This window comes from Xiphophorus maculatus, chromosome 11 (assembly GCF_002775205.1).
Source record: "Xiphophorus maculatus strain JP 163 A chromosome 11, X_maculatus-5.0-male, whole genome shotgun sequence".
In the NCBI taxonomy this organism is placed as follows: domain Eukaryota; kingdom Metazoa; phylum Chordata; class Actinopteri; order Cyprinodontiformes; family Poeciliidae; genus Xiphophorus; species Xiphophorus maculatus.
This window is the reverse complement of record NC_036453.1, coordinates 14684209-14755079: the sequence shown is the minus strand read 5'-3', so window position 1 is coordinate 14755079 and position 70871 is coordinate 14684209. Positions and strand designations below refer to the sequence as shown.

The 70871-nt window shown below is 42.7% G+C and overlaps 6 protein-coding genes, 1 long non-coding RNA gene and 1 pseudogene across 7 annotated transcripts; 1 reads left to right on the top strand and 7 right to left on the bottom strand.

Moving 5' to 3' along the window:
• Nucleotides 1-2937: 2937 nt before the first annotated feature.
• LOC111610096 lies at nt 2938-4775 on the bottom strand (annotated as a pseudogene).
• An 18193-nt stretch (nt 4776-22968) lies between these two features.
• On the bottom strand, nt 22969-44277 carry nup98 (nucleoporin 98). Its single transcript, XM_023342070.1, has 35 exons — nt 44117-44277; nt 42363-42472; nt 41847-41942; nt 41005-41190; nt 40800-40939; nt 40523-40630; nt 40027-40207; nt 39796-39947; nt 39585-39722; nt 38652-38787; nt 38489-38581; nt 38251-38382; nt 38043-38176; nt 37782-37969; nt 37581-37700; nt 35252-35438; nt 34781-34892; nt 34586-34699; nt 34358-34496; nt 32827-33004; nt 32589-32750; nt 30574-30789; nt 29510-29642; nt 29208-29443; nt 28946-29130; nt 28403-28668; nt 28071-28331; nt 27786-27943; nt 27574-27714; nt 27362-27504; nt 25195-25416; nt 24698-24939; nt 24475-24629; nt 23847-23964; nt 22969-23753 (listed from the first exon to the last, which is right to left on the bottom strand). The coding sequence occupies exons 2-35, from the start codon at nt 42439-42441 to the stop codon at nt 23554-23556; spliced, it is 5451 nt and encodes a 1816-aa protein (XP_023197838.1). The 5' UTR covers nt 42442-42472; nt 44117-44277; the 3' UTR covers nt 22969-23553.
• A 1573-nt stretch (nt 44278-45850) lies between these two features.
• LOC111609986 lies at nt 45851-47933 on the top strand. The gene is made up of 3 exons (XR_002753436.1): nt 45851-46017; nt 47365-47494; nt 47587-47933. It is a non-coding gene; the product is annotated as an uncharacterized LOC111609986 (long non-coding RNA).
• A 3874-nt stretch (nt 47934-51807) lies between these two features.
• On the bottom strand, nt 51808-52722 carry LOC102229052 (olfactory receptor 1M1-like). Its single transcript, XM_005817544.1, has one exon. It carries the CDS (start codon nt 52720-52722, stop codon nt 51808-51810), a length of 915 nt encoding a protein of 304 aa, XP_005817601.1.
• A 2251-nt stretch (nt 52723-54973) lies between these two features.
• On the bottom strand, nt 54974-59345 carry LOC111610095 (olfactory receptor 2L2-like). The gene is made up of 2 exons (XM_023342527.1): nt 59150-59345; nt 54974-55725 (listed from the first exon to the last, which is right to left on the bottom strand). The coding sequence occupies exons 1-2, from the start codon at nt 59343-59345 to the stop codon at nt 54974-54976; spliced, it is 948 nt and encodes a 315-aa protein (XP_023198295.1).
• Nucleotides 59346-61457: 2112 nt separating this feature from the next.
• LOC102225564 (olfactory receptor 7G1-like) lies at nt 61458-62408 on the bottom strand. Its single transcript, XM_023342526.1, has one exon. The coding sequence runs from the start codon at nt 62406-62408 to the stop codon at nt 61458-61460; it is 951 nt and encodes a 316-aa protein (XP_023198294.1).
• Nucleotides 62409-66123: 3715 nt separating this feature from the next.
• Nucleotides 66124-67074, bottom strand: LOC102225826 (olfactory receptor 4N2-like). The gene has a single exon (XM_023342830.1). It carries the CDS (start codon nt 67072-67074, stop codon nt 66124-66126), a length of 951 nt encoding a protein of 316 aa, XP_023198598.1.
• A 2249-nt stretch (nt 67075-69323) lies between these two features.
• Nucleotides 69324-70277, bottom strand: LOC111610144 (olfactory receptor 4N4-like). The gene has a single exon (XM_023342831.1). It carries the CDS (start codon nt 70275-70277, stop codon nt 69324-69326), a length of 954 nt encoding a protein of 317 aa, XP_023198599.1.
• Between the last annotated feature and the right edge of the window lie 594 nt (nt 70278-70871).

Here is a 70871-nt window from a genome sequence, read left to right as displayed (position 1 = left end):
GATACCGCCTCTATACTCAAACGACTTTCTTTGTTAGCTGGAGCTTTCCGGTCGTTTACGCAAATGGTTTCAGCTCGTTAAGGATTGGTGAATGATGTTGCTATGGGATTTTGTAATCAACCTGTTTCTATTGGCTGTTAGATGTGTCAATCACCCAAATCAACCAATGGGCTGCAGAAAATCTCCCTTGTATATTTGGTTTTCTGACTCGATGCTTCTATAACCAGAGCGCCCAGGACTGTGCTTTTTAGTACTAATTCACTATTATATTGTTTACAAAAAAAAAATCACTGTTATTAATTGCAAATAATATTTATAGCAAGATATAGGTTGGGGAAAAAATAAATGTAAAAAAAGAGAGAAATTTGTATAATTGGTGCCAAAATGTCTAAAAATGGCACATTTGGAATGTTTGCCTGGAATTTTATCAACCAATACCTTTCTAAAATGTCTATGGTTCAGGTTTTTGGAATGAAATTTGGTCCAGTAATTGGTCAGAACCTGCATTGTGAATTGCTAGAGGTTCTATGTTTCCACTGCATGCTTTTAAAGAAAATCCACATTACGTAATGTATTCTATTAGAATTTATTATTTTTATTTAGTATTTTTTCACTGTGTGCCATATGTATTTGTTCTTTCTCAGTAATACAAGTGTTGATTTTTAGACTTCTAGAGTATTCTCAGGAATATTACCGTTATCTTGATACCTGAACCAGTCAAATACACCTTGTAGTGTAGTGTAGTGTCCGGCTCCAGTCGGCCAGCTGCACGTCCAACAGCTGGCGGCAGAACCGCAAGCCGGAGGCCTGTGACAGCAGCAGGGCCAGGCGGTGGTCGCCTAAACACACACATCACCATGGTTACACACACTCATTTGCCAAACACTGTTTATAGCTCCAGTTTAAATTCACTATCAGGTTCTGCCGGTCTCCATCAGAACCCGAGGTTCTGTCCGCTCCTCTCACCTTCCCTCTGGGCGAGTTGGCACGCCTCGCTGACGCGGCGGCCCGTCAGGTAGCTGAACAGTTTAAATTATAGGTTTAAATGATTTTATCACCAGATTAAATGAGAAAATCTGATCCATGTGTGAGTGAGGAAGAGGAGGAATGTGGAGCGGCGCAGGCTGCTCTACCTGGGCCTGCACCAAGAACTACCTTGTTGCTGAAATGTGCCATAAAACAGGGTTTATACAGGAATCCTAGACTTGAATTTACTACTTATTTTTACTATAGCTACAATATTTTTACTCCATCCATCCATTTTCTTCCACTTTATCCAGGGTTGGGTCGTGGGGGTAGCAGTTTAAAAAGGGTGGCCCAGACTTCCCTCTCCCCAGCCACTTGTTCCAACTCCTCCAGGGGGGAAACCCAACTGTAACCCAGTGTTAAAAACAAAAGTAAATAATTAATAGATGTTGATTTAATGTCTTCTTCTACAAGATTAAAAAGTATAAATAGATTTCATGTCTTATTATACAGTAAGAGTTAAAAGTAATAAAGTTAAAAAAATAAGTTAATAAATATGTTCATAAATATAGATAAAAAGTTCTAAAAATCTTTAAAAACTTTGACATATGCTTTTAGTGATTGCTTTTAGTGACAGATTAAACAACCAATAGCTGGCACAGTGTGATTTCACATCAGCCAATAAGGTTGATTGTCCCGCCTCTTTAACTGATGTGCTGAGATTTTGCTCAGACTGCGTCAGACACGCTTGAGAACTCAGCGCTAACGGTTGTTTCCGCTAATAGCCTGGAGATCTTGTCAAATTTGACAGACTCTTGGAAATCGGTAAGAAAAAACAACGTTAAAATAGATTCGCAAAATATATCATTCAAAATAGTAAATCCGTTTTTATTAAATCTCAGAAAGCTTCCCTTGTGAGCGGCTGAAGCCCGGAAAAATCCCCTTGTAGCGTCGTGTAGCATCGGTGAGCCAACTGCCAAGCACGCGCTTGGCAGTTGGCTCAGTAAATTCGCTGAAAATTGGATAAAATACCGAGTAACTGATCAAATGTAATAAAAATAAAATTGTATTGTAAGATTTTTTATTATTATTATTGTGTATGTTGTATTTTATCTATGTAGTTGCACTTATTTTTCTATTAGCACATGTTCTAATATTTCAACGGTGCTAATTCATGGTTCATGGTGCTGTAATGTGCTTTTCTGTTAGCATTGCTTGGGAACTTTCTGTTCTGAGTAGGTCAGAGCTAATGTGAGCTTCTAATCCACATTCTGATGTTAAATATAGTGTTATAGATGTACTTCATTGGCCCATATATATATATATATATGTGTGTGTGTGTGTATATATATATATATCTGTGTGTGTGTGTGTGTTACCACATATAAGCTAATTTCTTTAGTTTTACTGATGTTTTGGTAATATTGAACTCTAATAACTTGAATATTGTTGTACAACATGGAAAAAACTTGAGAAATGATGAAATATCTCTTTGAATTGTAGCTTAAGCTTTATTGATATTAGCATCCTGTATTTTAAGATGCTTTACTTTGGCCTTGTTCCAGGTCAAGATCATCCTCTCCAGAACTTGGATGGCGAGCCCCAGCCCAGAGGACCGAGTGAACTGGTAGATGGTGACCCGACTGGTCACTAGCCGTGAGACATTGAATGAACATTTGACAGACACATTGAAAAGACCAAACAAGCATTGAAAGAACATTTGACAGACACATAGAAAAGAATGGGTTATTTTTTTTTATTTTATTTTTACATGTTGGTGGGATTGAGGAGGTCTTTGACGTATTCTGCACATCGGCCCACAACGTCCCAAGTTGAGGTCAGCAGCACACCATCCCCACTATAAACAGTGATGGTGCTGTACTGCTTGCCCCTCCTTAGATGCCGGATGGTGCACCAGAATCGCCTCGAAGCTGTGCGGAAGTCTTTCTCCATGGCCTCTCCAAAGTCCTCTCACACCCAGGTTTTTGCCTCAGTAACCACCTGAGCCGCATGCCACTTCACCCACTGGTACCCATCAGCTGCTTCCGGAGTCCCACAGGCCACAAAGGCTTGATAGGACTTCTTCTTCAGCCTGACAGCATCCCTCACCGAAGGTGTCCACCAATGGGTTAGAGGGTTGCCACCGCGACAGGCACTGACAACCTTGTGGCCATAGCTCCGATAAGCCGCCTTGACAATGGAGGCATGGAACATGGCCCACTCAGACTCAATGTTCCCCATCTCCCCCGGAACTTGTTCAAAGTTCTGCCGGAGATGGGAGTTAAAGCTCCGTCTCACAGGGGATTCTGCCAGACATTCCCAGCAGACCCTCACAACACGTTTGGGCCTGCCAGGTCTGACCGGCTTCCTCCCCCACCACCGGAGCCGACTTATCACCAGGTAGTGGTCAGTGGACAGCTCTGCACCTCTCTTCACCCGAGTGTCCAAGACATACGGCCGCAGGTCCAATGAAACGACAACAAAGTCGATCATCAAACTGGGGCCTAGGGCGTCCTGGTGCCAAGTGCACATATGGACACCCTTAAGCCTGAACATGGTGTTTGTTATGGACAATCCGTGACGAGCACAGAAGTCCAACAACAGAACACCACTCGAGTTCAGATCGGGAGGCGGGGGTGAGCGTTCCTCTCAACCACGCCCCTCCAGGTCTCACTGTCATTGCCCACGTGAGCGTTGAAGTCCCCCAGCAGAACCAGAGAGTCCCCAGGAGGGCCACTCCATCAGTTGAAACACCTTTCCAAAACCAGTCGCTCTCATCATCCTGAGGGAATTGAGAGACAACTATGTCCGACTTCTTCCCAGGAAAGTAATAGTCCAATTATCTTCTCCATACCCGCTCACTCTCCGGAAGGTTGAAAGCCTCGTGAAAAGCTCCTCTCTTTGTGCTGTGGTATCAGCCGCCACTTTCTTCTCGTCTGGCTCAGGAAGGTGTTTCTGAGCTCCCTCAGCTGCAGGTCAGTGGGTAAATTAGTCCAGAAGTTGTAGGGGGCGTCAAACCGTTGCTGCAGCAGCTTCGAGCACCTTTCAAAGATCAAGTCAATGATGAAAAACTTGATCGCTACAGAAACACCTATGATGAAGCCCAGCAGCTGGTATGGAAACACGCATGAGAAGATAAAAACCAGCCAAAGTCCCACGTAGCTCTTTACAGTGAGCTCTGGCCGGACCCACATGCACAGATTTTTTATCTTCTCAAGGATGTCGCCCATGTTTCCAAAAAGCTTCTGAGTTTTCTGAGCAGAATCGAAAGCCAAGTGGAACATCTGTAAGATATTTGGGTTGCCTTTTAGATGTTCCCCTGGCTCACACACGTCGGGTATGATGCTCCTCGGGATCCTCCAGCCTTTGGAAGTTAGATAATTTATGGAAAGGTGGAGAATCACGAGGAGCAGGATGGAGGGAATGGTCCAGCTATACCACACTGTGCACATGTAGACACAGAAAAAACAGAAAGTCATGTGCACAGAGCGCCAGCTGGATAAAGTAAGACAAGTTTCTAAAAAAGTGTGCCACAGGTCTGAAGTCTCGTTCAAGGCGTCTCATGTTCTTTGTGATCTTTATGGGGCTTAGTGGGTCCTCCCTCTCCACAATCGCCTTTGGGTGGAAATGGAGTTTTTCCTTAAAAGCTCTAAGGCGATCGCGGATCTTCATTTTTTCTGCTGTTGCTCCTGGTCCCTATGAAAAGTGTGTGGGCTCAATGTTGAAACACCTTTCCAAAACCAATTGCTGCCGTCGTCCTGACAGACCTGGGACACACTTTGGTCCGCTATCTTCTCCTTAGCCGACATCGCCACTTTTGCAAGGTCCCAATGAAACGAGAGCGTTGAGGGAAAAAGCGCCTCTCTCTGGCACAGAGAAAAGCATTAGAAATGCTCCTTCGGGCCGAGCTCCATCGTAGCAATCCATCTGCTCCACCAGGTGTTTCTGAGCTCCCTCAGCTGCAGGTCGGTGGGTAAATTAGCCCAGAAGTTGTAGGGGGTGTTAAACCGCTGCCGCAGCTTCGGGAACCTTTCAAAGATCAAGTCAATGATGAAAAACTTGATCCCTACAGAAACACCTATGATAAAGCCCAGCAGCTGGTATGGCAACACACATGAGAAGATCAAAACCAGCCAAAGTCCCACGTAGATCTTTACAGTGAGCTCTGGCCGGACCCAAATGCACAGATTTTTTATCTTCTCAAGGATGTCGGCCATGTTTCCAAAAAGCTTCTGAGTTTTCTGAGCAGAATCGAAAGCCAAGTGGAACATCTGTAAGACACTTGTGCCTTTTAGATGTTCTCCTGGCTCACACGTCGGGTATCTCTGGTCCAGAAATGTGAGCAGTGGGTCCAGGCAGAGGTTGAAAAGCAGAGGGGACATTGGGTCTCCCTGTTTCACTCCGACCTTTAGTGTAATTGACCGAGTACGCCCCCTGTGGGTGAGTACCCTGGAGCTGGCGTGCTTGTATGAGTTGCTGATCAGGTCGCAGATGCCAGCGTCAACCTTCCTCAGCTCCAGCACCTCACGAATGTGCTGGTGTGAGACTGAGTCAAACGCGCGCGCCAGATTAATAAACACCACAGCGAGGGTCTCCTTGTGGCGAACCGCCCTCCGCACCACACCGTCAAGTAGCATCAGGTTACTACAGCCCTCGCCCCTAGTAAAGCCCTTCTGTGACGAGTGGGCAGGGCAGGCTTCGCTCAGTCTGTCACAGAGAATTTTAGACAGGAGCCTCAGGATGGTGGAGCTAAGAGAGATGGGCCTCCAGTTTTCTACTCTACTCAGCTCCACCAGATCCGAGCTCTTAGGGACCAGAGTTGTACGGCTCCTCTTGAGGAGACACCTGGGTTGCCTTTTAGATGTTCCCCTGGCTCACACGTCGGGTATGATGCTCCTCGGGATCCTCCAGCCTTTGGAAGTTAGATAATTTATGGAAAGTTGGAGAATCAAGAGGAGCAGGATGGAGGAAATGGTCCAGCTATACCACACTGTGCACATGTAGACACAGAAAAAACAGAAAGTCATGTGCACAGAGCGCCAGCTGGATAAAGCAGACAGGTTTTTTAAAAAGTGTGCCACAGGTCTGAAGTCTCGTTCAAGGCGTCTCATGTTTTTTGTCATCTTCATGGGGCTTAGTGGGTCCTCCTTCTCCACAATCGCCTTCTGGTGGAAACTGAGTTTTTCCCTAAAAATTCTAAAGCGATTGTTAATCCTCATTTCGGCTGCTGTTGATCCTGGTCTCTATGAAAACTGTGTGGGCTTAAGTGTTGCTTATGCTCAGGGTGCTTGGTCTCTACATGGCGAAGCAGTTTGAAGCTTCATTGCCTCATTAACGAGCTGGTCACCACATTATGCAGAGCGGGCTTGGAATGTGGGAATAACCTACCAGGGTAAATCTATTTTCCTGTCTCTTCTCTGGGTCTTTTCCACTTCGCTAAGAAACTTTCCAAAGACATCTGATCTGTTTCTTACTCATTTTGCTGCTTGTGGGCTCAATGTTGGCGCGCAAGACGTAACCGAGAGAATCCGGTTAAATGATTTTCAAAACAATAGATCCTCCAGACTCAAGTAATACATAAAACGGAAATATTTAATTATTTCTTGCCCGGGGGTTGGGCATCACTGTATTAAAGGATCTCTATTCACCTTTCACGCTGGGGAATAGAGATTGGCAGTATTAAGAGGAAATGTTGGGTTAAAGTCCCAGAGGAAATAAAAATTAAAAAATATATAAAATAAATAAATAAAAGAGGGGTGGGGTAGAGTCCCTCCCAGATGTTTGGGTTCGAGTCCCAAGCTGGGTTAAGAGAAAAAAAAGGAACCACAGGTTTCTAGGTTAGAGTCCTAGTGAAAGTCCTTATTGGTAAATAAGGCAAGTATTTTCTTGAGTTTTGGTTTTCTAAATTGAGGGAACTAAACCCTTAGAGAATCCTAAAGACCTTTATCGGAAATAAAGGCCCCTCTTAGAGCAGTAAGAGGCAGAGCGACCACAAAGCTGATTTGTTGGATTCTGCAAAGACGTTTGCAGTCTAAAGAGGATAAGCCACCCAATTCAAGAAGAATGGGTCTACGTGGTTCCAGAACGCAATCTCCTCCTCCGGGTGAAATGTTTGACTGTATGATAATTAAATATGGAGAAAAAAAGTGTGTATGCTGTGGATGAATCGGTAAAAAGTGGTATTTTCCCTATGGGTGGTTCATTGAAACTGACTGTTTTGAAAGGAGTACAAAGAGAAATTGAACATAAAGAAAGTACATTAAGAGAAAAAAACAGATGGAGACTAAGAGTTGTTGATCTTGAGAAAACATAAAGAATGTCTGGAATGCTGGATGAAAGAAAATGATCGTAGGGAAAGACAGAAAAATGCTAAACAAATGATACGATGCAAGGATGATTCTGGGAAAATAGCGGGGCGACATGACAATGCTTCTGTTTCTACGATAAAATCTGAAAATGTTTTAGCTTCTGTGACTGCATCTTGTTGACATGTTTAGCAAGTGGGTGGAAGCTTTACCATCAAAGCATGTGGACAGTCACACCGTAACTAAAGCTCTGCTGACTGAAATGATTCCACGATGGGGTATTCCTGACAGGATTAGCAGTGACAATGGCACACCCTTTGTTAATGCTGCATTATCTGAAGTGGGAACGTTTTAGCTAGCTAAATGCTGTGAGGAAACAGGTCTGTCATGGGTTAAAGCCCTACCAATCGTTTTGACTTATATGAGGATGCGAAGAAGAGCCAGGATTAACCTCAGTCCATTTGAAATCCTGTTTGGCCAACCTCCTAACTTGGGTTTACGGCCTCAGAGAAAGGTCCTTCCTTCCTTCCATGATGATGCAAAGTTGTCTTACTGTCAAAACCTGTTGAATGCGATTTCTCAAGTTTTTCAGACAGTGAAAGACGCATTGCCATGTCCTGCCGAGACTCCACTACATGCCATCAAGCCCGGTGATTGGGTCGTGGTGAAAGACTTTCGGAGGACGCATTGGAACTCCAAACGCTGGTAGGGACTGTTTCAAGTGCTGCTCGACACACTTACGACTGTTAAGGTTACAGAGCGGGCAACGTGGATTCACGCCAGCCAGTGTAAACGGGTACCGGAGCCTCCAGAGGACACTCATCCTGACGGGGAGGAATTCGTCCAGCAGTCGACAGAACAACAGACCAAGGAGAACGATACGCAACTTTCTGAATGAGGATAAATGACCTTACTGCTGCTGGTGTTAAGTGCTAGTAACCTCTGACACCCATCATTCGGGAAAAGAAAAGAGACGACACAAAGGAATACAGAAGGGACAAACACATCAACGAACATTGGTTGTTTTGTACATCAAAAGGCTCCCCAACCAAAGAACTATTGCTGGTCCACTGGCGAGTGGTCGAAGTGGGGATTGAAGATTAAAATAAATATTAAAAGAGTTCCTGAGAGAAAGAAAGTTAAAGGGAGTTCATCATGACGGCGATCACACATTCATCTTGTTCCAATTGCAATTATTTGTGTTGGCTATTTTTAATTTTTTGTTGTTTGTTTGTATCACTCAGGTGGTGGGGTTTATTTCCCTCTGATAAGGTGGAAAATTTTCCTCTACATGAATTGCGAGATATTAAATGGCTGTCTACCGTTGATTTGCAACTTAAACATTCCACTCCTTACGCCTTGAATTTGTGGTACCACTATGCTAAGTATATTGCAGCACACTGGTTTCTATATTGAACAGGTCAAATTGCTATGTTTGCTCACACATGCCTTTAGCTGCCCACTCCCCATTGGTGATTCCACAGCCTTATCCAAACATCTCTGACTTGTTTCCAGACATTTTGAATTCTCCTCCACTTCCAGCTCTTAATGGTTCCACAGGCTTCACAAAGCTCTCTGAGGAGCATTCTTTGAGGAACCTTTCATTGGCCCTGTTCACATTCCACCTGAAGTAGGATTTGACTGTTTTTTGAATTCCAAAGTTGAACTGATAGGTCACACTCCTACATTTACGGACAATATACCCCATTCATATTGCAAATCTGTACTTGTTCCTTGCGCTCCGTATGCTAACAATGCTTCTCTTAATTACTCTCGAGCTCCTCCAGGAACTATCTGTTCCCCTTATTACCAGGTGCCAGATGCCCTTGGCACTTTGCCCCGAATTGATATGTTCTGGCGCTGTGGATATTCCCTATACCTGGCTCTCCCAGCATATTGGGCTGGTAGGTGTGCCCCAGTTATAGCAAAGCATTCTTATGTTGTTGGCAGTATAGAAATTCATGAGCAACACCGACAGGTCCGCAGATCACCCATAGACACGCATGACCCGATTTGGGGTTCAAATGTCCCAGAGGATGGCAAGTTGTGGACTCGGGGTCAGAGGCTGTTCTATCCTTCCTTCCTTAGGTATTGGTAAAGTTATGCTTCGTGTGGAGACTTTGAGTTACAGGTTTGAGTCATTTGTTAATGATGGTTGGTCTTGGAGCGGCTAAAGTCGAATTAACTGCGTTAAGCCTAATGGCTCTTCAAAATAGAATGGTTCTAGATCAACTAACAGCTTCTACAGGGGGGTTGTGTGATGGTGGGTGCTTCTTCTTGTACTTTTATTCCAGCTGATGATGAAGATGGTGGTGCTGTTGCTCATGCACTGTCTAACCTGACAGCTCTAAAGAACGCTCTTAATGATGACCATGCTTCTCCATCCGATTGGTTGTCGTGATTTTCAGGTAACGGTTGGAGACAACTCCTAATAAAACTTCTCACACCTGTGTTTATTGTATTGGGGATATTAGTGATCTTATCTTGCTATGTGATTCCCCTACTTAAAAGGATAGTAGAAAATGTCATTAACGTTCATCTCCTGAAGTACACTTTCCTTACTCACAAAACCGATCAGTTCCGTAACCCTACCTACCTGAGTGATGGTTCTGATGACTTGGACTTTTTGTCCTCCAGTGATGCGGAGGTTAATGTGTAATGTTTGGCTTTTTTGTCTTTAAATAGTTAATCATTGATATTTTCAAGCTAGTATCCTAGCTTAGCTTTCCTATCCTGCTTTGCACATTACAGAAATGTCTATGTTTCACAAAAACAAATGCCTGTCCTTTCTGCATGTTCTGAATATGCATTTTATATTTTGATTTTACATTTCATTTGATCTGGAAATATGTTAGTTTTTTTTCTTTTTAGTTTTTTCCTTTTAAGGTTTAGTTGGAGTTTCCTTGTTAAGAATTGTTGTGGCATTGGTTTTAAATTGCTCAAAGAAATATATGTGATTCAGTACAAATTGTATTTCTAGCTACTTATCGAGAAGGTTTTCTATTAAGCTTGAATTTTTAAGTTTGACCTTGATTTTTGGTTCTTTTTACTACTTGACTTTATTATTTCTTGTTTGTTTTTTTAAACTTTTGGTTTTAGCTTTTGTGTAAAAACTTTTTTGTGTGTTTTTGGATTTTTTCATGTCTTCAATCATTGGTGTGATTCCTCCACAATTTTCCTGGACAAACATATACAGGATCGTCTCCCTGGCAAGGAGGGGTTGCAGGATAACTTTTCCTACCTGACAGTCATATTGTTACAGGGTTCAATAAGTGAATGCCGGTTGGTTTTTCGTATCTTGCGTTTATGTTTTTTTTTTTTCTTTTTCTCACATCTTCCAGGATAGTGTTTGTTATATCTTTTAGCCAAAGAGGGAAATGATGATTAATATTAAATATTATATTTACTTATAATCAAAAGGGGGGGAAATGATGTGGAAAAATTACAATAAGGTCACACCTGCTAGTTGTATGGCTTTATGTCAGTGGTTCTTAACCTGGGTTCGATCGAACCCCAGGGGTTCGATGAGTCGGTCTCAGGGGTTCGGCGGAGCCTCTGCCGTGGAGATAAAGACTCACTTGTGTAAAGTCGTGATGATGCGCCCCGCTTGGCCATCACTTACTGCAGAGGATCATGTTATATTGCTCAGCCAATCGGTGCTGCGGGGAATTTAGTGCGCGAAGTATCAGCAGCTGTCGTAGTTGTACGTCGCGTGGTTTCTTTCTTAATATTTTAATCCATACTAAATATGTCGAGCAAAAAAAGAAGAAAATGAACAGACTTTGCTCTGAAGATGCACTTGCCAAGGTGAAGCCACGCCTCTCTGAACTGGTCTCCCAAAGACAACAGCAGAAGTCACACTGATTTGCAGGTATGTCATTTGTGCAATGCTTTATTCTGGCCCCAAAAAAGTATTTTGTGGATTCAAAATGACAAAAAAACAATTTAAATTTAAAATAAAAAATAATTGAGTTATTAAAATTTTTTGAATTCTTTGAAAAAATCCAAATTTATTTTTAATTAGTAAAGTAGTAAAAAAATATTTTGGGGGCTGAAATTCTTTTATGGGGCTGAAATATTTTTTGTGGGCCAGAATAAAGTAAGACTGTAACTTGCTGTGAGTTCATGGTTTTGTTCTTTGAGCAAAGATGACGTTCATGCACGGCTCATTTTGTGCACCAGCAAAAAAACATATACCTATGTCTTTAATTTGGAAAAAAATTATTTTATTTATCACTAAAGAAGGGTTCGGTGACTGCGCATATGAAACTGATGGGTTCGGTATCTCAAAAAAGGTTAAGAACCACTGCTTTATGTTTATTCTAAGTTCCTGAATAGTCCCACCAAGATAAAGCTATTTGGGTTACATGTACAAGGTTGGACACCGTTTTTCTCAGCTGCATGGGAACCAGTCTGTTTCCCATGCTGTGGATCCCTTTTGTATAAAACCCGTGTGTTGTCTCTGCCTGGCAGAGTTTTCCGTTCAGACTTGCTCCATTATTGACTGTCCTACAAGCTCTCTGACTTGTGCAATTCATGAATAAACCTGATTGAGTGATTTTACCTGACCAGTGCTTGGAAATCGATTTTTCCACAACAGTCCTAAAATACAAAGGTCTCGTTGGAGCCATGAGTTAAGTTTGGATTTATGTTCTTTAATCTTGTTTTCAATAGTTAAGGTTGATTCTTGGTTTTTGGTTATAACAGTTCCCAAGTATTTCATTTCAGATTTAATTGGAATGCTAGATATTTCTTTTAGGGGAGTGTTGTGAATGGCTATAAGCTCACATTTTTTAAAATTTAGCATTGGTCCTGAAGCCTCTGAAAAAAGTTTAATTTTATCAATTACAATTGGAACTTGCTTGTGATTTTTTTAAGAAAACGGTGGTGTCGTCTGCTAACTGGCTAATGATTAATTCTGTACCGAAAACGTCTCATTTCTCAATGTCTGCACAGTTTGTAAGATAGCTTGCTAACATTTCTGCAACCAAATTAAAGAGATATGGGGAAAATGGGACACCCTGGAGGAATTTCAACATTAATGTTAAATCTAGCTGTGGTGTCCTTAGGTAGTATTACACAACTATTAATGTTTTGATATAGACCTCTAATTAAGTTAATAAAGTTTGCTCCAAAACCTAAATGTTCAAGAACTGAGAATAAGAATTGGTGTTCCACCGAGTCAAAGGCTTTATGAAAGTCAAGGAAAAGAATAAAGCCATCATCTTTGATCATGTCCCTATATTCTATCAGGTCCTTTTCCAGTCTAATATGGTTGTGGATTGATCTTCCTTTTAAGAAGCAAGACTGTGATTCTGCAATAATGTTTGAGATTCCCGATCGGAGACGCATGGTAAATATGGTTGTTAGTAATTTATAATCGAAATTTCTGAGTGTAATAGGTCTTCTATTCTCAATAAATCTAGGGTCCTTGGGGACCGGACTCTTCCACCGTGGAGGCCGAAGCGGGTCGGCTGCCGCCGGGGAACCGCGGGACAGAGGAGAGTCCACGCGCTGAGGGAAGATGCCGGAGGTGAAGCGGGCCTGAAGAAGACCCCCGACTGCAGAGAGAGGAAGGTCAGAAACCAGCAGGAAACATGTCAGAAAATAGAAACATATAAAACCGTGTAGCCAACTTCCTGTTTTCAAGGAGATCAGCTCCTGTAAACAACAGCACAGTTAGCTCCTTTTACAGGAATGTGGAGCCATTTTACCTATTTAGCCCTTGCAGGTTTTTGCAGAAATTTAAGTCAGTAGATCCCAGGATTTTTCACACTAATAACTGGGTTTTATTATCAGCCTGGTGGGCCTCCAGGCTTTACTAAACCCCCACCAGGCTACGCTTAGTTTACAGTGGAAACAGATTAAGCCAGATTTATAGTTGAAGTACCATCCCGTCCCTTAACTTGTCCTGCTTCATCTTAACGTTTCTACCAGGAGAGTTAAAGCTGCTGCTGACAGGATCTGGGCTGGAGGTTCACGACTGTAAATAGAAGTTATTGCAGAACCTCAAGTGTTAAAGGAAGATTCGGCCCATTTAGAGTTCATGAAATAAACATCAGAGAAAATATTGTAGCAATAATTAGAACCGCAGCAAAAAGGCAAACATGCCACAATAAAATGAATCAAAATGTCTCCTAAGCATCGGCGGACTGACAGAAGCCACAGGGGGATTCCAGGTAGATTCCAGGTAGATTCCAGGTAGACTCCAGAGATGCGCATCGCAGCAGCTGTTCCTCCAGGGCCGGCCCAAGGTAATATGGGGCCTTAGACAGAACCCTCTGGAACCCGTCCTACTAAGAACCTCAGCATCACTAACATGTTTAAATATCGATCAGGTGAATCTGTGAGAAGGAGACCAGGTTTATTGGCCCAGTGTAAAATCAATCACTGATTATTGGTTATTTGCTGTGATGCATTTGTGAACAAACCCAATTCAAACACAATGATTACACCATATTGTAGCCATGGTAACGCAACAATCAAACTATCAAGATGATTCTTTAAACTTTTACAAAGTAAACGTCCTAATTAAATCCTAAATGTACTATTTATTTTTCTCAGCTGAATGCATTAAATAAAATGTAATAACATTGTCATTCTCTATAAATGATGCTACAGGTTTAGATCTACGGTCTGTGTTACAATTAAACAATTTCTAGGGGCCCCTGAGTGTCTGGAGGCCCCTGAATGGCCCCTACCAGCATCTATTGAGTTTTCTTTGCCGTGATATCCCAGTCTTATAATTCTAGATCTAGAAATCTAACATCAAACTATTATATAGAGTTAACCCCTTTGAGCTTTTTGATCTATAAATCAGTCTGCAGCCAGGTTGTTCTAGAGGTTAAATAGATATTATTAGGACTTAATTAGTAAAATGGCAGCAAATTTTCTTATTTCATAACTTCATAACCTTTGACCTTCTCTCCTCTGGTCTGTTTAACAGCTACAGTCTCAGATCAGCTCAGATCTCCAGGACTGTCAGCAGCAGAAACAGAAACTTTATACCTGTTGGGGAAAATATAGACTAGATTTGCTTTGCATTTCCCCACATGATGGCAATGATACAGTAGGAACCAATTAGATTCTTGATTAATATGGGTTGTTGCTATGTTGTTGTACGGAGTTTTTGTTCAATGTGCCCCTTTTTTAAATTTGAGCCCCGGCCCCTCCATAGGTCTCTGCACGGCCCTGACCCGGAGCAACAGAACCACCAACATTGAAACACCAAAATGATGAAACATCCATCAGTCAGACAGGAAATCCTGATTTACAATCAATCAATTGAGTAATAAATCAACAAATTTATGGTTAATAACAACATTTATTCTAACATGATTGGACTGCAGTGAACATTAAACTCGTCCCAGCAGGCAGGTCAGGATTTTGTTTCTGTTTACCCAGCAGGTAAATCACCTGACTGGAATAAACCTGAAAACATCCAGATTTTTATTAATATGTCAGATAAAAAAATGCAAAAAAAAATCTAAATTATTACATCTTAATTATTCTGAAGCCACCTGGTGGAGAAAAGCTCCGATCAAAACAAACAATACTAGTAATAATAATAATAACAATAATAACAATAATAATCAATGATAATAAATGTGAATTTGATTCTTCCGGTTTAAATTATTTTATCACCAAATTAAATGAGACAATCTGATCAATGTGTGAGTGAGGAAGAGGAGGAGTGAGGAAGGCGCAGGCTGCTCTACCTGGGCCTGCGGCGCCACGATCTGATTGGATGCTGGGAGAGACCAGTGTGTTCAAGTTGTGCTAAAAGCAGTTAGCCTGTCAGAAAGCTATGCTAGCCTAAAATAGCCTCAATGCTAAACATGTAGCAGCTAATGCTAATGTTAGCATTTATAATCACATTTCTACAGAAGTTCCATGAAATTGTGAAGATAAAAGGATAGAAAAACATTTTGAACCTGAAGAACAGATTAAAAATGATAAATATCTTTGTTATTTATTTCTATGACTTGTGATGTAAAGCAACAAGAACTGCTGTTGCTGAAATGTGCCGTAAAACAGGCTTTATACAGGAATCCTAGACTTGAATTTACTACCTATGTTTACTATCACTGCAATATTTTTACTCCATCCATCCAACCATCCAACCATCCATCCATCCATCCATCCATCCATCCATCCATCCATCCATCCATCCATCCATCCATCCATCCATCGTTGGTAGGTTGGGTTGGAGGTAGGATCTTAAAAAGGGAGGACCAGACTTCCCTCTCCCCAGCCACTTGTTCCAGTTCCTCCAGGGGAATCCCGAGGCGTTCCCAGGCCAGCCGAGAGACATAGTCCCTCCAGCGTGTCCTGGGTCTTCCCCGGGGCCTCCTCCCGGTGGGACGTGCCCGGAACACCTCACCAGGGAGGTGTCCAGGAGGCATCCTGACCAGATGCCCAAGCCACCTCAACTGGCTCCTCTCGATGTGAAGGAGCAGCGGCTCTACTGTGAGTCCCTCCCGGATGACTGAGCTTCTCACCCTATCTCTAAGGGAGAGCCCAGACAACCTACGGAGAAAACCCATTTCGGCCGCTTGTATCTGTGATCTCGTTCTATCGGTCATGACCCAAAGCTCATGACCATAGATGAGGGTGGGAACGTAGATCGACCGGTAAATCGAGAGCTTCGCTTTTTCACTCACCTCTCTCTTCACCACGACAGACCGGTACAGCGCCCGCTTGACGGCAGACGCTGTGCCAATCCGCTTGTCGATCTCCAGCTCCCTTCTTCTCCCTCAATCGTGAACAAGATCTCGAGATACTTGAACTCCTCCACTTGGGGCAGGACACCTCCTACTCCCACCCCCCCACCCCCGACCCAGAGAAGGCACTCTACCCTTTTTTGGCTGAAGACCATGGACTCGGATTTGGAGGCACTGATCCTCATCCCAGCCGCTTCACACTCGGCTGCAAACCGCTCCAGCGAGAGCTGCAGATCACGACCTGATGAAGCCAACAGGACCACATCATCTACAAAAAGCAGAGACGTGATCCTAAGGCCACCAAAAAGGATCCCCTCAACACCTTGGCTGGTCCAGTGTTGCACGACCAGGACGAAAACCACATTGCTCTTCCTGAATCCGAGGTTCAACTATCCGATAGAACCTCCTCTCCAAGTCCCCTGAATAGACCTTGCCAGGGAGGTTTAAGAGTGTGACACTCCTGTAATTGGAGCACACCCTCCGGTCCCCCTTTTTGAACAGGGGGACCACCACCCCAATCTGCCAATCCAGGGGACCTGCCCCCGATGTCCATGCAATATTGCAGAGTCGCGTCAGCCAACACAACCCTACAACATCCAGAGCCTTAAGGAACTCCGGACGAATCTCATCCACCCCCGGGGCCCTGCCACTGAGGAGCTTTTAAACCACCTCGGCGACCTCGTCCCCGGAGACTGAAGAGCCCAACCCAGAGTCCCCAGGCTCAGCTTCCTCAATGGAAGGCCCTCCGATTTTCCGCCTCCTGGTGCTCCCTCCGATTCTCCCTCGACGACTCCAGGTGGTCCCAGGGCTCCCTCGTCGCCTCCAGGTGGTCCCAGAGCTCCCTCGTCGCCTCCAGGTGGTCCCAGGGCTCCCTCGACGACTCCAGGTGGTCCCAGGGCTCCCTCGACGCCTCCAGGTGGTCCCAGGGCTCCCTCGTCGCCTCCAGGTGGTCCCAGGGCTCCCTCGATGACTCCAGGTGGTCCCAGGGCTCCCTCGACGACTCCAGGTGGTCCCAGGGCTCCCTCGTCGCCTCCAGGTGGTCCCAGGGCTCCCTCGTCGCCTCCAGGTGGTCCCAGAGCTCCCTCGTCGCCTCCAGGTGGTCCGGCCCCTGCGCCGACATTGTCCGCCGGACCGGCCTTCAGGGATTCGCCTCCTGCACCACCAACGTTGCCCCCTTGCTGGATGGATGGATAGTTTTGGCCCCACTTGGAGAACATTCAGTCCCCATGAAGACAGAAGAGCCAAGGCTGGGTTCCCGAAGCTGCGGCAGCGGTTTGACACCCCCTATACCTTCTGGGCTAATTTACCCACCGACCTGCAGCTTAGGAAGCCCAGAAACACCTTCCTGAGCAGATGGATTACCACAGCAAGGGGCAGCCATCTTGCTGTGGTAATCCACATTTTAGAAAACAAAAGAAATGTTTTAATCACTCCTTAGCAGAATATAGAGACCAATTAACTAAAGTTGTGATTTTAGACTGTGGCAGGAAGCCGGAGTACCCGGAGAGAAACCTGCAAACCGGAAACTACTTTTTGAAGAGAGGGGGCAAAGGTCAACTAGACAAGCCAAATCAACCAACAGTCATTTTGTTGGACTCTGGGATGAAGCCGGAGAGAACCCACTAATGCACTTGGGGAAAATGCAAACCCCATAAAGACAGAAGAACCCAGGCAGGAACTCAGACCCAGGCAAATGTCTTATTCAAAGAAAAGAAAAGAAAAGAAATCACACCTAAGCAAAATTTAGAAACCAATTAAGTAAACAGTCTCAATTTCAGACTGTGGCAGGAAGCCGGAGCACCCGGAGAGAAACCTGCAAACAGGAAACCTGTCAAATCTTTTTACCTTTCAATCTAATAATTTAATTTAACTGAACACATCAGGATAAGTGTTCAGTCCCAGTCAGATTTCTCCAGCCTCAAATGGTCAATTATGATTTGTTCTGGGATTTTTTTATCTTCCGAATTTGTTATTTTTAGCTCCTCTCCAAAAGATCCTTGATCATGTTGAAGAGGAGGGGCTGGAGAAACTGTAACGTCAGGTGTGATTTCATTTCTTACCTTTTCCCAAAGACATCCGCCGGTTCTTCCTTGCCGTTGAAACGCCTTTCCAAAACTAGTTGCTGCCGTCGTCCAGACAGACCCGGGACACACTTTTGTCCGCTATCTCCTCCTAACCCGACATCGCCACTTTTGGAAGGTCCCAATGAATCGAGAGGGTTTCCTCCAGCGTTGAGGGAGAAAACGCCTCTCTCTGGCACCGAGAAGAGCATTAGAAATGCTCCTTCGGGCCGTGCTCCATCGGGCCCTTGCCGTGGCAATCCATCTGCTCCACCAGGTGTTTCTGGGCTCCCTCAGCTGCAGGTCGGTGGGTAAACTAGCCCAGAAGTTGTAGGGGGTGTTAAACCGCTGCCGCAGCTTCGGGAACCTTTCAAAGATAAAGTCAATGATGAAAATCTTGATCCCTACAGAAACACCTAGGATAAAACCCAGCAGCTGGCATGGCAACACGCATGAGAAGATCAAAACCAGCCAGAGACCCACGTAGATCTTTACAGTGAGCTCTGGCCGGACCCAAATGCACAGATTTTTGATCTTCTCAAGCGTGTCGGCCATGTTTCCAAAAAGCTCCTGGGTTTTCTGAGCAGAATTGAAAGCCAAGTGAACCATCTGTAAGACATTTGTGCCTTTCAGATGTTCCCCTGGCTCACACATGTCGGGTATGATGCTCCCCGGGATCCTCCAGCCTTTGGTAATTAAATAATTTATGGAAAGTTGGAGAATCCCGAGGAGCACGATGGAGGAAAATGTCCAGCTAAACCACACTGTGCACATGTACAGACAGAAAAAACAGGCTGTCATGTACACAGAGTGCCAGCTGGACAAAGCAGACAGGTTTTTAGAAAGGTGTGCCACAGGTCTGAAGTCTCGTTCAAGGCGTCTCATGTTCTTCGTGATCTTTATGGGGCTTAGTGGGTCCTCCCTCTCCACGATCGCCTTTGGGTGGAAACTAAGTTTTTCTCTAAACGCTCTAAGGCGATCGCGGATCTTCATTTTGGCTGCCGTAGTTCCTGGTCTCTCTGAAAACTCTGTGGGCTCAATGTTGGAGCGCAACACATTAAATCTTTAGAACTTCTTTGATCTATTGTGATGTACATGATGTCATCTATGACCTCATCAGTGAGCTCACTGGACTTCTGGGGCAAGGTCTTGCTTCTGATCGTTGCTATGGAAACGATCAGAACAGTTCTGAATGAGTCAAGCTGAAATAATGACTAAATACTTAAATATTAAGTAATATTTTTTATTTAACATGAAGAGATTAACAGTAGATTTCTACAAATTAGATTTTTTGCGTTTGTGGTTTTCCGTACCTGCTGTGGTATAAGTGGTTGTGTATTCCAACCCTGACTGGTTTCGATGGAGTAGGTGGGCGTGGCGGCGTGGCGAAGTGACCTGTAACACCATTGCCATATGTTTGGCTCTAGATTCCACAGTTTTGAGCTGAGTTGCACCAAACTTACTGGGATGGATCCTTATCCAGCCCCAGACAGGAATCCATAAGAATCCTTGGTGGGCGTGGCCTAATTTATCTACAGCGCCCCCTAGAAGCTTTTAAAACATCAGCTCCAAGCCATGTTTCAACCCAGACTTATGAAACTTGGTACACATGTGTATCTGGTCAGGACCTACAAAAACGTCTCTTGGAGCCATGGTCCAAACTCAACAGGAAGACGGTCATTTTGGATCAAAGCCGCCATTTCCTCTTTTTTATAGACGTCTCATCTGATCGAACTCGTCCTACAGCTTTTGAGATACGGACTTCAGAATCACTCAGCATAACCTTGAGGCACTGAAGGTCAAACAGTTATCACAGGATTTTTCATGTGGGCGTGGCTTAGTGTCAAAGTCTGACTATTTGCCATAAAACATCAAGGTGCAATAACTTCCACATACAAAGTCAGAGCTGCATCAGACTTTCTATGTCTCATTATAGACCAGCCCTCATCACATTCACATGGTTACCTGATGACATAACCTGCGCCCCTCCCACTTCCAACAGGAAGTCACCTGTTTTTTCTGCTGGATTTCTTACTTTTACACTTTGATTCATATATAAGTGACATAAATGACATGATGATGAAGTCTCTCAGAAAATACTGAAATTATTGTTTGATCCCTACTTCTTCACTGTGTGTATGATCATATGGGATCATCTAACTCTTCATAACAACACATCATGTCTATCAAACCCTACAGGAAGTTCTTGCTAATCTTTCACTACTAAACAGGAAGTGACAATAACTCATCTCCTGGATGTCAGATATCAGCCATCACATTTTTACACAACATGTGCTCCTTTACCCAATAACAACACTTTTGATAAGCAACTATCGACTCACAGTCGACAATAAACGTTTTGATTCATATTCAATTGCCCTGATTAAATGATTTTTTCCTGTGCCAGCACCACCTGTAATACAAATGTGCAGTGCTTAAGGATTTATTCCATTAAGCTTGGCTAAACAATACTGCCTGATTTAATTAAAAACAAAAACAGAGAACTGTTTTTCATTCACAGATCTAATCAATGCAAGGCTTTCAGTTCTTCTAATTTATTTTTCTCAAATAATGAAACGTCTTTACACTGCAGACTTAAATCAGGGATTTGTTCCTGATCACTGTTTTCTATTTGTCTTCCTTTTTGTAATACCACACACTCCAAGCGTTCCAGTTCAACCTCAGAACACCATTCAGCCCATCGTCTTCCAGCATTACATCACCAGTAACATTGTCCACAGATTCCAACTCAAACTCACTCCTACTTAAATCTACAACAGACTTTACTGAATGTTTTGTTCCATCAACAAATCCAAACAAACCAGTTCTGTAAAACTCACCAAAGGTTGCACAACTTGAAGGCTTAAGTTCACTATCAAAGCGATAAGGTAGAAATAACTGCATTATGCTTTGGTAAAACTTTTCTGGCTCTTTTGTTTCAGAGAAACGCGCATATCGAACAGCTGCTGGTTTTGTCCAAATTCTTTTTGCAATAAACCCAAAGTCATTATTCAACTTTATTGCATTTCTACATTTCTCATTTTTGTCAAAACGCTATAATCTGAAGCCAACTTAACCAGGCACATATTATTAAACACATTATCATTCGGCCTATTCTTATAGCGGTCAACTATACCAGTCATCCACATGTCTTTTGGGGTAAGACCCTGTGATGTAGCTTTTGTCTCAAAACAGAAATGGGAAAACTCATTTTCACAATATTATCACCAGTTGGAATAAAAATAACGCTCCGAGAAAACTCCTTTAAATGCATGTTGGTGAGTCTATACACTGCTTCCTGAGCACAAACATCACGGTTATGCAAATAGACTCTATCAAATCTCTTTAAAGCTTCTTTAGCACAAACATTTCCTTCTTTGGCTGCTTCTCTTTTTGTCCATTTCCTAGAAGAAAACCAATTTCACGTTAAATGTTTGACATGTAAGATACAATATAAACACAACATGCATATATATCAACACGATATTGGATATCAATATTTGCATTCCAAGCTTTTAACAGCGGTCTACTATATGGATTAATCCAGATTTCTTTAATTTGCCTTTTCAACACCATTCCTACTAAATCGTTTAAATTCTGATTCAAATACATCTTGATTTATGCACAAGCCTTCAAACATTTCTTCCACGGTGCTATATGGACAGTTCTCACCCTAACCCTCCTGATTTTTATTTTATAAAGACACTAATATTTATTACAATACAGAGACATAAGAGTCGTCTTCTCTTATGAACAACATCACCAAACCAAAACAATAAGAACAGATCCAATAAAATTAATAAATTACAAACTTTAAAACGATTGTTTCCTTAAAATAAGTATCACTGCTGTAACATTTTTTTGTTTATTTGAAATCTCTGAAATGTATTGAATCATATGAATACCTGACTGAAATATTAATGGAATTGCCCACCGATGTATATCAATCCTAACATATGAATCCCCTTGTTGCTATTTTAGTTATTGTTTCATTAATATTAATTAATTTTTTTTCTTATCAACATTACTTTGTATTTCCATTTCAAAATCTGCCTCTACTATGCCGTCTACAGAGTTGCACTGTTGTATTTGCCTTACTTGTTTGTGCTTACTTCGTTTAAATAAAGTTAAATAAAAGTAAATAAATAAATAAATGACGGAGACCAAAGGAAGTCCACTTCTACGTCTTATTGTTACTCCGTGTCAGTCTGAGAACATCCTGTTTGACGCTTCGCCATGAGCCTCAGAACCAGCTGGTTCTGATCCGTTTTAGTCGGAAGATAGGATTTAATCTGAAAGTGTTGCAGAGATCGTTACGTCCCAAGAAAAATGGTTTATTCATACATTCTGCTTTGTTTAGGCCGCCGGGTCTGAGAAGAAATGTGATTAGAAACCAACAGAACCTCTGCAGGTACCAGAGGGTTCTGCTGCAGGGATGAGGCACCATCTGTACACGACCTCTGACCTCATCACGGTTTCTTCTTCTTCCCTTTAAAGATGATTTCCACATGTCAACGTTTCATCATGTCTGACTTTTTACTCATCTGTGTGTAAAATTCTGACCCTGAATGAGAAAAACTCCACAGTAAAACCAAACTTCTGTCCCAGATGTTTGAAAAATGTTTTTAAATCATCGCAGCTGCAGAAAAATGTTGAATATTTCATGTGATTTTGTCATTTAGATGATTCTGGATTCTAGTCCAATAAAATTATTGACATTACAATTTAACGTTCAACCAATAAATGTTAAATAGATTAAATATCCATCCATGTGTTTCTGTTTGCAGTTTGTTTTATCACCAAAATTATTTTTCATTAAAAATTTACAACCAAATGTTTGAATCGATTCTTTAAAGGAAATAAACTCAGGCATTTTATTTATTTCTACCTCAACTTTATTAAAAATATGATCAACGAAGCAGCAGAAAACACACACACACACACACACCAATACACACAGCAGAGTCCATCCGTGTAACCATGGCAACCACAGACACGGTCGTTAAATGGCAACAAATGTTCAATAAAGAAGCTCGGTTCGTTAACACAGAGTTCTGGTGTTTTCTGGTCGGTTCTGACAGCGGCATATCGGATCAGAACCTCCAGAGAATCGGATCAGAACCATGAGGGGAAACGTTTTGAGCTTCTACAGAAAAACCTAAAAAAATAGAACCTCTGATCGGGTCAGGCGGCGCCGTTTCATAATTGATCCGTTTCATTCACACATCCGAATCCAACAGAACCAATAATCAGGACTTTAAATTCCAGCTGGTTCTGATCCATTTGAGTCTCTTCTGATGTGTCAATGTTGTGATTTTATTTTGAAATCCTGCAGGAAGAAGCTTCCTGTGAGAGAAGGAAATCTAATCAACTCATCTCCAGGTTTTTCCGCCTTAGTTTGGAGTTTTCTGAACTTCCCGATGAGCTCAGAAGATCAGAACCGGAGTTCTGATGGGGTCGGGTCCAGCCTGTCGGGACTCGGAGCGTTTCCTGTCCGGGTCACTGGCTGACGACGAGCTGTCGCAAGTAAGACTGGGTCAGGCCGCGCAGCTCCTCCAGAGCGTAATCCTCTGGCATGGGCAGGCGGCTGATGTGCGGCGCCAGCTGTTCCAGCGGGACGCTGAGCGGGTCGGCGGCGCCGTCGCCCTGCTGCAGGCTCAGCACGGCCCGCAGGATGTTCGCCACGCGCTTCGCCATCTCTGCAGGGGGAAGAGGCGGAGCTAAGATCAGAGGAAACGACCCGGAAACATCAGAGCAACGTGAGCTGTGATTGGCCGGCTCCCGGCCCTCACCTGATTGGGCGAGGTGGTCCCTGGCGGTCCGGCAGGGCAGCAGCTCGATGCGGCCGCAGAGCGACGTCACGTCAGAGTAGAGCCGCTCCAGCTGGTAGCCGGCACCGGAGCTGTCCGTCTGGGACAGCAGAACCGCGTTAGACACAAACAATCCCCGACGGTTACCCCGGCAACGGTGTCACAGGTTATTATAGTTTAGAGTTGAGCAGAATTACTAAAAACCAGCAACAGAGCTCAAACAATTATTGAAACAATGTCAACCGATTTAGTAAAAGATTAACGGCACTAAATTAGTTGACTAATTGAAGCCACACAGAGCAGTCAGGAATCAGAAACTGAACAAACCATTTCTGAATTAAGCAAAAAACCTTAAATGTGACCGAGGAGATCAACTAATCGATCAATCAATGACTAAATGAGTCGTTAGCGGCAGCTGTTGTCACCGCTCACAGTTTAACATCCTGGATGTTTTCACTATTTTTTCATCTTAAACATCATTTCTGCTGTTTGCAGCTTTTAGTTTGTTGTCTTTAAATGAACTTTATAAAGTTTACAAACTGATCCACCTCGCTGCCACATCAAAGTGAAGTCGTTTCTGTTTACAGAACCGGTCCAGAACCAAACCGACCTGCTGGATGTCCTGCAGGGACTTGATGACCCGGATGTAGTCCAGGTAGACTCTGCCGGCCGTTTCCCAGTCCTGGATGCTGGCGCTGTGTTCTGGTACCGCCAGGCCCTCCAGGAACTCCAGCAGGTAGTCGTGGTTGTCGTTGACGATGCAGTCTGCGGGAGAAACGGGTCGAGTCACGTGACGCGTGGTGAGCCGGTCGGGTCCAGCGTGCGGGACGTACCTGAGGCCAGGTGTTGGATCAGCAGCCGGTGGCACTGGTTCCAGTGTCCGGCCCGGTACAGGTGCAGGGCCTGGCGGTGCCGGTCCCCGTCCCGCCGGGCCCGGACCGCCTTGGCCTCGTGGATCCAGCTCTCCGGAACCAGCAGCCCGTCGGTCAGGAAGCGCTCCCTGCGGGCCGACTCCTCTGTCTCCAGCAGGGGGCAGTGCAGCGCCAGCAGCTCCCTGACGGCGCGCTCCCGCTGCCTGCAGAGAAGAAGAAACTTGATTTATGCAGCAGCCACAGGAAACTCGTAATGCATTAGAAAAGCTGCGTGTTGTTCACATCTGGACACTGACGAGGACGGAGCCTTGGGGAACTCCGCAGGAGATTTTATTCATCTTAGATTTATTGTTCCCTTTGGACACTAAAGGTTCCAGCTGAGCATTATGGCAGAAATACCAGCCCAGTTTTCTGATCGGGATGATAAGAGCGGGTCCGGACCCGGTTCTGGCTCTGACCTGTGGTCGGGGACGTGCAGCAGGATGAAGACGGCCAGGTGCCAGAGGCCGGCGCTCTCCAGCTGGGCGGCGTAGGCGGCGTGGACGAGGCCCTGGCGCGGCGCGGCCAGGTGGGTGTAGCGCAGCGCCTGCAGCACGCCCCACAGGTGCCAGCTGAGCCGGTAGTCCAGGCGCCGCCAAGTGATGGTGAGCGGGTCGAGCAGCGGCTGCAGGCCGTACAGTCTGCAGGGGGAAACGGGTCAACAGAACCGGACCATTAAAGGAACAGTACTATGGGGCTTCCAGGCACAGAGGGCCATTTTATAGCATAATCATAAACTATGATACCTTCAGTTCTTATAAAAATGCCAAATATGACTTTATTTAAATTTCCTTATTTATTATTTCAATAAATAATTTCAATATTGGCTATTTAAAATTGTGTTGCTGTCTCTTTAAGAACGCCTGCTCTTTCTGAAGCTCCGCCTCCAGGAAGTCATCCCAGCATGGCTCCTCTATTAATCCTTTAACGTTTTTCTGAAGGCTGAAGGAGCTGAGTGGGGGAGGAGCTTTGTATTTGAAGGCGGGGCTAAGTCCACCCGGGCGTTTTGGACAGCTGAATGGTTGATTAAAGGATTTCTCAGACATGATACTGGCCCTACCTCCTGTAACATGAGGACCCACATTTGGCGCCTCAGCACTTTCCCCAACAAGATCAATTGAAAACACATACGATACATTTACCAATATAGGTATATTGCATATCCACGTATCGGGGAAAAAGTTCATCTAAATGATAGAAATGATATTTTCTACCTCAACATCACTCAGCTTCAACACTAAGCAGCTTAAAAAAAGAATGTAATTAGATGCTAATGAGGCTAACGAGGCTTCCCCTGTAAAACACGCAGCAATGACAATGCAACATGGTCCAATGAACACAAACTATCAGAGTAAAACCGAAGCTCTGCTGTTTCCAACCATACTAGATTCACCAGGCTACATGCAAAACTCACTGAACAAGCAGCAAAAAAAGATGGGAGAAAAAAACTCATTTCACGAAGCTAAAAACATAAATTCAGTTCTACCTTTGCCGTTTCGTGGTCATAATCCATGTTAGAGTAAATATTTCCACTCAGGTACTGTAATCTGTTGTTCTTGTGTCACACTGATGTGATTTCTCACCATTTTCAAATTTTCTGTCTCCATGGATACCGCCTCTATACTCAAACGACTTTCTTTGTTAGCTGGAGCTTTCCGGTCGTTTACGCAAATGGTTTCAGCTCGTTAAGGATTGGTGAATGATGTTGCTATGGGATTTTGTAATCAACCTGATTCTATTGGCTGTTAGATGTGTCAGTCACCCAAATCAACCAATGGGCTGCAGAAAATCTCCCCTGTATATTTGGTTTTCTGACTCAATGCTTCTATAACCAGAGCGCCCAGGACTGTGCTTTTTAGTACTAATTCACTATTATATTGTTTACAAAAAAAATCACTGTTATTAATTGCAAATAATATTTATAGCAAGATATAGGTTGGGGAAAAATACATTTAAAAAAAGAGAGAAATTTGTAATTGGTGCCAAAATGTCCAAAAATGGCACATTTGGAATGTTTGCCTGGAATTTTATCAACCAATACCTTTCTAAAATGTCTATGGTTCAGGTTTTTGGAATGAAATTTGGTCCAGTAATTGGTCAGAACCTGTATTGTGAATTGCTAGAGGTTCTATGTTTCCACTGGATGCTTTTAAAGAAAATTCACATTACGTAATGTATTCTATTAGAATTTATTATTTTTATTTAGTATTTTTTCACTGTGTGCCATATGTATTTGTTCTTTCTCAGTAATACAAGTGTTGATTTTTAGACTTCTAGAGTATTCTCAGGAATATTACCGTTATCTTGATACCTGAACCAGTCAAATACACCTTGTAGTTCCTGAGATGTATGGAATTCATTTTGGGGATGTCTTTTTGGAGAACTCTTAAAAAATGTTTCCAAAAAAGAGGCTGTGGTACGAACTGCAGGTCAAACAGATTAGATGATCTGAGGAACACAGATCGTTTTTTAAATGATCGACTTTAAACTGTTTAAATGGAAAAGGTGGAACCTGATTCATCTGGTTCTACTGACTGTCTGGTTCAGTGAAGTGAGTTGGAACCGGTTCTGGTGCCTCAGGTTTACCTGTCGCTGTAGAGCTTCAGCAGGTGGAAGCAGAGGTCGAGCAGCGGCCGTTCAGGCTCCTCCTCCTCCTCTTCTAGGGATGGCGCCCCATCCAGGTACGGTGGCAGTGGTGTGCAGGCGTATCTGCCAGCCTCTGTTGAGCCCTGCAGGGGGCAGCAGAACAATCAGGGCAGTTCTGACTCGGCAGAGAGGCTGGTCTGACTGGGACTCACCTGGAAAGCGGCTTCGTAGGCGACAAGGGCGTCGGCCACGGAGGCGGTGGGCGGCAGCAGGTACCACAGGTGGACGGCCAGGCAGCGCTTCCAGTCCAGCTCCGAGCAGACGTTCACCGCTGACCCGGACGACTGCCACACCTGCAGAGATGGAACCGCTCAGAACCAGAACCGAGCGGTGGGTAGGACGGCTCCGAGCCGACGAAACCCACCGGCTTCCCGGCCAGCAGGGCGAAGATCCGCAGCCGCTCTTCGGTCAGGTGGAGGTCAGTCTGCGTCCGACTCCAGTCGGCCAGCTGCAGGTCCAACAGCTGGCGGCAGAACCGCGACCCGGAGGCCTGTGACAGCAGCAGGGCCAGGCGGTGGTCGCCTAAACACACACATCACCATGGTTACACACACACATTTGCCAAACACTGTTTATAGCTCCAGTTTAAATTCACTATCAGGTTCTGCTGGTCTCCATCAGAACCCGAGGTTCTGTCCGCTCCTCTCACCTTCCCTCTGGGCGAGTTGGCACGCCTCGCTGACGCGGCGGCCCGTCAGGTAGCTGAACAGCGCCTCTGCGTGGCGGCCCTTCCCCGCCAGCGCCACCTCCTCCTCCACCTTGCGGGCGGCGCCGCGGGCCAGCCAGTCGGAAAAGGCGTGGCGGCGCTGCAGCTGCTGCTGGTAGTCATCGAGCGGGCCGGCGTCTGGGTCCAGCTGGCCCCATAGGGCCTCGCACAGCGTCCACACCTCGGCCCAGTGGCCCAGAACGGCTGCGGGACGGACAGGACAGGTCAGGGACGGAGCGCGGAGACAAACCGTCCCTCACGGAACCAGAACTCACGGTCAGCGTCGCTGCGCTCCGCGCTCAGCTCCCTGATCCACTCGGCGTAGTCGTGCAGCGCCGCCACGCCGGGCCGCGGCTCCACCAGCGGACAGGATGCGCCCTCAGGGACGCTGACGGTGCTGTGCTTCAGGCTGATCTCCAGGGGGCGCTGCAGCACCGCATGCCGCTCCTCCTCCTCTTCTTCCTCACTCATCTTCGTCCCCTGAGTAGCTTCCAGTCCCACCAGCTGCTCCACCACCACCTTGTAGGGGCTCTCAGCGAGTCTGGAGACACACAGCTCAGGTTAACCTTTGACCTTAGAGAGAACCCTTTGAAATGTCCCCACTAAACTTAATGTTTACTCAATCAGGCCCCTAAACGGCTGCTAATGGTTTAAAGAACGAAGTCTCTCCTGGCCTGTTGGGGGAACCGCAGGTTCTACGACGTTCCAGGTCATAAAGTGGATTTTAGAACTCTGGGCTTCCTGTAAGCCGCCTAGCGGACTGGGCACGTTCAGGAGTTTTTCCTTACGGTTCGGCCCGTTCGGGAGTTTTTCCTTACGGTTTGGTCCGGGCCGGTTTGTGCAGGAAGCTGAAGTCCGTCTTGGTGCGCTGCTCCTGGAACTCTGTCTGGTCAGCGGACTGTGCGCTGAGTCGGCTGCCGCAATGGGCCAGGGTCCAGCCGGGACCCCAGCCCACTCTGAAGGAGCGGGTGGCGAACAGGCCGGTGTCCATCAGCAGCGCCCCCTGCAGGACAGCAAAAGAACAGGCTGTTACTGCTTCCTGCTGAAGCGTCGTGGCTCAGTCGGTGATCCAGAACTGACCTTCCCCTGAGTGACGGACTCCTTCAGAGGGACGGGGCCGCCCAGCCGCCGCACCCCTACCGTCCTGATGGCGGGCTCCGGGGCCCGGGCCGGCAGCAGGAACGGGGCGGGGACCGGACTCTTCCACCGTGGAGGCCGAAGCGGGTCGGCTGCCGCCGGGGAACCGCGGGACAGAGGAGACTCCACGCGCTGAGGGAAGATGCCGGAGGTGAAGCGGGCCTGAAGAAGACCCCCGACTGCAGAGAGAGGAAGGTCAGAAACCAGCAGGAAGGTCTTCATCAGCGCGAGGAAGAGTTTCCTACCAGACGGCCGGCCTTGAGAGCCCGGCAGGACGAGCCGAGGGGACGAGATGTCAGCGGACGCCTTGGTCGCTCTGTGAAGCTGGAACATGTCGCCGTCCTCCTCGTCCTCAGTGAACAGAGACGCCTTCATGATCTGGAAACAGGAAGTAATCTGATTACTCAGACGGATAACTGTCAGAGTCGCCTCAGCTCCTCTTAATCTGAACCAAAACGAAACATTTAAAAAGGAAACAAGACTGTTTTTCTTCAACCGACTCCACGTCCGAAAACATGTCAGAAAATAGAAACATATAAAACCGTGTAGCCAACTTCCTGTTTTCAAGGAGATCAGCTCCTGTAAACAACAGCACAGTTAGCTCCTTTTACAGGAATGTGGAGCCATTTTACCTATTTAGCCCTTACAGGTTTTTGCAGAAATTTAAGTCAGCAGATCCCAGGATTTTTCACACTAATAACTGGGTTTCATCATCAGCCTGGCGGGCCTCCAGGCTTTACTAAACCCCCACCAGGCTACGCTTAGTTTACAGTGGAAACAGATTAAGCCAGATTTATAGTTGAAGTACCATCCCATCCCTTCCGGCGGCCTCTGGCTGTTCTTTCCAAATTATGAGAAACTGTGGAGTTTATTACAAATATTCAGGATAAACAGACAGAATCATTGGATTCAAGTGATGCCAACCCCCACCTGTTGGTGGCAGCATTTCTCCTACTCCACTGCTGCTCCCGCCTGACTTCATGTCCAGATATAATCCACGAACGATTTGGTGAATAACAAAAATGAAGATATTTAAGGTTCTGAAAGGATGAATAAAGTTTGTGTATAGTCTGTCTGCCTGTTATTTTTCTCATCTTTTTATTTCTATATGTACATTTTGAAAATAAGAAAAAAATATTGCAAAATTCCATGAAAATATTTCTCATGTAGCCTCAGTAAATCAGTGATAATCATGAGGTTATTGTGCGTTTTCCCCGTGACAGAAACTGCAGTGCTAGCTTCGTTACTGAGACGGTTTTTATTTTCCGGGTTCCCGTGGTTCTCCTCCGGAGCGGCTCGGCGGTTCTACCTGCAGCGTGTGCGGGTTGATGCCCAGAGTGGACGGGATGTGGCTGCACACCGCCGGCTCATGGTTCGTCAGCGCTTGTGTCTCCATGTCGACCAGCGGCAGCTCGCCGTCCTCCTCCTCTCCTCCCAGCATGCCCTCTGTCGGGATGCCCTGCGTGATGTCGGCCATGTCGCTGTCCAGCTCCGCCACGCCGCTCGCCAAATCCACGACGGTGGACTGGAGACAGAGAGAGCATGAGGACAGACGGATAAACTCTGGACAGACCAGGTGAGGTCAGAGGTCAAGCGTCCATGAGAGGAACCGGATCAAACCTGCAACATTTCCTCACATCGACCCGATTAGAGGATCGGATTCACTTCAGACTTAAAATAAAAAACCGAAGAGAGAAACTAAAAGGATCTTTAACCCTGATGTTATGTTGTGGGTCAAATTGACCCGTTTTAAAGTTGACAATTTTTTAAAAAATAGTTGGAAGTATTTTTTTTGCATGAAACTTTTTCTATTTGTCTCAGTAGGTGCACTCTACAAATAAATTGAAAACGTATTCATGCAACTCCCCCTGCATCTACTTTTTACATAGATACTGTTCGGGTCAATTTGACCAACAGTCTAGTTAAAGTGCAAAAAATGATTAAAAAAAATATCCAATTTTATGTTTCTTTGCAGCTATGAACCATATTTCACCCCCCACACTAAAACACAAACACACAAGCCCACTTTTTCACTACTCTCTTTACTTCACTAGGAAACTGTGAGAAAGCAGAAAGCGTTCATACAACTTTTGACGGAAATCTTTTCTGTTCCTGTGAACAAACTCCACCCACACTGAGTGACACTCAGCAGATGTGGAGGAAAACATAAATAATCTCTGCATGACTCATTTATCTTGATTTTAATCAGCGGGTCAATTTGACCCTGAACAGTATGTGTGTCTCAAGTTCAATTATAAAGATCACCCATTGAAAAAAAAAAAAGTGTAATATAAAAAATTTACCAAAGATCAATTTCAAGGAAATTATAGTTTATTTGTGTCTAAGTTTTTATCAGTGGACATAAAAAATGTAAATTCCATTTTTTTATGTCCAAATGAGTAAATGTGGTTGTCATTGATGCTTAATTTCTGAGAAATAAAAAAACATCATTGCACAAATATTGATTGAAATGGTTAGTATTGGAGTTAATAATCAGATACAAAAATGTTTTGGAGGAATTTTTTGGTTTCTGACACTATTGCATGATTAAACACTCCCTGGGTCAAATTGACCCACGAACATTATTGCTGTACCTCAGAAACGAACATAACAGAATCTTTAGTACTTTATTAAACAGAAAATAGAAATTACATTCATGTTAAAAAGTCGCATTAATTTCACTTTAAAAGCTTCACCTTCATCTGAGAACCAACAGGAAAATAACTCACACATCCGGCCTCTAACCAGAATCAGAACCAGGAGCATCAGAAAAAGTAAAAAGCTTCTGGTTCTGACGAGAACCAGAACCGGATCGTTTAGCTGAGACCCGGAGCAACAGAACCACCAACATTGAAACACCAAAATGATGAAACATCCATCAGTCAGACAGAAAATCCTGATTTACAATCAATCAATCAATTGAGTAATAAATCAACAAATTTATGGTTAATAAAAACATTTATTCTAACATGATTGGACTGCAGTGAACATTAAACTCGTCCCAGCAGGCAGGTCAGGATTTTGTTTCTGTTTACCCAGCAGGTAAATCACCTGACTGGAATAAACCTGAAAACATCCAGATTTTTATTAATATGTCAGATAAAAAAATGCAAAAAAATCTAAATTATTAATTATTCTGAAGCCACCTGGTGGAGAAAAGCTCCGATCAAAACAAACAATACTAGTAATAATAATAATAATCAATGATGATAAATGTGAATTTGATTCTTCCGGTTTAAATTATTTTATCACCAAATTAAATGAGACAATCTGATCAATGTGTGAGTGAGGAAGAGGAGTGAGGAGGGGCGCAGGCTGCTCTACCTGGGCCTGCGGCGCCACCTGCTGCTGGGATGGAGGAAGCAGCTGTTGCAGCCTGGAAGCAGGAAGTGACATCATCGTCTTCAGCTTCTTGGGGTCGATTTTGGGCGGGACCTCGTCGTCTTCGTCTGAATCCTGGAGGCCGTATTTGGAGAAATGGCTGACCTGGAGGAGAAAGGTGGCGGAGTCAGATTCCCTGATGACCTGCGGGTTCTACCGGACTGGACGGGACCAGACCCACCTCGAACACCCAGGAGCCGGTCTCGGGTCGGTACTCCAGGAAGCGCGCTCCCTGCTTCCTGGAGGCCTTCTCCAGCCGGCCCTCGTAGTTCATGTCGACGAGTCGCTCTGGGCTGCGGATCTGAGCACAGGTCGTCTTATCGTTGGGCCAGACGCCGTCCAGGGTCACCTCAGCCCGCCTGCAGACAGGAAGCAGGGTCAGGACGGGAAACACCACCACACAGACCGGACAGGACCAGACAGGACCATCTGATGAACCGACGCTACATCAAGTCCATTTATTGTTCGACTCCAGCTTCTCTGTAATTTCTGCTTTAAACGATCTGATTGGACGCTGGGAGAGACCAGTGTGTTCAAGTTATGCTAAAAGCAGTTAGCCTGTCAGAAAGCTATGCTAGCCTAAAATAGCCTCAATGCTAAACATGTAGCAGCTAATGCTAATGTTAGCGTTTATAATCACATTTCTACAGACGTTCCATGAATGATCAGAGAAATTGTGAAGATAAACGGATAGAAAAACATTCTGATAAACTGGCCCACCAGGTCATGACTGCATGGTTGTCGTTAACAATAGTGACCCCACAGTTCCCAAAAGCAATTTTTAGTGAGATTCCAGACAAAATAAAAAACTGTATAGAGCAAAATCGGAATTGGCAGGTCAGGGTTTTTAAAGATTGGTAATCGGCAATCAGGCAGAAAACTATAATCGGTGCAGCACTAGTAAATTCACAGCACTGACCCATGTCACATGATGGCCCAGGTAAGAAACTATCCCACTTACAATTATTGTATATATAATCTGTATGACATATAGAGGTGCACATACATATATATACATACATATATATATAGATGTATGGTTAAAGTAATTTTGGCCCTAGTGATACGTACATCAGTATTTTGCCAGTAGGGGTCAGTGTTACTCCACCAGTGACAAAGAGATCAATTGAGAAATTGAGTTCTCAGAGAAATAACACCTCATCAGACAGAAAGGTCGCATTGGGCACCGGTGCAGGAACTGCGCGACAGCGTCTGAGGTGGCGAGTGGGCGGTTGTGCTGGAATCCTCATGTTCGCCAATAGGCCGGAGCGGCGCTGAGCTCCGAGGGCCGTTTGGGGCTGTTTACAGCCTTAATTCTATTTGTTACCTTTTACTGGCCTTAACTTGAGCTAATTTAATTTACTACCTTTTACTACTGTGTGGAAACCCTGTAAAAATTAACAATTTGATTTTTTATTTTTATTTTTTTACTTCTGATGGTTGTTTAGTCAATAATTTAGCTGTAAAAAGGGTTTTGATTTGAAAATGTTGCTCATTTTGTCAGTAATGTGATTAATTAAAGATAGAAATTAACAAATATTTAATGAAGTCCCACCTCCAGTATTAACAAATTATGAGGAATCAAGAGAAACCTGCAATCTGTTGGAATTCAAAGGTTAGTGGATGAGCAGGATATCTTTTTCCTACATTTGTTTCTGGATTTACTTGGAGAAGCTTCAGAAATAAAGAGTCAGATTTAGGCTCCGCCTCACCGGTTAAGCCCCTCCCCCTCCGGCGGCTTGTTCTTGTCATCCGGGTAAACGATGACCTCTTTGCGCCTGAAGTGTACAATCTCGTCCAGGTTCAGGCCCGTCAGGTTGACCTCTCCGGGGAAGAAGACGGAGCCGTAACCTGCAAGGACCAATCAGCATCCAGCTCAGAGTCAGCAGACCAATGGGATTCATTCAGGAACATTTCAGGCGGGAGGATTCGGGCGCTACCTTTCCTGCCGACGGTGAAGTTCTCCACGACGCATTCTCCGTTCTCGTCCAGCATCTCGGCCAGGTCGTCCAGAGGGGGGATGGTGTAGTAACCCACCCGGTGCAGAACGATGCCTGGAAGCACAGCACATGCTTAGCCCCGCCCACCCAGCAGAGGGGCTGATGGGAAACGCAGTCACAGGGACAGACTCTGACCTGCAGGGTGAGGAGACGGTTTGGACTCCTGCTGCTCCTCCTCCTCCTCCTCCTCCCTGTCCTCCTGCAGAGAGTCGTCACCGAGGGATGCAGAGACGTCGTCGCTGCTCAGCTGGAGGAACGATAAAGGCAGATCTATTCACTCTAACTCTGTGCTTCCTGCTCTGAGTGACGTCATTCTGCCACAGTTATCACATAAATCTGGAGTTCGGGACATTTATGTTAAAAAAAAGGACACTTTTAAGTCACTCGGCTGTTCTTCTGTATCAGCCGATAGTAAAGCTCAGGTATCAGAAGTGAAACGGTGGATTGGTTCATCTCTAATCTAAACAACCTGAGATGCTGAAAATAAACCAGACGATGTCATGTTAATCAGGAGAAGATCTTTGCGTCCGGCTACATCAGATCTGATCCAACATGTGGACCTCGGCCTGGTAACAGTGAACCAGCAGAACGGCGTGACCTGCTGACCTCCAGGTCGTTCCTGGGCTGCTTGTGCATGTTCAGGTCGCTGATGGTGTCCTGCAGGCTGGGCTGGGCGCGGCCCTGCGGGATGGGCTTGGCGATGGGGTTCACGTAGAACTGGGTGACCTCGGGGTCGTCGTCGGCCCGGCCGCTCACACCTGGAACCTCCCGGAGGTCGTCGTCCTCCGCTTGGCTGCAGGAAGAGCAGAACGTTAACAGAACCTTTCCATTTTCAGCCGTGATGCAGCTGCAACCCGCTGAGATTCGACTGCGGTTCTGATCACTCAGGCTCAAGTTAAGGAGAAGTAAAAAAAAAAACACACAAAGTCTCCCTACACTTCATGATTTAGCGTTTTTCTCCCTCTATCAAAAACTGGATGCTTTGGTCTTTTATTGAAGAATAATTTGATTTCCAGAGACTTCACATTTCATTTTATTTATTTATTCTGGATATTTAAAATGTTTTCCAGCTCCAGTGCTAAATGTTCATTATAATTTAAAGTTTATTGATCTTTGAAAATGCGTTCTTTCATCATTATGTTACTGGAAAATGGTCTCAAAACAATGTTATTGTTGATCCCAGTAACTGCTGGAATGCAGCAGGAATGAGGAGTAAATATGGAGAAGCTTCAGGCCGAGAGGTTTAGAAATCGTTCCCAAAGCTCAGAGACGGATCTGTTAACCTCTCAGGTTTGGAGTTGAACTCCTGGAGGATCTGAGAGTTTGAACATCCGTTCTTTACCGAGGGAGAAAAACGCCTCCTCCAGTCTGGCTTCCGTCTTCCTGCTCCTGATTTCAGTGTTTTACTTAAAGCACCAATCACAGCGCAGAGTGAGACTGATGTCAGTGCATAGATCTATTGTGAACAATCTATGGTATGTTTAAATCTCAAATAATTTAATGAAGGTTACGCAGATGAACCAATCAAACTCCTCCATTTTGAACTGAAATGCAGCAGAAAGAATCTATAAAACCCACTGAAGCTGCAACATCACAAAAGGAAAACTTCCTACGTTCAGGTCTGAAATAAATCCTGATAAAATGGCTGGAAGGCGGTGAGATGGTGAAATGTTGAGTTTAAGATGTTCAGCAGAGCTAAAACATTTATAATTTAGATTTCATCAATTATTTCATGTTGAGACTGAAGCTCTTCAGCAGTAAGTTACCCGCCCTGACTCAGTTTTATATCAATAAGTTCACTTAATGATCATTTACAGCAGGGGTGTCAAACTCAAATGCACAGTGGGCCAAAATTTTAAATTGAACAAAGCCGCGGGCCAAGGTTGAACAATAAATATTGAAAAAGCAAGCCTTATATAACTTAAAGGTGCAGGCGTGCATAATTGAGTTGCTAAAAATAATAATAAAACATATAAATGGCATATTAAATAAAATTTAAATAAAAAATGTAATGCCTCCTTTCTGAGGTAAATGTCAAAATTAGCTTTGTACACAGACTAATAAATTTGAAAATAAAACAACTATGAATAAATCATTAAATAAACTATGAATAAACCATTCAGGCCTTGGAGTAACAAGAAAAGGTGCATAGAAAACTTATTTATTGCTCATTTTGCGACACACTGATCTACTCTGATGCGGCCAAGTCAGATACCTGGCATCTTTTCTTGGATGCCAGTTCATCAATGTCGGGGCTCAGAGTTTGAGCTGAGGAAACCTTCATTATCGAACAAAGGTGTTCGTCAGTCAGACGTCTCCTGTGAGACGTTTTCGTCATCTTCACTGAGGAGAAAAGTTGCTCACATTCATATGTAAACAGATATTCTGTCTCCCACCTGTCCAGAAAAGTTCTATTTTCTGTCTTTCTTTTTGCCATGTTTTGGTAGGGTAACACAGTGACAGCTGTAGTTTGAGGTCGCAGTGTGGTTTGGGGGGAGAGGCACGAGGATGCGGGGTGCGCCGGGGCTTTCAACCGAAGGAGTGCGCAAGAAGACGGATCACCACCTTCCTAATACATCCACGTTCGCTACCATAAGTGCTACTGACACAGAGGAGGAGGCGTGTCTGCCTCTGTCCTGATTGACAAGCCAAAAAACAGCAGAGCACTATGGGATTTGTAGTATAAGCGGTGAATACGGCGTCACAGCGTTGCCACCGTATAATACCGGTGGGCCGGCTCTAATATTAATTTGAAATTGCCTCGCGGGCCAAATATAATTACACTGCGGGCCAAATTTGGCCCGCGGGCCAGAGTTTGACACCTATGATTTACAGGTTACCATTTCATCTACAGTGAAAACAGTCAAACTGCTTCAGTCAGTCTGGGTCGGGTAGGTCCTGCTATTGGAACGGAGCCTGTGGGTCGGGCCGGTACCTGTGTCCGTTCTGAGGGTATTCTGAAGGCGAGGCCAGGTCGTCGCTGTCTTTGTTCAGGCTGCTGCTGCTGTACTGGCTGCTGCTCAGGTTCTTCAGAACCAGCTTCTTGATGCTCTTCCTGTGCAGAAACAACAGAACCGCGTGAGACGGACAGGTCTGACCGGCCGCTCTCCCGGTTACCATGACGACCAGACGGCACCTGGGCACGAAGGCTCCGTTGGTGAGCGACGGCTCGTCGTCGTCCAGACCGTCAAAGAGCTGCGACTTGGAGGCGCCGGACGACGTGAGCGCTTTGGGCCGGACCTTGGTGGCGGGTCGCGGCGTCAGTTTGTAGTGGGTGGGCGTGGTCAGCGCCTTCTGGGCTGTTGGATTGGTCGGCTTCAGACGCTGGAACCAGGAATAGGATCAAATATAAGCAGGAAGTGGTTGTCCTGGCGACCATGATGCTGCCGCCACTCACCTCCTCCTTCTTCTTGGGGTCGCTCAGCGGGTTCCTGAAGAGCGGCGAGTCGCCGTACGGCGAGTAGGCAAGCACGTTGAGCTGCTGCTGCAGTATGGCCTGCTGGGCGGCGTTGGCGTTCGGGTCCGTCAGCGCTGAAACAGGAAACAGATCTATAGAGCGTGTGGACGGCTGGGAAAACGGGTCGTATCCGAAACCGGCGGCTCACCGACGGGCTGCTGTGTGACCCCGAAACCCAGGCTGCCACTGCCACTGCTGAAGCCGCCGGGGCCGAAGCCTCCCATTCCTGGTACCGTGCCCGGCTTGTTCTGGGTGCTTCCAAACAGAGACCCGGTTCCGACTGCGGGACAAACAGCACAGATCAGCTGCACTGATCCAATCAGAACATCGCAATATTCAATCAGCAAATATTAACAGTCCACAGCAGTTCTGCTCCTGGTCGGTACCCGTCGGAAAGTTGGTTCCTAGTCCGGCTCCCAGTCCACCAGTGATCAGTTTGTTACTAAGGAGTCCTCCTCCAGCTGGGTTCGTTCCAAAACCTGGAGGCAGAGACAGGGAGTTAGGAGGAGGAAGGAACCGGAGCGGGTTGGCAGAACCCTGGAAGCTCACCGAAAGTGGAGGCGTTGGTTCCGGTCCCCATAGTCAGAGCGGGCTTGATCCCAAAGATTGAGGAGTTTGTGCCAAACGACGAAGCGCTAGTGGTGGTGGGTCCGAATGCAGGGGGTTTGTTCCCGAACGGACTGGGCTGGAAGAGGATAGAAACAGAACCATCAGCAGGAAAGAGACGGATCTGAGCGCATAGATCTATGTGAACAAAAAACAACATGGTGTCCGCGGTTCGTCTGCACTACGGTTTATGACCATTGCGTTGTAGTTTCGTTGTTTTTTTTTTTATTCGGTTGTATTGACTATATTTATTGAGTAAATTTGTGTGGTTAAATAATTTTGTTTGTTTTTATCAGGATTAATTTAGCATTTTCCAGGAACAGATGAAAAAAATTACATGTCTAATTCTGACACATTCATAGAAATAATTAATGTAAGTTGTTCCTACCAAATAAATTAAATCTTAAATCTCACTCACTATTTGTGTTCTGGCAGCGCTTGGCTCTGCGTTTGTGCTGCAGCTCGATAAAGTTCATGTAAATGAACCTCAGCAGCAGCAATTAGATGTTTTCATCCACATTATTTGTTGCAAACAGAATTACTAAACAAAATGGTTGAATTAAGGAAAATATGAGAAAACTTAAGCCCTCAGGATATGTATAAAATTCAGAAAAGCATACCAATATGTTGACTCTTCATTGCCTTCTGCAGGTTAGATTTATTTTGCTTTGAAATGTGACCAGCATTACATAGATAGTTTTAAAATCCACTGACTAATAAATACATTAGGATTTAACTGAGGTGTAAAAAATACATTAATAATATTTTATTGTTTGTCTTTTTAGACAATATTTGGTGTTTAGTTTGGTCAGCAACATCAGAATCAGCTCATTCATCCGCTTGGATTAAAAGCAGTTTCTGGGTCGTGTCCCGTACCTGTGTGCCACCGGTTCCAAAGACAGTGCTCTGAGGGGCAAACAGCCCAGAACTGGTCCCAAAGCCAGTGGCCGTGCTGGTCTGGGTGTTTCCGAACAATCCGCCCGTCTGAGGGGCCGCCGTGTTGCCGAACAAATTCTGGGGAGACGGCCACAGGTCAAAGGTCAAGCAGAGTAAGGCAGTGAAGGCGTGCTGGATGCTGAGCTCTCACCATGGTGCTGGTGTTGGGCTGGCCCATGGTGTTGGTGTTGCCGAAGGTGAAGCTCTGGGTGGTGGTGGGGGCGCCGAACGGCTTGAAGAGGCTGTTGGCCTGCTGCTGGTTCTGCTGGCTGAACAGGCTGTTGGTTCCGAAGGATGCAGTGGCTGTGAGGGGACAGAGGCAGGCGGCGTCTCTGGACTGAACCATTTCCTAAACAGAACCAGAAACCAGCCGAGGACTCACCGGGTCCAAAAGTTGATTTATTGGGCCCGAAGGTGAAGTTGGAGTTGGAGGCAGTGGCACCGAAGAGTCCGGTGGAGGCGCTGGAGGTGGGGGTGGCCCCGCCGAATAGGCCACCGGCGCTGGGCGCCATGGGGTTGGTGGGGCCCTTCCTGCCCGCCTGGTAGTCCTCCAGCCTCAGCTCCTGCACACAATGGAGACCAGGAGAAAACTCGGGAAATCATTAAGACAGCATGGAGCGGCGATCCGACAGAATTCATCAGAACAAGATCAGTTCTCCAGAACGGCAATGAGCCAGAATCAGCAGCTCCAACTCAGAAACCGTCCTGGTCTGAATTCAACAAACCAACAAATCAGTTCCTCGGATTATCACCAGTCCACTTCCTGCTCCGCTTTCTCCCGAGAATCACATCAATGCAGAACCAAAGCTCTGACTTAAAAATTTAACTGATTTCATGTAACAACCTCTTTTCCAGAGCAACAATTGTTACACACACACCTCCAGAGACTTGTTCTCGTATTCCTTCATGGCGGTGATGCACTGGTGTTTGGTGTTGATACTCGTGGTCACGCCGGCTTTCACCATCGTGTCACTTCCTGTTGGAGGCTGCACAGATTTCAGATGGAGGTTAAAACAGTTACCATGGCGCCAAGCGGCCATTTTACCTTCTGTCCTGATCTAAAACATGAAAGTATTAAGAAACTGGAGCAGAGACGCCATGATGCGCTTCCTGCTGGCTCCGCCCTGCTATTGACTCCGCCTCCTGAACACTCACGTTGAACTTCACTGTGGTTCCTGGCTGCTGATTGGCTGCAAAGCCGGAGCCTCCGAACAGCGAGCTGGAGGCGCCGAACGGGTTGGTGGTGGTGTTGGTGGAACCGAACAGACCGCCGCTGCTGGTACTGGTCCCAAAGCCTGAGGGAAGAGTCTCCATCAGAACCCGTCAAAATCCGCCTGCCGCCTCGCCGCAGGACACTCACTGTTAAAGGAAGTGGGCTTGTTGGCACCGAACGCATTGCTCTGCTGGGAGAAGAGACCGCCGCTGGTTCCAGTCCCGGTGTTTCCAAACAGGCTGGTGGACGTCCCGGTGGCGCCGCCGAACCCAAACCCCGTGCTGGTGGAGGAAGTTGCCGGCTGGCTGAAGGTGCTGGATCCAAACAGACCGCCTGAGGTTGTGTGACCAAAAACACAGCCGGGTCAAACCAACCCGACCCAGAACTCTGGACCTCTGTCAGAGCCGAGACACAAACTCCAAGCTGATCTGAGGATTCACAACCAGATCAGGAATTCCTCAAGTTTTTATTTGCATTATAATCCATTTCTGATATCGTACAAAAAGGATTCAGTGGCTAAATAAAAAGATCTGCAGAATGTGGAGATTTTGTATCTGATTAATCATTTAATCAACAGAGAGACCTGAATAATCATCAGCAAAAGCTCTAATTTAAGAAGATGAACTCAAATTACATATTTGAATTTAATTTCAGATTTTTGGGAAACCAGTTAACATGAAGCTGATTTTAAAAATGTCAAGATTCGTAATTAAAAATGTATTATAAACTTAATTTATTTCAGCAGTTTCTAAATTACAAAAAAGGTCTACTGTAATTTTGATAACTGCTTTCAGTTTCGGTATTTTTTGTGCTTCTATGAATTAAATGAACGGTGAGCTTCAAAAATCAACTATAAGATTTTTCAGCAGCATCCAGACATCCCAGCTTCTCATTAAAACACCGATATCTCCTGAACGGTCAAACACACTCAGGTTCTACTTCAGGTTCTGGTCGGACTCAGAAGCGAAGAGAAAGACAGAGGAACCAACCAGGTTTGTTCTGCGTGGAGCCAAACAATCCTCCGGTGTTTGTGGTCGCCCCGAACGCCGACGTCCCAAAACCTCCTGCTGCACCGAAACTCGTGTCTGTTTGGAGAGGAAGAGGGCAGAGGAGAACATCCCGATAAAACCTGAATCATCCCGATAAAACGGAACATCAGCGTACAGGTCTGGACGTAAAAACACCCTGACGTTTTTGTGTCGCACAGGATACAGCAGAGAGCTCCACGGTTCCTCAGAAAACCCAGCGCTGAAGCATGTTAAGCAGGATTTAGCGCCACATTCTGCTAAAGGAAGGGTTGTAGCTGTTGTTAATGGACTCAGTAGAAAACAGCTGCTAACTGATTAATAACCAGCAGGAAAGGAAGGGAGGAGCTGATATTATCAATAATAACATGATCTGGAGGAAACCAGCCAATCAGGTTCAGACCCTCCATGTGGGATCCAATCAGGACGATCTACTGTGAGCTGCTGTTGGTTTGATCTAATGAGGAAAAGCCGACTTACTTTGCTGGCCGAAGGCAGAAGAGGAGCCGAAGCCCCCCGTCCCACCGCCAAACGGAGTCCCAAACGAATTGTTGAACATCTTGACCTTCTAGCAGGAACTCATAGATCTTCTGCAGAGACAAACATCAAAACGTGACATTCATACTCAAATCTAACTTTTACTAACAAATACATTTTTACAGAAAACAAAGTTGAAATTAACAAGACTTAAAAATCTTTAGTCTTCATTAAGTATTTCTCTTCTGGACTTTATGATCACAATTGATCTGATCTAGTTCTTCTCCATCCAGCAGTTTTAATGGACTAAGCACACCTTCAGACTGCGCTTCATGTTTAATAACCATCGAATTCTTTGCTCAGAGCTCCGTTAACTCTGCTGTTTCCCTAAAGTTCAGAGGTTAACTGTATTTATAAAGCACCTTTCAAAAGGTTACGAATTGTTTTAGAATAAAAACAAACAGAAAAACAGAAGATTAAAAACATCTCCAGGAGTCGGATTATCCCATTAAACTGGTTAGGCTGACCTCATGATCCAATATGGCCGCTCCTCGCATCAACAGAAGAGCGGCCATATAAATAAATATATATATTTATATGAGAACAAAGGATTTCTCAAACATTCATGAAAAAAAAATCAAAGAAACAATCCAGGAATGTTTGTGATGAGAGAAAAACATAAAATATAACGTTCAAAACAAGTCAATTTTATACAAGACCCACTTCAAGGGGAAATTTTGTTTGTAGAGATAATCTGTTTCATTTATGGTTTGGTTTTGTGTGGTTATTATTTATTAATATTGGTTGTTCAGTTTTATTCTTCATATTTAAAATATCTTCCAGTTCCACTGCTATCTTAGAATTAAAGTTTGTTGGTATTTGACAGAACAAACTTGCATCATTATCAACATATCACTTGAAATGTCCTCAAAAAACAACAATTTTACAGTTTATCATCATGACAGGCCAATTTACAACCGACTGGAGACTCAAACAGATAAAAAGATGTCCAAAATCATCTCTGATTCAGGCTTTGAAGCTCAGGAATACTTCTTGGCTGGAAAACAACTGTTTGTGATTAATGTTCGGCGTGGGCCTCCACTGACCCGGAACAATCAGGAACCCCGACCCGGATTTCTATGGTTTGCAGAGGCCGGAGCGACACGGTGTTGATGGTTTCAGTCAACATCATTATCAAGATGTTCTGAGCTGAAGTGAAACCAGTCCAGAAAAAGTATTTAAAGTGATAAAAAAAAGAACCTCTGATGTAAGAAATAAAAATATGATAGACTTGCACCCGAAAGACCTGCAGGTCCTTCGGGGATGGAGGATCATTAATGACGCCTGATAACATCCTCCAGCTGCGATTATCCGGGCTGAATTGCCAGCTCGCTCCTTGAAGCAGAAACTAACCTAGGTTGTTGACACGTTTTGACTAGTCAGATCACTCAACTAGTTGCAGCTGGGTGAGACCGGATCAGCTAATGTAGCTGTAGCTCATAAACACGCTTGGTATATCCGCCACCTCTCACTTCAGCTCAGAAATGACTATTTCAATAATCTCTTATCACCACAGAAAGAGACCTACGGCGTCCTTACATATAACGCTACTGGCTGCTTCTTGGTTTCAAAGGTGCGACACATTTTAAAACTAAATGCGCTACGACACGTTAGCTAACCAGCTCAATGCTAACCGCGTTAGCAACACGGGAGCGAGTAAAATGTAGAAAAGCAACTAATGTTTGGCTAATAGTTACCTGGGCCGAAACCGCCGCGACAGTTCGGTCTGCCGGCCGAACCTCCTCCGGCAGAGACTGCGATATGGAGTGAGGAGAGCTCTCCGTCTGAACGCTGAGTCTCTGAACACCTGGTGGCGGCTAGCTCCGTCTACGAGGAGGGAAAACGGCTCGGCAGACGTTGCTACGCACTTTCATACGCGATGACGTCGACGGAGCGGTTTCATAATTACGAAAACAAGAACGCTAAGAACATAAGTTTCACCGTAATATTATTTTCAGAACAGTAGTTGGTTGCGAAACAAATATTTAATTCCTAATTACGTTTATTTTTCATGTTTTAAAGAAGATACGACTCTTCAGCATTTTGATGACGGCGCCTGTGTTCTGTTCAGCGACGATTCTAGAACAAATTTATCAGGGGGCCATTTTATCCCCTTAAAATTTATCAGGGGGATCAATTTTAGCCTGCCCAATTTTATCAGGGCGGGCTAGAGTTTTTTCCTGAGGGCAAAGGACAGCAAAATTAAATGAATAGGTCATTAAAATGTGGGCTCTTTTTCACATTATTTGGCAGGTTTTTAGGAAGTGTTGATAGGAACATTTATATAAAATGGTTGTCACTGTGTGCCAGAAAAGCCCAAAACGTGTATATTTTAATAAAAATGCCATTTCCTTGCAATGATTTTATTGTATTTTATTTATTTTGAAATGTCTGTCAAACATGACATCATCACTGATTAACAGTCATTGTTGATCAAGTGTCATTATGTAGTAGTATTGTAAAACTGAACTCAAACAGAACTTAAACAAACATTTTATTTCCCTTTGGGATCAATAAAGCACTTTTGAATTTGAACTTCTTTTAGACTGCAACTATCAGTCAGATTTAGTAACCCTGAAGAGCAGTCAAATAACACCCTGTAACAACACGTGACAGCTTTAACAAATATGTAAAAGCATTTTTTTTTTCTATAAAACTTACAAACTGCAGCTTTAAGGGTCTGGCGTAATGTTATAATTTTAAATGTCATGTTTTCATCACTTGCAAGTGTACAATAATCATAATTAATACAAATAAAGGCTTTTAAGCTTTTATTAGCTTGAATAAAAGATAAATTATATAGATTAATCAAACCGTAGTTAATCTATATAATATGTTTCACTTAGTAGAAAGTCACCTCCTGAAGAAAAAATACTGTTTTTTTTCCCAGTAATTTTATAATTTATTGAATGGGTTAGTGTACAATAAATGCAGTCTGCCTGACACAGTGCAGCATGTGTTTATGGAAAAGATTGCATTACAAATCAGAAAAGCAACAGTTAAGTAAAGCAACTTATAAAAAGAGCATCAAATTTAAAATTGAACGTATTTTTATAAGTGATACAGAAAAAGAAAATGTCAAATCATGTCAGATTTGAAAGATACAAATCAAATAGAATTTAGTTAAAATGTTGATTTACTGACTTTGTTCAATTAACAGTAACGTTTTGAATTATTTTGCTTTTTTACCCCCAGTTAACTTCCTGCCCACAACTCAGTCCAGTTGGTGGCAGTAATGAACCGTTGTAGCTGGTCTGCCAACCGCCATTAAACAGAAGAAGAAGAAAAATTGGCGCTTTAACCCACCTGATGGAGTATCAGGGGATCGTAACAGCGATTAGGCGGCTAGATGTTTGGGTGAACGCCATATTTGGAGATCGCTGCGATTATTTACCTTTTTCTAAATTGTTTATTTTCACCGATGACGCCATTTTTTTTTGTTTTTCGGTGGCTCTTTTACGTAGTGCAACATTTTGTTTGGCTGCTGGACTTGCTGAAACATCTGAGAAACAAAAATGGCGCCAGGGATTAGCATCAGATCGAGGATGGACATAAAGAGGAATCGCTACAGTGAGGATCTGCTGTACTCATTACTGAGGTAGGTGAAACAACAACTGGAGCGGGGGGGGGGGGGTGGGGGGGGGGGGGGGGGGGGGGGGTGGGGGGGGGGGGGGGGGGGGGGTTGATGGACATCGGTGGAATCTGGGGTTTTTTGAAAATCAACTTTGGGCCTGCAATGAAAAGCTGTAAAAGGGGATTAAAGATGGCGGCCAAGGCTTTGGCGAATAAAGTTTAAAAGCAACAAGGAACATGTTCACTCTAAAAAGTGATTCAGAGGCTTACTAAATATAATTTAAATAAATATAATCTTCACAAACCTTGATTGAAATCTACATATTAAGTAATCATTTAATTTTGCTATGCTCACAAATGTAAATTTTGAACTGATGTTTTGGGGTTAAAATAACTATTCATGTAGATTTCAAAGAAAAATGTAAGTATATCATTTTTATTGTTTTTTTTTTAATATCTACTCTACATTTTGTTTTAAAATTGAATCAAAATATTTGTGAAATGGTTATCCATACGTATTGGTATCGACTACTACAATTACCAATAATTCAAACCAATATTCATGTTGTACAACAATTCAAAGATAAATGTGAGCGCGATTATTTGTGGTCCCGGAAGAATATGCGGCCTCAGGCGATTCCACCATTTCTGCAAGACGACTGTTTGAGAGATTCAAACACAGTGGAGCCATCTGCTAAATCTGCAGGTCAGAGGTCACAGAGGTAATTTAGAATATAGCCTTCTCTAACTGTTGTACCCAAGCTTTTTATTATGAAGTTAGTCAGTTGCTTTCTTTACACATTACTTCTCTCTAAAGCACTTTAAAACAATGAATTAAAAGCAATTTCAAATTGTCAAAGGAAACGTAACACACGGTCGATTCTTTGTCCTACAATCTCGTTCTTATTTTTTCTCAGCTGTGCAGTATGGCATCGCGACACAACCTGTGCATTGTAGACAACCGAGCTTTTGTTTATCTGTAAATTAAAACTGTTGTTCCATGTTTTGTTTGAGTGAAAACAGTAAACATAAGCTGTCACAAACTGACAAGGACTGTAGCTTTATAGCATTTCTGCGATAAAGTGTCTTATGTCCAGTTCTATTGCTTTCTAGTGTAAAAAATGCATAATTTAAAGGGGAGTTTTTCTTCTCCACTGACGCTACATACGTCTTCAGTTTGAGGCATTGCTGTAAAGTCTGACTGCATACAATCTGCTGGCTTACTTTGAAAAAATGTAAACAATTTTAAAATAATAAACTGAACTTGATGCATTGTTTCATGAAATCCTTGGCTTCTTCTACGTCTGTTCATCCTGACTGAGGCCAATTTGGAGCTTTGAATGTGAGACTGAAGTTGTTGAAACATCAACAGGAAAGGAGAACTGATGCAGAGCTGCTTCAGGATTTCAACCTTTTCCTTAGAGGAAGTTCACCACCTGGATGAGTTGGGCATCCCCGCCGATAAGAGTCAACAAAAAGTTTCCTACAAACTACTTGTCAGGGTATCGCATTGAAGATTTCTCTATGGTGATCAGTAGTTTAGAGCTTATGGTTAATGTTGTAATGCCTTGTCATTTTCACTGTCATTTTTCAGAATACTACGTGGGTTAAAAAGAAATGGAGATGCTGATCATCAGTTTTTCTCGAGATGGAGACTATGAAGTCACCAGATGTTAACATCATGGTCGCCACTGGAGTCAGCAACTCAAGTTCAAGGAAATTGGTAACAGAAACAAGCACAACAAAGTGACTGAAATGATCCACCCTCATTGACCAGTTCAGGAAAACCAAGGTAGGATAAATGAAAGGTAGGTGTTCAATCTCAGGCGCAGCAGCCAGAGCAGATCTGATATATTCTCTGTGGACAGATACTGTATGTGTATGTAATCCATTATAGATGGACACATGAAGGGAGTCGACAACAATAATAAAAATATATATAAAAAGGAAAAAAATAACAAATGAAAATGACAAAAGACAAACAAAAAAAACAAACACATTTTTGTAAATTTGTGGAACTGGAGTAAAGATTAGCATTTAATAATCAGCACTTTTAATTTTTAATCAGTATAATATTAAAGGACGTTATATATTATATATTACATATATTATATATATATATATATCATTGGACATGGGTAATAACATTTACATTACTCTTGAGTAATACTATAAAGTATTGGGATACACTTTAAAATATTTCCTGGTCCTCTAACACTGTGAGCAACTTGATGCGGAAAAACATGTTTTAACTTAAAACACAATCACGTGTTTTGTTATTTTATGTTATTTAATGCTGAGCCTGTTGCTCGAATGTGGAGGTCAAGTGAACAAACTAAAATAAAAGCTACATGTATTAATAGTGTATTGGATCCATCCATCCATCCATCCATCCATCCATCCATCCATCCATCCATCCATCCATCCAAACATGCATTTTAATTACACAGAATTGACTTGGTAGGGATTTAGCTCCATGTTTAATCATAAAGATGTTATGAACAGTTGCACAGAAACTAAAAACATTTAGAATTTTACAGTTATATTTTAACACATCAGTTCATGCTAACCGATACATTCAGTCTACACGAAGAATAGTCTAAAGAAACCTATATCTTTGAGTGTAAATACTTTTCAAGTGCTTTTGATATTCTGATATTTAAATGTTTTGTTGTAGTTCTACAACGATGCATTCTGGTTGCAGAATAAACATTAGCATTTCATCTCTGGTGGAGAACCTGTTAAAACAATTCATACATGCGAGTTTTTGCATTTATTTAACACCCAGTGGTTGTTTATTCATATGTCATATTCTTCTCTAGCCTCATTTATTTGCTGTATATTTGCCATTTGCTCGGTAATGTTTGCTGGGGAAAAACACTTGAGGCGCGGAAACAGAATTGCTGCGTAGTTTTCACCACTTCAAAGTAAGAGCAAGAGTATAATCGTCTAAGTCAATAACCAAATTTCACTGATGTCAAAATTTATTCAACAGAAAGTTTTCAAAACAGCCAATTAAATTAATATATAAATAAGACTTCCCTAAAAAAAGGTTGTGTGCTAAATGTTTTCAAAGTTAGCTAATACACTAAGTGAAAAAAAAATTACGTCACTATTAGTTCACCTCTGAGGTCGACGCCCGCCCTGTGGCGGGCATGACGTCATGCATTTAAAAGACTTCTGTATAAAAAAAAGACGCCATGAGAAGTGTGCACTTCATTTCTGTTGGACAGTAGAGACTTCAAACTTTGTAAAAGTAATGTTTTTATATTGATTTTGTTTTATATTTACTTCCAAATAAAACCAGGAATATGATCGATCATTTTAGCCATAGCGTAGTGCGCATTTTACGCATGTTGAGTGCAATCAGTAGTTGTTTTATGACCAAAAAGTGAACGAATGCAACATGAAAGCCATTTTTCAGAGTTCCTCCAAGTGCACCACATTTCCGAAGCAACCAATCAGAAAGCATTTTCGGGCATTTTGACTTGAGATCGGAACAGCAGCGCGGGGAGAGAGTTTTGTGGCGAAAGAGAACGGTGCGCTGTTGAGATTTCGGATTTTACTAGTAGTGTTTTGTATTAGATTTTTTGGAAGTAGTGTTTTGTATTAGATTTTTAGATCATACGTGTGTTAGTTAGTGTGCATTAGTGTTTGTAGACGGTTTTTAGTGTTTAGTGTGTGTCAAAATGAGTCGCTACATGACTGCGCAGCAAGCCCTGAAGTACATGTACGAATGTGAAGAGGACGAAGGCGCGCTGCCAGAAGGTTCGGACTCGGAGTTTGAGCTTGACGATGAGGTTTGTTTTTTTGTTTTTTTTCTTGTTTTATTTCTTTGTTTGGCATGGGATATGTACAGTAAATTATTATATTCGGAGTAGATGCACACTGAAACACATTATATGCTAATTTCCATCTCCAGCTTGGTGATCCCTCCATTCTATTCAGGGAGGAGGAGGAGGAGGAGGAGGAGGAGGAGGAGGAACATTTATTGGCGTACAATAAATACATGGGTGGGGTTGACCTGTCTGATCAACTCATCCAGTATTACTCTGCACAACGGAAAACTTATCGTTGGTACAAGACTGTGCTTATGCATTTGGTTGACATTGCCACAGCAAATGCCTACATCCTACACCAAGAGTTGTGCAAAGCCAAAGGAGTGAAGCCCATGACACACAAAGACTTCAATGTGGAGATGGCCAGTCAGCTTTGTAGTGTGGACATGGCAAGTGTTCCAAGGAGAAAGGCAGCTGAACACATTCCTGTGCCCATAAGTGCTCAGCAAAATGCCAGAAACGGCAGACTGCAGTGCAGACACTGCCTCCGGGTGAACAAAGTCAGGAAGGACACGCAATGGAAATGTGAGGGCTGTGATGTGCCATTGTGCCTTCTGATTGACAGAAACTGCTTTGCACAATGGCACAAGTAATTTGTTTTGTCTTGTGGCACCCATTTTACAAATATTGTAAATAGTTGTAAAAAAAACGCCTGGGAAATTACCCACAATATGGTGAAAATATGACTAGTAATTTGTTTTTTACTAAGTTTGTACAAAAGTTCTTAAAATTTACCCAAAAACTTTTCATGTTAGGCTGTAAAAATGGTTTGTTCAACATTTTTGTGAATATTATAGTAAAAATATCAATATTTTTTCTACTCGGATTTTGTTTCTGTGTGTTTTTTGCTCCAATGTGATAATAAATTTTGTCAAAATGAAACAAACACTGTAAAATCACAAAGTTTAGGATGTTCTGAAAATAATGATACCAAACAAGGTAAGGTAAATAGTTTTTATGGTGAAAATATAAGGGTAAATTCAAAATTAGACCAAAACGGCCATTTAGACCCAAGACTCCAAAGGGTTAATAGATTAGCAGATTTGCGAAAAACAATCTTATTGAAAAGCTTCTGGATGAAGTTGAAGAAAAGAAAATGTGTCATTTTGAAAACATTACATTTGGTTTCTCAGGAATTATTTTACAGACATCTTGTAGTTTACGAAATTCTGACATTTTAAAACCCCTACAAGCTGAATATATAACCTCAATAAAGTGTTACTGACCCATATTACATGTTTATGTGACCTAAAAATGAAGTGCATTAACACTTTGAGCTACCTGGAATACCTTCCTCTGAGAAGCATTGGGTTAATGGAAAAAGCTGCAGACATTAATGATTTGATCCCTGCACAGCCTCTCCACAGCATACTGATGAACCAACGCTGGGTCTTCATTTTACTTTTAAACATAATCAGCTCTGCTGCTTTAATAAATGCTACATTTGGTTGTTTATGTTTTTCCAAGCAGTTTAATTTAGCATTTACAGTAGTAGCTGAAAGTATCTCTGTATTCCTCGCTCAGATATGTTTTCGATCACCTAAACATAATTTAAGAACGTCTGGCTGAAACATTTTTGACATACAGTACAGACCAAAAGTTTGGACACACCTTTGAATTCAGTGAGTTTCCTTTATTTTCATGACTATTGACATTGTAGATTCACACTGAAGGCATCAAAACTCTGAATAACACATGTGGAAATATGCACTAAACAAAAAAGTGTAAAACAACTGAAAATACCCCTTATATTCTAGTTTCTTCAAAGTAGCAACCTTTTGCTGTGATTACTGCTTTGCACACACTCTGCATTTTCTTGATGAGCTTCAAGAGGTCGTCACCTGAAATGGTTTTCACTTCACAGGTGTGCCCTGTCAGGTTAATAAGTGGGATTTATTGCCTTATAAATAGTCATGAGAATAAAGAAAACCCATTGAATTAGAAGGTGTGTCCAAACTTTTGGTCTGTACTGTAACTCAGCAGCATAGATTTTGCAGGAGGACGGGTCTGATGGTCTGATCTCTAAGGCCATAGATGAGAGAACTTAAACATCTGGGGGAAATAATAATGACTATATATAGAAATCTTTGTAATCGGCTGAATTCTACCCTTGTAATGATTTTTGAAATGGGTCCTATGATTGGGTTATAAACAGTTGAGGACAGACTGAGACACAACTGCACCAGATGTAGCAGCAGGGTGTTACGAGCCTTCAGGGTGGAAGATTTGCCCTCAGAGGCCGACCTGGCTGCTATAATTACACCAACATAGGAGGAAATTACTATTAGGCCGGCTGAAACAAACAGAAAACCAGTGAAGGCATTGTCATAATCTTTAGAGCTGGGGCCAAGCAGCATAGCAAAGTCAGAGCAAAAACGTTCCATCTGCAGAGTCTCTAGATCTTTGAATGGAAAGTCTAACAGCAAAGCAATACGAGTGAAATTGTGTAAAGAGCTGAGAGCCCAGAGAGCAACAATAGCCATTCTGATGTTGGTGATGGTGATGATGACCACATGCCGCAAAGGGAGGCAGACAGCTACACAGCGCTCCAGAGACATCACCATCAGTGTGAGAGGAGAGATTACATTGGTCAGATTTGATAATGAAGTTATAGAACCACATAAAGGATATGTTAGTTTAATTCTACAAACAGCAAGTAGGAATAGAACCATACTCAGTGATAACTGTACAGTATCTGCAAGAAGGAGGTTGAACAGCAGAATATACCGACAGGTGTCCCGAAACACAGATTTACTCCTCAGAGTGAACAACATGGTTCCATTAATGAAGAGAAACACGCAGGATATGATTGTGCAAAGAGTGAAGGTGATCACCTCTTCCAGAAACTCCTGATATTGCAGCTCAACAGAGATGTTAGACCGAGAGGACATGGTACAGGAAATTTAAAATATCCAGAAATCAGTGTGATGTCAGTGAATTACAAGTTTATATGAATCCTCTGACTACACTCTTTAAACACAGATGCGCTCAAGAAAATCTCACAAAGACCCTTAACCTGTGCATGCAAGTGGTAGACTCCATCCATGCTGAGGCAGTCTGCACGGTCTGCGTTGCTTCATATTTAATATATGTGCTGTCTTCTCATCCACTTTTCCACTGACACGTCACATCCCAGCATGTGACCGTACCTCTGAGTTATGCAAATTTGAATTCATTTATTAAATTCAAAATGTTTGATTTCTGTTTGATGTGTCCTATTCACAGAACAACACAGAAATATAACATATTGTGTGAGGTTAAATAAACTCTTTGACGACCATCGTATAACGGCTTATAGTGACCAAAACTCTCAGATGGTTCATTTCACCACATTTAGTTCTTCCACTAAAGGCTGTCATCGTGACTCTGCATTTCAGGAGTGACAATAATTGATACTCCGGAAATGTTCTAATTAAGATACTAACTGTTTAAATGTAAGGAAGCCTATATAAAAGTATTTAAAGTAAATATCATTCTGCTAGTTTAGAAATGCTTTTGAAATGATCAGGAAAAACAGATTCAGCATGAGCAGTCGTACCTTTAAATGTTTGAATGAGTTCCTGTCTCTCTCACCGTTGAAGGTTATATGTCAGTAAGTTTGAGGATAAAGATGTTCCCAGCCAGGAAGATGCATTTCTCTAGTGTTTTGGCTGGGGTTAAATTTGGGCCAAGTAGTAGTTCACAACACTGTAGGAACTGTGCTTCGTGATTTCATTAGGACTTTAAAATCTTCTAAATGTAGTCTGCTCAGTGGTATTGTTGCTAGCACTGTTGCTTTGCAGCAACACAGCTGCAAATCAAATCCCATCTTGGGCTCTTTCACTGGAGTTTGCATGCTCTTCCTGTGCATGTGTGTATCCTCTCCTGGTACTCCAGCTTCTCCCTACAGTCCAAAAATAGGACTGCTAGGTTAATTGGTCATGACTGACTGATATGGGCACCAGGCCTCCCCCACACACCCGCGATCCAGCACTGATTAAGCTGGTAAAAAAGATGCATGGATGGCTTTTCTTTTTTTACATATTCTTATTAAACTGTAAAGGTCTCACTGTGTCAACTCAGTTTCAATTTCAGCCCTCCAAAATAAAACAGTAAACATTTCTTTCCCAAATACCTGAATGTACCAGGCAGGATAATTAGCTAAATAGGAAACAAGACATTTTTTTGCCAAGAACATAGTCTTTTTATTATATAGGCAATCAAACACATCCAGATCTTACTAGGGTACAGGAATCCATTTCAGTTAAAAAAGCTTTAAACTGACTAATTTCAATTTGCATTTAAGGGATGGGTTTTGACAAGAAGTCTAAGCGCTCACTCACACAAACTTCCGAAGTTGAAACTTAGCTCATTACATTGTAAAAAATTACAAGTAACCTTAATTCAAAACGGATCACTTTTAGTGGAAAAGCTCATAAATGTCAATAAAGATTCTGTGCGAATTTGAAATACTGCATAATAAAAACTCATGCCTCTAGAAAATGCAATATTTTAAATGTGCCGTTTCTAGTTAAAGTGAAGAATCTCAGAAAAAGCTTTTTCAGAAGTTGTCAGAAGGGCTAACTTGGAGAAATTGCCCCCTTTTTGGTGGGACTAATAGCCTCTCTTTGATGGTGGAAAGACCACCAAAGACAGAGGCAGAGAGAGTTTGAGCCCAGATCAGATTGGAACATTTGCCATACAAACTGAAAGGTATTGCTTTTGCAATTAGAACCATTCATTATGTGCCTCTGCTTGAAAATTTTAATTGATACAGGAATCAGGACAAAAGGGAATTATTCTATAGTGAACAGTTTTTCAAAAACAACCAGTAATCTGATAAAGTTTTATTTTGCAAAAACCCCAAAAAGGATTATATTAAAGCTATTTTGGCAATAGGACCAACTTAGATGGGGTCATTTATGCAAAGCTTCTTTAAAGCATAATTCCTGAAATGTTAATTTAAAAGGGGGAAAGAAGAAAATGTTTCAGAATTCTTAGTTCTTAAATATGTTTAGATCTCATCTATCCACATGAACTAAAGACTTTGTGGTGTCTCAAGTGTTGAATGTATCATTACAAACCCGCAGCCAAATACCATTTACATTTACACGGTCAGGCATCCCAGACAAATATGATGTCTTATGTCCAAAACCTGACTTCTCAGCAGGTGGCTGGTTCAACTGAGAGTTTCCATCTGCAAAATAGATAGTGTAATAGAACAGGTCTGACGGTCTGATCTCTTAGGCCATAAATTAAAGACGTCAAACATCTGGGTAAGACAATAAAAAGCACATAAATAACATTCTGGACCCATACAAATACTATCCTTTGTACGGTCTTTGCAAGAGCTGAGAGCAGTGGGTAGTAAAGGGTATAAGCCAGACTGAGGAAGAGCTGAACTAGGTGCAGCAGAAGTGTCTTACGAGCTTTCAGGGCAGATGCTTTATCTGTAGAAGCTGCCTTGGCTGCTATTACAACTCCAGTATACGAGGAAATTACAGTGATACTGGCTGAAACAAATACCACAGCGTTGTATGCTCTGTCATAATCATCACACAGTGAATCTGGAATCCAGCCAATGTTAGTACAATAGTCTTTCATCAAGACTTTCCCAAACTTTTCATATGGATATTCTATCAAAAACAGATTTCTAGTGACATTGTTTAGTGTACTGACAGCCCAGGCTGCAATAATGGCCACTACTGTGTTTTTGATGTTGACAATGGAGGCGTGCCTCAGTGGGTAGCAAACAGCCACGTATCTCTCCAAAGTCATTATCACCAGTGTCAGAGGAGAAATTCCTGCTGTGAGATTAGCCATAGTAGTGATGGTACCACAGACGGCATACGTTATTTTAACTCGACCAACAGCAAGGAGAAACAGAACCTGAGTCACTATCAGCTGAGCAGTATCTGCAACAAGGAGGTTATATAAAAGAATATAACGACAAGTGTATCGAAACACAGGCTTACTCCTCAAAGAGAACATCAAGATCCCATTAATAAGGAGGAAGAAACACGCAGGACCTGTAGACAGAAAGCAAAGTACAATTCTTTCCAGTAAACCCTGATACTGCTGTCCAATAGTGATGTTAAATGGGGAAGAAGACATTGCAGAATTATTTAAAGCATGTCAAAAATATACCTGCTCAAGATGCTGAAAAACTAAAGCAAATATTTAGATACAACATCTGTAAATAGGAGACATTAACATATACAAAGACTGTACGAAGTGGGCAGGTTAGAGTCTATACGTGTTGCTGTGGGGGCAGAGGTGGTCTGCAGGGTTTCACTGGCTCCACATATGTTTTATGAGCTTTTTCCTGCCAACCTGCTCACATGGTAGATCACATGTCTCGCATTAGGGGATCAAAATTGAGTGACGTAATTTCGTTTCCACTGTTTTTCAGACGGATAATGGCTAGAACAAACACTTATACATGTCACACTGACACAAAGCCATGTTAAGACAATATTCTGCTTTTAAAAAATGAATGGAAAAATTAACTGGAAAGCTAATCAGCAGTTTTGATAACTCACTGGATGTTGTGGTGTTGCTATGTCACATTGGGATGCCAGTGGTGAGAATGCTCTCCACCAACACGCTGTTGGCCACCATGAGGGATCAGCGGCCCACTCAAGCCTTCTCAAGCAGTCCAATGAAGTGCAGCTTCTTTTGGGGCTTTCTCAGTGTTATTGCAGTGTTGACCGACCAGCTCAGAGCCAATATTACGTTACAGGCCCAGGAACTTGTGACCCTCTCCACTTCTGTCCTCCTGATGGAGAAGGGGTAGTGATCAGTTGCTTTGTCTTTCCTACAATGAGTATGATATGATTCTCCTCTCTGAAGTATAGTGTGTTGTTGACCACCTCCGTGTTAGCTGTCTCACCTCCTCCCTTGATGAGGCACAGGATGATCTTTGTTGTCTGCTCATTTTATGATCACTGCCTCATCATTGTTGGAGAAGCAGTGTTTTGGGTGTACAAAGTGAGGGAGCAGCCCTGTGGTGATCTGTTGCTGATTTTCACCTTGGAGACCATTTCTCCCTTGCTGAGGTCTGTCCACAAGAAAATCTACAGACACATGGGCAAGTTGGAGGTGCCAGTTGGAATTCCCAGTTCAACCAGTTCTCCAGGCAGAATAAGATAAGATAAGATAAATCTTTATTGTCATTGTCACAAGGACAACGAAATTCAAAGGGTGCCATCAGTCGTTGCACATGCCCAAAAACAAAAAATAACTGTCTCACAATTCACACACAACGCAAGAATCAACAAACTGGAAAAAAAAAAAAGAACAGCCACATTCTCACATACATCATTTATGATGATTAATGGTTGTTTTTGATTGCATTTAGTTTTGTTATTGCTATCGGGTAAAAACTGTCTCTGAGACGGTTGGTTCTTGTTCTGGTTGCTCTGTATCTTCTGCCTGGAGGCAGCAGTGTGAACAGAGAATGTCCGGGGTGAGAAGTGTCCTTTGTGATGTGTTGTGCTTTTCTTAGACAGCGGTCGCTGTGCAGGTCCTCCAGTGAGGGGAGAGGCCAGCCAATGATTTTTTTGGGTTGTATTCACAACCCTTTGGAGAGCTTTCCTTTGAGCTGTAGTGCTGCTGTTATACCAGACGCAGATACAGTAGGTCAGTATGCTCTCTATGGAGCACTTGTAGAAGGACACCAGCAGCTTCTCCTTGATGTTGTTCCTCCTGAGAACCCTCAGGAAGTACAGTCTTTGCTGGGCCTTTTTTATCAGCTCGAAGGTGTTCATGTTCCATGTGAGGCCCTGCTCAATGTGGACCCCCAGGAAATGGAAATCAGCTACCCTCTCCACACATTTTCCCCCAATGGTTAGTGGTGTAATGTCCGTTTTATTCCTCCTGTAATCTATTATGAGTTCTTTTGTCTTTGAGTTGTTGAGGAGCAGATTGTTCTCCCTGCACCACTGCAACAGCCGCTCCACCTCACCCCTGTAGGCGGACTCGTCGCCTCCTGAGATGAGCCCCACCACTGTGGTGTCATCAGCAAACTTGATGATGGTGTTGCTGTGGTGGGCAGAGGTGCAGTCGTATGTGTACAGACAATAGAGCAGGGGGCTCAGCACACAGCCCTGTGGAGAGCCAGTACTAAGGCTGAGGGCAGTGGATGTATGTTTTCCCACCCTAACTCTCTGCTGTCGGTTGGTTAGGAAGCTCAGAATCCACATGCAGGTGGGGTGAGGGAGGCCCAGGTCCCCCAGTTTGTCCACCAGTCTGTGAGGGAGGATGGTATTAAAAGCAGAGCTGTAGTCTACGAAGAGCATCCGCACATAGCTCCCCTGCTGCTCCAGATGTGACAGAGCAGCATGGAGGGCCGTGATCACGGCGTCCTCTGTGGATCTGTTGGCTCTGTAGGCGAACTGGTGGTGGTCAAAGCCAGGAGGGAGAAGTGCTGTGATGTGACCCCGGACCAGTTTTTCAAAACACTTCGTCACCACAGGGGTTAGTGCCACTGGCCGGTAGTCGTTGAGGCAGAAGATGTGAGGTTTCTTGGGTATGGGGACTATGATGGAAGATTTCAGGCAGGATGGGACTGTAGACAGGGCTAGGGACTGGTTGAAGATCCTGGTGAAGACTCCAGCCAGCTGATCAGCGCAGCCTTTCAGGACACGTCCAGGGACGCCATCAGGTCCAGCAGCCTTCCTTGGGTTGACGGCCCGCAGTGTGCGCCTCACCTCGTGCTCCTCTACAACGAGGGGTGTGGTGTTGTGGGTTGCTTGGTGTAGTGTGGCTGCCTCTGTTGGCTTCACCTCAAAGCGGGCAAAGAAGAGGTTCAGCTCCTCTGCCAGCGTGGCGTCGCCTTCTGCAGCTGCGAGGTTGGTCCTGTAGTTGGTGAGATGCTGGATTTCCTGCCCCACCTGCCTGCTGTTGTTGCTGTCAAGGTAGCCCTCTATCCTCCTCCTGTAGTCAGATGTAGCCATTCTGATGCCGCTCTTCAAGTTAGCTCGGGCTGTACTGTAGTTTTGGAGACTGAACTGTAGTTAAAAAGGAGTATCCTGACATATGCTCTGCCAATGCACAGGTGGTGCAGAGTGTGGTGTAAGCCTATTGCAACTGCATCATCCATAGACTTGCTTAGGTAATAGGTGAACTGGAGAGGATAAATGTGCTCAGGAACCACAGACTAAATACCAACTTTTCCAGGCACTTAATGGCTACTGGTGTACGTGCCACTGGTCTGAAGTAATTGAGAGCACCAGGTCTTTTTAGGACTGGGATGAATGTGGAAGTTTTGCAGCGGTGAGATACAGCAGGTTATGTTAAGAATAGTCTAAGGAAACCTATATCTTTGAGTGTAAATACTTTTCAAGTGGAGGTTGAACAGGAGAATATACCGACAGGTGTCCCGAAACACAGATTTACTCCTCAGAGTGGACAACATGGTTCCATTAATGAAGAGAAACACGCAGGATATGATTGTGCAAAGAGTGAAGGTGATCACCTCTTCCAGAAACTCCTGATATTGCAGCTCAACAGAGATGTTAGACCGAGAGGACATGGTACAGGAAATTTAAAGCATCCAGAAATCAGTGTGATGTCAGTGAATTACAAGTTTATATGAAACCTCTGACTACACTCTTTAAACACAGATGCGCTCAAGAAAACCTCACAAAGACCCTTATCCTGTGCATGCAAGTGGTAGACTCCATCCATGCTGAGGCAGTCTGCACGGTCTGCGTTGCTTCATATTTAATATATGTGCTGTCTTCTCATCCACTTTTCCACTGACACGTCACATCCCAGCATGTGACCGTACCTCTGAGTTATGCAAATTTGAATTCATTTATTAAATTCAAAATGTTTGATTTCTGTTTGATGTGTCCTATACACAGAACAACACAGAATTACAACATATTGTGTGAGGTTAAATAAACTCTTTGACGACCATCGTATAACGGCTTATAGTGACCAAAACTCTCAGATGGTTCATTTCACCACATTTAGTTCTTCCACTAAAGGCTGTCATCGTGACTCTGCATTTCAGGAGTGACAATAATTGATACTCCGGAAATGTTCTAATTAAGATACTAACTGTTTAAATGTAAGGAAGCCTATATAAAAGTATTTAAAGTAAATATCATTCTGCTAGTTTAGAAATGCTTTTGAAATGATCAGGAAAAACAGATTCAGCATGAGCAGTCGTACCTTTAAATGTTTGAATGAGTTCCTGTCTCTCTCACCGTTGAAGGTTATATGTCAGTAAGTTTGAGGATAAAGATGTTCCCAGCCAGGAAGATGCATTTCTCTAGTGTTTTGGCTGGGGTTAAATTTGGGCCAAGTAGTAGTTCACAACACTGTAGGAACTGTGCTTCGTGATTTCATTAGGACTTTAAAATCTTCTAAACGTAGTCTGCTCAGTGGTATTGTTGCTAGCACTGTTGCTTTGCAGCAACACAGCTGCAAATCAAATCCCATCTTGGGCTCTTTCACTGGAGTTTGCATGCTCTTCCTGTGCATGTGTGTATCCTCTCCTGGTACTCCAGCTTCTCCCTACAGTCCAAAAATAGGACTGTTAGGATTATTGGTCATGACTGACTGATATGGCCACCAGGCCTCCCACACACACCCGCGATCCAGCACTGATTAAGCTGGTAAAAAAGATGCATGGATGGCTTTTCGTTTTTTACATATTCTTATTAAACTGTAAAGGTCTCACTGTGTCAACTCAGGTTCAATTTCAGCCCTCCAAAATAAAACAGTAAACATTTCTTTCCCAAATACCTGAATGTACCAGGCAGGATAATTAGCCAAATAGGAAACAAGACATTTTTTTGCCAAGAACATAGTCTTTTTATTATATAGGCAATCAAACACATCCAGATCTTACTAGGGTACAGGAATCCATTTCAGTTAAAAAAGCTTTAAACTGACTAATTTCAATTTGCATTTAAGGGATGGGTTTTGACAAGAAGTCTAAGCGCTCACTCACACAAACTTCCGAAGTTGAAACTTAGCTCATTACATTGTAAAAAATTACAAGTAACCTTAATTCAAAACGGATCACTTTTAGTGGAAAAGCTCATAAATGTCAATATTGCCCCCTTTTTGGTGGGACTAATAGCCTCTCTTTGATGGTGGAAAGACCACCAAAGACAGAGGCAGAGAGAGTTTGAGCCCAGATCAGCTGTAGATTGGAACATTTGCCATACAAACTGAAAGGTATTGCTTTTGCAATTAGAACCATTCATTATGTGCTTCTGCTTGAAGATTTTAATTGATACAGGAATCAGGACAAAAGGGAATTATTCTATAGTGAACAGTTTTTCAAAAACAACCAGTAATCTGATAAGGTTTTATTTTGCAAAAACCCCAAAAAGGATTATATAAAAGCTATTTTGGTAATAGGACCAACTTAGATGGGGTCATTTATGCAAAGCTTCTTTAAAGCATAATTCCTGAAATGTTAATTTAAAAGGGGGGAAAAAAGAAAATGTTTCAGAATTCTTAGTTTTTAAATATGTTTAGATCTCATCTATCCACATGAACTAAAGACTTTGTGGTGTCTCAAGTGTTGAATGTATCATTACAAACCCACAGCCAAATACCATTTACATTTACACGGTCAGGCATCCCAGACGAATATGATGTCTTATGTCCAAAACCTGACTTCTCAGCAGGTGGCTGGTTCAACTGAGAGTTTCCATCTGCAAAATAGATAGTGTAATAGAACAGGTCTGACGGTCTGATCTCTTAGGCCATAAATTAAAGAAGTCAAACATCTGGGTAAGACAATAAAAAGCATATAAATTACACTCTGGACCCATGCAAATACTATCCTTTGTACGGTCTTTGCAAGAGCTGAGAGCAGTGGGTAGTAAAGGGTATAAGCCAGACTGAGGAAGAGCTGAACTAGGTGCAGCAGAAGTGTCTTACGAGCTTTCAGGGCAGATGCTTTATCTGTAGAAGCTGCCTTGGCTGCTATTACAACTCCAGTATACGAGGAAATTACAGTGATACTGGCTGAAACAAATACCACAGCGTTGTATGCTCTGTCATAATCATCACACAGTGAATCTGGAATCCAGCCAATGTTAGTACAATAGTCTTTCATCAAGACTTTCCCAAACTTTTCATATGGATATTCTATCAAAAACAGATTTCTAGTGACATTGTTTAGTGTACTGACAGCCCAGGCTGCAATAATGGCCACTACTGTGTTTTTGATGTTGACAATGGAGGCGTGCCTCAGTGGGTAGCAAACAGCCACGTATCTCTCCAAAGTCATTATCACCAGTGTCAGAGGAGAAATTCCTGATGTGAGATTAGCCATAGTAGTGATGGTACCACAGACGGCATACGTTATTTTAACTCGACCAACAGCAAGGAGAAACAGAACCTGAGTCACTATCAGCAGAGCAGTATCTGCAACAAGGATGTTATATAATAGAATATAACGACAAGTGTATCGAAACACAGGCTTACTCCTCAAAGAGAACATCAAGATCCCATTAATGAGGAGGAAGAAACACGCAGGACCTGTAGACAGAAAGCAAAGTACAATTCTTTCCAGTAAACCCTGATACTGCTGTCCAATAGTGATGTTAAATGGGGAAGAAGACATTGCAGAATTATTTAAAGCATGTCAAAAATATACCTGCTCAAGATGCTGAAAAACTAAAGCAAATATTAAGATACAACATCTGTAAATAGGAGACATTAACATATACAAAGACTGTACGAAGTGGGCAGGTTAGAGTCTATACGTGTTGCTGTGGGGGCAGAGGTGGTCTGCAGGGTTTCACTGGCTCCACATATGTTTTATGAGCTTTTTCCTGCCAACCTGCTCACATGGTAGATCACATGTCTCGCATTAGGGGATCAAAATTCAGTGACGTAATTTCGTTTCCACTGTTTTTCAGACGGAGAATGGCTAGAACAAACACTTATACATGTCACACTGACACAAAGCCATGTTAAGACAATATTCTGCTTTTAAAAAATGAATGGAAAAATTAACTGGAAAGCTAATAGGTGTTAAAGATGTCCATGTACACATCTGCCAGCTGGTCTGCACAAGCCTTTAGGACCTACTGGGTTACATGCATTTACCTGCTTCAGAGCCTTTAACACCTGGCTGTGTGCAACCTGTATGGAGGGTTTCTCTGGTGTCCAGGGAATTTTTTTGTTGGTATGAGTATTTTGTATGTTAAACCAGGCAGGGTAGTGTCTTATGTGGTGACAATGTTCTGCTTTTAAAAAATTAACTGGAAACCTAATCAGTAGTTTTGATAACTCACTGGATGTTGGAGAAGTAAAAAACTAAAAACAATGTATACATTTCTAAAAAAAAAAATAGTTGTCTATGTCAGCTTTTCTTAATAGTGTGCCCAGCTGCAATGGCCAGTGTCTTGGGCTATGAGCACACTGCTGGCCTTGATGCTCAATTCCAATTTTTTTTGTGAAGCCAAATTTTTCTTTTTTGCGAAACCAGATACAAGTCGCAAATCCTTTCCAAATATATGCGACTTGTATGTGTAATCCTGTGTGAACTGCAAGTTTCCTAACAGTGTCCCACATGCGCAGTAGAGAATGCAATAATGTCACACTTGGTGAGCATACTAAGTGTTTGTAGGGGTGAACATGGAAGGTAATGGTGGAGAATATTTTGTGATTTTAAAGTTGTCCAACTGGAGCGAGCGCTTTAACAACTATGCTCATTATCATCCACCGTGGATGTTTTACTATCTGCTTCTGCATGTCAGGACAGAGAATACTGATGTTTGCAGAATAAACAACACATCCAAGTGGTGTGGGTCTGTTTAGACTGTCATGAAGAGATCAGATACAGGTCACAAAAAAAATCGGATTTGGGTCCCTTCAGTCTGCAGTGTGAATGGAGCCTTCTAGTAAATTTCCCCCGACAGATTCTTCCAAGCCAGAGGACACTGTCAATCACCCTCGTGTATGGACTACTCTCACCCTGCCCCTTTCACTTTGCTATGCTATGCTCCCTCCCAACGGTGGCTGCCAGAAATGCTCAGCCTGGTCACTGATGGCAACAGATAAACATTTTTTCTGTAAGGGTAAGTTGTTTCTCCACTTTAAGGCCATTGTACACAAGCATGATGGACAGTGCTAAGACCTTTCTGTATTGAGGAATTAAAGCGACTAACTTTTGAAATATATGAATAAAAGAAATAATATGCAGGACTCTGTTCCTTCACTGCTAAAGGCCGAGCGGGAGAGGTTTAATTCACATTCACATTTTTGGAATGATCACAAACACATTGCTACAAAACTCCAAAATCTCTCGACTTTCACTGGTTGCATCACTTTTTATAGGATTTAATCTCTACTGGTGTGTATTTGAATGATTCGACCAATGGCATTGCTGCTCTTCATTTGCGTAGCGACTCTGGCACCGTTTTAGACTGCATTTGTATTGGGGTTCCGAGAATTAGTTTGGACCTCCTGGAAATCAGAATCTGCTCCATTTCAAAATTTTTAAATTCCAAATGACACATTGTTGCTCCTTATCTGTCCAAACAGAAATTCTTTCCAAGTGTTGGGCTTCTGGCCAGTCTTCCCTCGCACACGAGCAAGGGAAGACGGATCAGAATGACCCAGATTTGTGCCAGAACCTTTTCCTTGCAAAACAACTTGAAAATAACATTTCTGCTCGAACACCTCCTGGCTCTGATTGGTTTTTTCTGAACCTGAGCGGTGTGTTTCTGCCGATGACAGTAGGACCACAGGGAGGAGGCAGAGGAGCTCTTCTTTTCAGATTCTGGCTTATGTTATACTGTTACACATGGAGGCAGTTTTAAAATTATTTATAAAACATATTGTTTATAAGTCACCAACTGCATCTTCAAACATACGTTTCATGAAGCCCACATTCTGTATTATGTTTTTATTGATCTGATGTCACATTCTCATTGAAAACATTATGTATTTTCATGAGTTTGAGGAAAAATCTAAATTTACACAAAGGTTTAAACATGAGTTTGTGTAAATGATATAGTGTTTCACCTAGTAAATTTAGTTTCTAAAACTTTTCTATAAAACAATAAACTGAGATGCAGTGTTTTTAAAATTTGCCAGCCTCATACACCTGTCAGACTATTGTTTCCCAACCTAACAAATGCCTGTTAATCAGACAGATTTATTTATTTCAAGGATAACCCCTTGATATGTACCATCTCCTTTTTGAGGGGGCTCTTAAGTCAAGAAGTATACTGAAGCCAATCAAAAACAAATTACTTAAAAAATGAAAAAGGCTGAAAGTCAAATTGTAAATGAAACGGTTCTTTCTGTGACATAAAAACTCTTCATTTTTAATATAAAATGTAAACTGTTGCATTGTAAATTATACATTTTATATATAAGAACTGTGACTTACTTAGTTTTATAAAGCTGCTTTAGTATTCAGGTTAACAAGTCATCTAAATCTCATTTGTCACTAAATGTCAATCAAGTTGAGTTTATTTGTATGCCACATTTCAGCAACAAGTCAGTTCAAAGTGCTTTACATGACAAAAACATAATACAGTAATGAAACAAGCAGTTAACAGCACATTTGGTCAAATGTCATCATCAAATTGATCAAGACTAATAATCAAACATCAAATTTATTGATCAGTGATCCAGTTATTAATCAAAGGCAGCAATACACCGATGTCATGTTAGCCTTGATTTAAACAAACTGTGTTTTGGCTGTTTTGCAGTTTTCTGGAGAACAAAAACTCCTACGAGACTTGGCACAAAAAGTAAACGCTTATCTCAGGCTGCTCAAGTTTTCTGCTGATTCCATAATAATCCAAATCTTTTATGTTTCAAATTCTGAGATTCAGACTGCATTTTCCACCACAATTTTACACATTCAGGAATAATTTAGGAAAAAACTAAATTGAAAAGGACGACCGTTTAGCCTTATGAACATATTTTAATTATATTTTGAATTATATTGAGAAAACAGCAACAAAATAGCAAAGGTAACAACACAAACATTTAAAAAAGGCAACAGTTTAATGAAGATCAGTAAAGCTAAACATGTGTAAACAACTTATACATTTTTCAATCACAGTATTAAACTTGCAAATTTTTTACATATTCTGGAATACAATCAATCAATCAATCAATCAATCAAATCTTATTTGTGTAGCACCTCTCATTTCAAAGTGCTTTACATTACAAAAATACAGTCATAGAACAGCCAACAACATTACATTTTGCACATCAGATGATCGATTAATGTTTCATGATTAGGTTTCAAAAGCAACTCTAAACAGCTGGGTTTTAATCTAGATACAGATATGTGCTGAGTGAAAAAACTACTAGCCACTGATTTTAACTTTCAGTCGACAACACAGATAATACAAAAGAACAGGTCTGATGGTCTGATCTCTTAGCCCGTAGATCAGAGAACTCAAACATCTGGGGAAGATAATAAAACAAACATAAAAAACATTCTGAACCCATAAAAATGCCACTGTTGTTAGAATTTTTGAAAGAGCTATAATGAGTGGGTTGTAAATAGTTGAGGAAAGACTCAGGCCAAGTTGAACCAGGTGCAGCAGCAGGGTGTTACGGGCCTTATGAGCTAAAGCTTTATCTGTGGAGGCTGACCTGGCTGCTATAATGACACTAACATAGGAGAAAGTTGTAGCAACACCAGCTGATACAAACACAACACATATATAGGCCCTGTCATATTCTGCAGTTACAGCACCAAGCACCAAAGCTATACGAGAACAAACGTCTTCTATTTGCCAACTCTCTATTTTTTCTAATGAAAACTTTAGAAACAACAGAACACGAGTGAGATTGTTCAGTGAACTGACGGCCCAAATTGCAATGATTACTACAGTTGTGTTTCTGACGGTGATGATGGAAGAGTGCCTCAGTGGGTAGCACACAGCCACATATCTCTCTAATGGCATTACCACCAGTGTGAGGGGAGAAATCCCAGTCGTAAGATTGGCAAGCATGCTAAGAACAGTACACAGAGAATAAGCCAGTTTGACTCTGCACACCGACAGTAAGAACTGCACTTGACTCTGCGCCAGCTGGACAGTGTCTGCCAGAAGAAGGTTGTAGAGTAGAATGTAACGACAGGTGTCACGAAACACAGGTTTACTCCTCAGCGTGAACAGAATGGTCCCATTAATGTAGAGAAAAACAAATGATGGAACTGTAGACAGGGTGGAAATTAGTACTATCCTCAACAGATCCTGGTTCTGACTTGCTGTTGTCATGTTAGACTCAGACTGTGACACATTTAACATGCTGAAGAGTTCCTAAAATTGCTGAAAATGTACCTTTTGGTATCATGAATACAGGAAAAATAATAAAGTTGGTATTTAAAAAGATTTGAAGGCACACATCAGACTCAAATTCCTGGTATTCACAAAAAAATCTAAATGTATGCTTAGTTTATCCACTTGCACACAGCTAGTAAAGGTAAGCTGGTCACTTGGCGTTCATTACGTTGGGTGACAGGTTCTGCTCTTATTAATTGTTCATCTGATACCACACGTCACCATCTTTTAGCAAGGAATGACCTAATCCCTCTTGTGAAATCACAAAGGAGCTTGCTTGTGTTTTTTCTTTCCTGTTGTTTTTAGATAGGATTGAATTCAAGTAACATTAAGCACAACTAACCTGCCTTCTATTGTAGAAGATGGATACAAAGGAAAAATTTGTTTAGATTGGCTCAACTCAACTTTAATAAGGTCATTTATCAGCTGATCTTTGTCTTTATTTTTTCCCCCTAACTGATGGATTGTTTTCCCCAGAAAGCATTGAAACATGGCGCATGGATCACATTTTCTGTGACGTCTCAGACATGTCTCTTATAGACGTGGAGATCTTAGAGGTTGACGTTTCAGATACAGGTGTTGGAGCTGTACTTTCTCAGATCACTAAGGATGATAAACTGCATCCCTTTTTCTCTCATCATCTGTCTTCCTTTTAATATTATGATTTATGGGACCGTGAGCTTTTGACAGTGGTGTTGGTGTTTGAGGAATGGGATCATTGGCTTCAGGCAGAACGTCCCATAATCGTGGGTTGCTGACCATAAGAATCTTTATAACCTCCATCCTGGTATTAGTTACACTGTTCCTCATTTGACAAACCTTCTGGTGACCTTCTCCATATAAAGAAGTGAAGGAAAAGGTCCAGGCATTTGAGGTATGCGCCCGTCACAAACTTCCTCAAGTGATGGCTAGACCCAAATGCCCTTGGTCGCATGTCGCTCTGAATTTTGTTACCTGCTTGCCATCGTTTAAAGGATTCTATCATCCTATCATCCTTACCACAGTAGATTGCTTCTTAAAAGTCTGTCACCTATTTCTCCCCCCAAAGAGTTTGTAATAGCCCTTAAGACAGATCATCTCCTGGTGAAACATCTATTCCCTTTACATGGAATTCCTCTAGAGATTCTGTGGCGGTACAGAAGTCACCCCCTTGTCTGGAGTGACTTCTGTACTACTAAGGTTTAGTTCTGGCTTTCATCTGCAAACCAATAGTCAAACCGAGCAGATAAACCAGAAGCTGTTCTTCAAACCTAGCAAGGTTTAAAAAAACACACAATTTCCATAAAAGCCATTTCAATAACTAAAGTTTGGATGTTTTTGCTATTGACTGTGCAGAAAGTTGATGACTTCTACATACAATATACCTGATTACACTGTCTGATTTATCCAGGCCTGAGCTGGTGTTGGCCCTATGTGGTACTGCACTGCTATAATGCCATAGAGCGATCCTGGGGTATCTGGTACCAGGGTGCAATTTAAATGCTTATAGTAGGAACTTAAAGGCCTGGGAGCTGTATTGTACACACCTGTAGCCATGGAAGTGACTGGAACACCAGAACACAATTTGGAGGGATGACTCAATACTTTTGGCAACATGTTATGTGACACAACATGTACTCCTATTCATACAATGACAATTTTAGTGGCAAAAGAATCTGTTCAAAATGAGACACATCTGTTATGCGTCAGTTGTCACCTTTCCTCATCACATTTTTCAACAATTAACAGTTTAGTACAGGGTCTTATTTAGTCTTGGAAAACTTTCTGGTAGAGGTGAAAATTCAACATGCAGCTTTCTGTCACCTTACCTTTGATACAGTGACATGAAACAGATGGACTTTTTTAGATAAAGTTCCTTGTGCTTTAATTTTATTAATTACACATAATTACACATACATACAAAAGTTATTTCAGTTCAGTTGACAAAGTTAAATAACTTCAGGATTTTTGCCAGATGACATTTGTTTCAACAGACTTCTTTTGTTTTATAAATGTCATTATATGTTAGACAATTTTAAGTCTTCATATTCATCTGCTTTCTCCCACATTAATCCCGTTATTAGTGGGTCTTTGCTCATATGGATTCTCCACAACAGAAAAACATTGAAGTATGACTTATTGGTCTTAAAAAACGTTTAACATAATTGTTCCTATATTTCAGACATGAAAATTGTGTACCTCTTTCACTCATGAAGTGTTTGACAGAAGCTGAACTTTCAACCACTGACTGCAACAGTTTTATGTTTTAGTTGGCAACCTAGATGGACCAGAAGAATAGGTCTGATAGTTTGATCTCTAAGGCCATAAATTAAAGAACTCAAGCATCTGGGGAATATAATCATTAATATATACAGAAATTTATGTAATCGCATAAACACTACAGTTTGAACAATTTTTATAAGAGCTACAAGCATTGAGTTGTAAGTAGTTGAAGACAAACTGAGGCATAATTGCACCAAATGTAGCATCAATGTATTACGAGCCTTCAGAGCTGAAGCTTTCCCTGTAGATGCTGACCTGGCTGCTATTATTACACCAACATAGGAAGAAATGATTACAATGGCTGCTGAAGCAAAAAGAAAACCAGTGAAAGCATTATCATACATTTTAGACCTGGATCCAAGCTGCATATTGAATTCATTGCATAAATTTATCATTTGTAGACTATCTAGATTTTTAAAAGGAAAATCCAACAGCAAAATAATGCGAAAGATATTATGTAAAGAACCGGAAGTCCAAACTGCAATAATTGCCAGCCTCGTGTTTCTGATGGTGACAATCATAGCATGTCTCAACGGGAAACACACAGCTACACACCGCTCCAGAGACATCACCATCAACGTTAGAGGAGAGATTACATTTGTGATATTGGCAAAAACAGTTAGCATGCCACAAACAGGATATGTTAGTGTAATTCTGCAAACAGAAATTAGAAACAGAACCTGACATATTGCTAACTGCGCAGTATCTGCTATTAGGAGGTTAAACAACAGAATATATCTACAGGTGTCACGAAAAACAGGTTTACTCCTCAGAGTGAACAGCATGGTTCCATTAATGAAGAGAAACACACAGGATGGGATGGTACAAAGAGTGAAAGTGATCACTCTTTCCAGAAACTCCTGATATTGCAGCCCAACAGAGATGTTAGACTGAGAGACATAGGACATGGTACAGAAAATTTAAAACATCCAAAAGTCAATGCTTTCCAAAATGTAACTTAAATTATTTCAACATATTATTAGTTATTATATGTTATTATATTAGTCTTTAAACATAGAAATGCTGAAGAAAATCACCCAGACGCATCACCTTTGCATCTAGATTGTGGACTGTAGGCAGAGGCAGTCTGCAGGGTTTGCTGCTTAGCTTCATATTTAATATATGTGTTGTGTTCTCATCTAATTTTCCTGACACGTCACATCCAAGCATGTGACCATACCACTTTGTTATTCAGGTTCTTATGACTACATATCAGAAGAATTTCAGTGTAAATTAATCTGATAAATTTAAAAACATATTAAATTGCTTAAATGTTTTATTTTTGCTGTATGTGCCCCAATTGGAGAATAATACAGAAATGCAACATATTGTATAAAAAAGTAAACTCTATACCGAACACCTTGTTATAACCCCTTGTAGTGACCATTACATTTAGATGGTACATTTTACCACATTTTCTTGTTTTTTGTTCTGTTTTATTCACTGTTCTGTGAAGAAACTAATGGGCTCAAATTTCTTCATTCTTTTACCCTTTTTCAAAC

Coding starts and splice junctions, on each gene's coding strand:
- nup98 (XM_023342070.1), bottom strand. CDS start 42,441: ATGTTCAACAATTCGTTTGGGACTCCGTTTGGCGGTGGGACGGGGGGC. Junction 32,751..32,826: donor CCGGCTCCTGGGTGTTCGAG/GTGGGTCTGGTC, acceptor TTTCTCCTCCAG/GTCAGCCATTTCTCCAAATA. Junction 29,643..30,573: donor TCAACCCGCACACGCTGCAG/GTAGAACCGCCG, acceptor TCCTGTTTCCAG/ATCATGAAGGCGTCTCTGTT.
- LOC102229052 (XM_005817544.1), bottom strand. CDS start 52,722: ATGTCCTCTCGGTCTAACATCTCTGTTGAGCTGCAATATCAGGAGTTT.
- LOC111610095 (XM_023342527.1), bottom strand. CDS start 59,345: ATGTCCTCTCGGTCTAACATCTCTGTTGAGCTGCAATATCAGGAGTTT. Junction 55,726..59,149: donor GTTCAACCTCCACTTGAAAA/GTATTTACACTC, acceptor TCCTTGTTGCAG/ATACTGCTCAGCTGATAGTG.
- LOC102225564 (XM_023342526.1), bottom strand. CDS start 62,408: ATGTCTTCTTCCCCATTTAACATCACTATTGGACAGCAGTATCAGGGT.
- LOC102225826 (XM_023342830.1), bottom strand. CDS start 67,074: ATGTTAAATGTGTCACAGTCTGAGTCTAACATGACAACAGCAAGTCAG.
- LOC111610144 (XM_023342831.1), bottom strand. CDS start 70,277: ATGTCCTATGTCTCTCAGTCTAACATCTCTGTTGGGCTGCAATATCAG.